Raw genomic sequence first — 72,089 nt, 5'->3', positions numbered from 1 at the left:
TAATAATATAAGTAATACCTATGACAAAATGTTCCTTACCATTGGTCCTACTTGTACAAATTTTCAGTCGATAATTTTTATGATAGGAAATGTACCGTTATATACAATTAATGATTCTATATTTTCACAAGTAAAGTGATATTAGTAAGGTAAAATCTACGATTGTCGGGTGAGAAGGCAGAAACGTTAAATTTTATGTGATATTGCCTGTAGATTTGCACTGTATTTTAACAGGATGGCAATATAGTGATGGAAATATAATCCTATAATGAATAAAGATTAACCCAGTGCGTTTCAAGCTTCAGTCAATGATGTATGATGAATAAATTGAGTTCTAAGACTAAATGTTCTTACCTTGCTCGTCTCGAGGTGTCATTGCACGGGAGTGATTTCTGGAGCGAACTCTGGACATATTAGTGTATAGTAATATAATGTAGGGAGAATGAGTGCTGATTCGAACGAGCGTTAGTAATTCCAGGAATTTTCGTGACTGAGTAAATGGCTAAGTTAGGAATGGACACAGTGGATAAGGCTGTGTGTGGGAATCTGTTTCGGTGATGAAGTAATATGGTGAGAATAGTGGAGGAATTGTAAATATTACAATTTTTACGTACTTTGTTTTATTAAAATTAACACGTGCAATTTGTCCAAGAATAGTTGGGTTTATATGAACGTATGAAGATGTTATCGCGAATAAAATATTTGTATTCTAAGGCAATTCTCCAGATAATTCGTGTATGAATAATAAAACACGAGCGATAGAAGCCATCTTATGGCCGCAGCTACCGTATACGGACAATTTAATTAACGGCATGCATCAATTTTGACGTTCCGTTTTAGTCCACCAGATGGGGTAGTAAACTATTGGATGATCTATGGCTGAGTTTAAATGGATATTGTAGGGTTATCTTAAATGTGTCATCACGGGATTTTTATATACCAACACGGAATGTCAAAATGACTTTTCCGCCCTGCAAAAGTCCCAATACCTTTGCTCGATTTCAACCTGCCATCTTGAGATCCGGAGGCTGACACACTTCTACTGATATATAGAGGGAGCACATGGTACAGTGTATGTTATGCACATAACTTCACATTCAAGTATTATTTACAATGTCGAGGTTCGATATAAAATTTCGATAAACATGATACCTTAAAATATTATATTCGTTGCTTGATATTAACAGAAGTGTTGCAAAAATTTTGACAGAAATGATATTTAGTTATCTTTTTTCTGATACGAACTGTTGAAATAATTACCGCATATTGAAGGAAATTTTGTTTTTCATAGAAATATTTCCAGGAAGACAAGAAAGCTAGGCACATTGTTTTCTTTTCCATCAAAAATAGAAGAAACCACTCAGAATTATTGGTTTAAAAGCTTAAAAAATATTTAAGGCTCATTACATTTCTCCTGTTAGTAACGCCATCTGTGACAAATTACTTCGAAAAGGCCTTTACTTTTAAGAGTACAGTCCGATCGAATTTTCGATACTGGAGATCTACGTAAAGGTATAAAGAAGACATGGGAGTAGCTAAATGTAAGCACGATTGGTATCATGAAGAATACAAAATGAAATTCATGAATTATCTCCTTCACTGTTCATTCAAGCAATAACTTAGATACGTGTTTCTCCCTATTTGTGATCTAATTTGTAATTAGAGTCTGCGTTCTTACTCGAATTCGTCAGGGTAAATATATATCCTGCTACTAAGAAGTACATATAGCGAAATATCGTAGTAAAAATAAACGAGAATCAGGAAACTTCTCACGAGCGTCAACAGCATGTAAGATGCTATGATACGGATTATTACAATATAATTTGAAGTGATATTTTGAAAACAGGGATCAGAGGGTTGCTTTGATTAAGAAGTTAATGTTATATCAATCTATGAAGCATAAATGATCCCGTGATGAATTAAGTGTACATTCTGCTTTTATTACACATCATTTTACAAGAATTTCGCTGAATTCTTGTATTATTAATTCGTTCCGGTGATGGTTTTCTATTTAACATAAAATTCAATAAGGACAGGAGCTTAATCCAACACTTGTTATGTAAGCCTTGTATACTTGTCCATACAGCTTACCAGGTGATAGTAGTAGCGTTATATGTTTGCAAGGGTCCTGGGTTCAAAACCCGTTCTTCACCTGATCGACTCTAGACCTGCTGTCTAATTCCATACAGTGTATTCACACAGGTTATTTACTCTGCAGGTGTCTCTCACTCTCACCTGACATTCTTGTTCACTTGTGGAAGTATAAAGTAACAAGTTGGTTATTATTTTCCGATAAGTAACTCCGGTATTTCATGAAGTCTAGACTGCAATGTACTAGTTATAAGACCGGTAGTGGAATAACTATTTACATGACTTCCTCAATCTTCTTCTTCTACCACTTTTCCCACACGAGTGATGTCGCGCGTGCGAGCTGTGTCGCACATGTGGATTTGGCCCTGTTTTACGGCCGGGTATCCTCTCTGACGCCAACACTATATGGAGTGATGTAACCACTTTTGCGTGTTTCGGTGGTAGTTGGTAGAGTGGTGTGTTGTCTGAACATGAAGAGGAGAGAGTGGGAAAAGACACAAATACCCAGTTTCAGAACCAGGAGAATTAACCAGAAGCGATTAAAATCCCCGATCCAGCTGGGAATCGAACGCGGGGTCCTCTCACCTGAAAGAAAGTACGCTGACCCATTCATCCAAGGAGCCAGACACACAGCTTCTTCAATTCTGGTACAAAATAATTCTACTTTTCTAACTGAAACTAGTACTGTATAATAATCGAATATTCGCACTGTGCATTTGGAAATCTACATCGAGGACATTTGTTCTATCAATGGTTAGTGCACAACAAAACAGAGAACATGTAGTTTAATGATTGAATATTAAGTTGGTCTATTATTTTCCAGCTACAACAATGCTTACTTCTCTTGCATACGTAATTATGCTGTGGTTGTAAACTATCTATCGGTAGATTTTCTTATCATTCTTATAATTTTTCTATACCTACGTACGAAAATGAAGTCCGTTTTACCTAGAACTAAAAAATTTCCAAACGTATGAAGGATTTGGCGAAAAGAGATCTAATCCTAATGAATAATGCCAAATATGCATAACAACTTTTCACATGATACCTTTGCTATAATTTACACCTGCCATTAAGAAGGCCACTGTTATACATTAATGGTCAAGACTTAAAAACAAAATTACGCAGTGGTCTTTGCTGTGATACAATGAGTCACATACACTTACCAAAATAATATTTTGAACTATTTTTCATACACGGAAGGTAATTTGTGGTGGAAGAAACATTTCATGAATTATTTGGGCACCGTACGTATTAATAAACATATAAAACGGCACGCCATTTTTTATTTTCACTGTATTATTTTGAATGAAAATATTTTCAGATTTACACTTTGACCGATATAACAACTTAGAAAGCACACTACAAGTATTTTTTTTTAATTATGCTGTACAAAATGAACTCAAAATCAACTCCAAAAATATTCAGGTCTTCATAATAGGGCAGAAAAAAACCCCTAACTAATATTTAGAAGTGGTTACCTACCCAACGCTGTGTTATATGACATAAAATATGCCCCGAGCTGAACAGTAAAAAAACCTTAGCGTTATGTTTGACGAAGGCCTCTCAACGTAGAGCAAATAAAATATACCTATTTGTGAGATCGAGTATTCCTACATCCAGGAACAAAAATTAACATAATTATAATTATAATAATGCCCCTGTTTGATTGCTCTCATGATTGGTATAATGACCTTAAGTCACAGTTTATTAGAAGGCTACAAACAGTTCATAATTCCTACATTCGTTTAATTTTCAGTGCGAAACCGAGTCAACATATCTCACGTTATCTTATACCAACTGTCTGTGCTAAACCTGCAAATGAGAGAGCAACTTAATGCCCAGTGTATACTGCACAACACTGCAAGCTTGTACACCTGAGTGCCTAGCATCCAGGTTTACGAAGCTCGCAGAGACTCGTCAGTTTAACACCCATTCTCACAACAGGAACATTCTGACCATCCCCGCCCACGTTACCAAACAATACACCAACTCCCTCACGGAAGGTGCTGTGCGGGGTTGGAACTACATACTGGACGATTTACGTGGCCTAACATCGGGCTTCACGTTCAGAAATCAATATAAGTATTATTTACTTTCTGTTTCATTGTGACTGTTATTACTGTTAAAATTATTACAAAGATTATCGTTAATTTATTATTATTTTATTATTAAAATCTCTCATTAATTATCATTCTTTTGTACTTTATTTTAAGATTATTTTGCAAGAAAAGTGAATTTTATTAGTTTCAATTTTTTGTTAGGCTCGGTTTAGTGTAACTGAAAGCATGATAGCCTCAAGTATACCAAGCAAAACAAGGCAAGTGAAAATGAAATAAATCTCATCCTCAGTTAACGACCACTAGCTTGTGAAAGTCAATATACACCGTAGTATCCGCCCACTGAGTCCGAATGGTAGTATGGATCTCCTTCCTTCTGCAACTCAATCTGAATCATCGTCCGATTACTACGGTCTCTATATTCCGTTACTCTAACTAGCATAGTGGAATCTTATTAAGTAGGTGGATGACTTACTACCCCGTACAGACAGTACTGTGATATTCTTTACCCCGTTTTGAAGAAATTGAACTCCTCTCTCAATTGATTTTATGGAAGAAATAATAACAATTATTTCCATATCGACGTTCACTTAAACTTCAGTATTATAATCCCGAACATTAATTATCTTTCTTACCTACATGCTCTCCTTCAGATTAACAATCTGATTTTATAAAACATCTCTAAGGAAATGGAACATCTCACCTTCAAGACCTATAAGGCGAAAAGATTGATTATATTATTTGGCACACGTATGCAGAGCGGTTTTCTGTATTTTAATATATACTATTTAGTTGGAAGACAATGCAAATATTCGATGGGCTATGTACGGGTCAGATTCTACAGTACAAAAGCTAGCACAAAGTTACACAGATAATTACCGGGCATCTTCATGATAAGCATTTGATTACAAATGTGACCCAAACTTCTGAACATCTAACAGGAAGATGACGACTGATACGAGTAATGAAATATTATTTTGCTAGTATAAATTCGATATATTTAATTCCCTTACTGAATAAGAATAGTATTAATGTCTTCCTTTTATTTCTTTTTAACTGTTTTAAGTGAATTTCTTTTTCTAAGTTGACATCCTGTAACTAATAACTAAAATATATGATAGAATTAAGCAGATTTATATATCAGAGTAAGCACTTTATGTCTTTTCATCAACATGTAAAGTATCGAACAGATTAGTTCATTCCGTTGTGGCACGGCCAGTTAGGGTTGCTAACTATGTACTCGGAAAAAAGGTAGATTCAAATTCCCCGCCAGCCATCCTCGAAATGGTCTTCCATGTTTTCTCATTTCAATTCCTGATAAATGCCGGGATGGTACCTCTCTCAAGACAACACCCGTTTCTTCCCATTGCTTGCCTGTATAATTACACATACACTCACGGATCACATCCTCACACTGCGGTGCATGAACTGTAGCTCACCCCCATTGAGTGCATTGTTTAAAGCATCTACAGAACTGGTGGGCCGAACGTGTCAGCAGAAACTCTCGGCTCTAAAAGCTATATGCTTAAAAAACTAAATGAACTAATAGACTAATCTATATGTAAGACATATTGAATTTATAATAAATTCCGATAGCGATTAAGTGTAGAAATATCCTGGACCTACTAACAAAATAAAAGGGTGCATTATTTTCCTTTTCAAGTAATTAATAAAAACTACAGTACATTTCATATATATAATAATTGTGTATGGCTCCAGAGATTAATGGCACGGGTCTTTCGAGCTGGCGCCTAGAGGCGATAGGCGGGTCTGTAAGAACTTAGCTCTACCTAGGATGAATTCTAATATAAGACGGCAAATCCGAGACTCCTTGGACCAAATGACGGAGCCACGGAGCTGGAAAATTTCAGAAGACATAAAATCAAAAATTAATATTTATGTGTTTACCGAATGAAATATCAGCTGAAATGCAATCAAATAAATGAATAATGAATTGTTAAAAGGGCCTAAGTGCATATAAACTAATTTTAAGAGACAAAAAGAAAGTTATTTATCAACCGGTTAATTTTGTTCTTGTATACTGTACTATTCTCATCATTCAACCTGTAATATATAAAGTGTAGGATATAAGTTCTTTAACCCGCCATCGGTATCGTTGTTAGGTAGCCCCTAACAAAAACATTCCTTATTAAGAAAAGTTTTTTGGTTTGAATCATCGCGTAACGAAGGAAAACATGTGACTCATAAACTCATTTGAGAATACCTGGAGTTTGAAAAGTTTGAGTCTTAAACTAAAAAACTTTTTTTAATAAGGAATGTTTTTGTTAGGGGCTACCTAACAACGATACCGATGGCGGGTTAATTTTAATGCATATTTACATACTGAATAATGTGTGTAAAATACATAGACTAAAGTCCTTTTAACAATTCATTCTTTAATAGTATTAGTATATGACATATTTTGAAAACATACACATGTAAATAGCTCCATTACGACTGTGTTTTAATATTAATACCACAGAAGTGCCATAGACACACTTTTACAGACATGTGACAAATGGTAAAAAGTACTTACTAGGTCTTATAAAATGTTATAATTTGCAAGTTATTAAGACATGAAAGACTAGGTACTTGAGAAGTCATGAGCGTGACAATATTATTTCATTAGAATTCGTCACTAACATCACCCCTTCAGTCTTCATTTTTCCACCTCCTGGTAAGATGTGTCTTCTTCTGTGCCACAAGGAATGTACGGTAGCACGTGTTGAACATCAGTTTTTGTGTTGATGAAAACACTAACCTGTGGGTATGCTAAGGTCTTAGGAAGAACTATTGCCTGTACTCCTGGCTGTGCAAGTCTGAAAGTATGACAAACACGACTGCTCATGTATGGAGAAGTAACTACACAACCTTCCGTATCTGCAGAGTATTTGAACTCCATGTACCACCGAATAAAATTTTAAATGTCACTGGTGTCAACCATTTTTACTGTGCTGATACTGCGTACAGAACTCTGTAGAATCAGTGATGTGTATTGCATAGGAGTGTATTCTCTATCCAATCTCCTAAGCTGCTTTTTCAGTGTTCCAAACACTCTGTAACAAGGCAGAAATGAATGACCACGAATAGGAAATGATCTAATCAAATATGCCTGTGTCAGTTAGTGCTATAAACATACGTATGAGAGAGTGATTCTTGTTCTCTCCCACGCATCCGTCAGAATATAAATGTAGTTCTTTTACATGAGATGGAAGGTGTTAATGTAACGTAATCCATGGCAAAGGAAAAACTTAATTGGCTCCTTTTTGAGCAATACCTCCATGGTATACAAAAAGTGTGCGTTCTTCACCTTCTTGTCGTAAATGCAAAATGCATATAACCAGAATTAGCGCAAGTAGAATATCGTTTGTACGGGAATGTGTGGCAGAGGAAGGTTTTGCATTAAATCTGCTGGTATTGTCCATATGTTGTTATTTTCTTCACACTTCTTCTCAGAGTCCTGTAGATGACTGTAGAATTTTTTGCGCCATTTCCATGTATACAATTCTTAGGAGAAGCCACTCTCCTGGCTATACCATTAAGATCTCGGCTTGTAAGATTAACGTACAGTTCCTCGCATGTTATGCATGTATCAATCTGCGGACGACCAAATATAGGTTCAAAGTTGTCATTAAAATGTTCCCTGTAGACATGATACGTTGCGTTGCTGTCAGGGTGTTTTTCTTTAAGCATTGCGTACATAGCTGTGATTGTAAGTCTTGCATCAAGATATTGATATGATTTCCCTGAATAATTGCTCTCTTTAACAGGATAGGATAAAATATGCTAATGGATCTCACTTTTCTCTGTTACTGATACTGCATTTGAATTCGGATGCTTACCGCGCTTGTCCTTTGGATATTTACCTTCCAATAGAAGAACCCTACAACACTGCACACGCTTTTCTGTTATCCCATGTAAACTCCTGAAGCCATTCTGACAAACTTTATTTCTCTCGCCATAGCATAAAACATGGTAGATAAAACTTGCATTCTTCATTTTGGTGTTATCTGCTTTCCTCACCCTTCTACGACTGACCGGATTCATTTCTATCAAGCGTTGGAGATGCAAATCTTGAGTATCCTTTGTTGTAAAATCATTATCGAAGTGGGATAGAATGTCCAACTGCCTGTCTTCATTAACTGCTTTAATACATTGCAATTTGCAGCTGAAACACGTTCACAATACAATGGTTTAGTGCATGGTAACACAGTTAATTTGTATGGAATCTGAATAACATCTGAACATCATATGTTTTCTAACATAACCTCAATATACACTTACCTACAATCATTTCCTTTTTTTTCCTTGCTGGACTTTCTTTTCCTCGAAGGTTAATGCATGTTTTTTCTATTAAACGTGCATGTTTTATTACATTCCCTGAATACACTCATTCCTTCTGCTTTTCCTTTTCTTACTTTTCTCACTCTTCTCACTGACATTGTCATTCATATCAGCCATCTTGTACTAGTAATCAGTGAGTAAAACAAAAGTGGGGTCTTTGTCTCAAATGTAGGTCATGCCATGGACGAATCTACTTTTTTATGGAAACATGGATTCCATTACAAATTGTAGCTCAGTGCAAAGAGCTCTTAAGACCAGGACTTAAATCCTATTAATACTTCATCTCAGAAAAGCATCTTCAATATTATTCTGCAGTATTCCAGGACTAAAGTTGTTTTAACATAGCATTGTGTATTGAGTTCTGAAGACCTTGTATTGATACTTAATTCAAAATCGCTACAAACTGGACTTAAGCCCTTTTAACAAGTCATGATTCAATTGGATATTAGACACAATACTTTCTTTTGAAATTTAATTACACATGTCGAATTGAAAATGTTATTCTGAACTGTTCATCGTTAAATGCAGAAAAGTTGACATATGCATTTCAGATATGGATATCTCTGTTGGAAAAACAGTGAAGCAATATTTCTTCAGTTAACCAGGATTCGAAAATTTCTAAAGCCTTAAAGTGTATTAATCTCCTACTGCCAGATACCAGATACCGGATACTACTACCAGTTTAACTTGCCTCTAGAGGAAACGATGTGAAAGTCGAAGAATAGAAGTAAGATTCACGTAATTCTAAACTTTATTTAGCAGTTATAATATAGTAAATATGTTTCAGGCATATAACAATATGTAATTCGTGCACAAGGTCACCACTGGTAGCATGAAAGTTATCTTCTGCTCACAGCATGTGGACGTAATGAGTTTTGGTGCAGTGCCAGGTGCTGCCAGACAAAATTACGTTTACTTGCGGATAAGATCGAAAGAAAGAACCTCGAAATGTTGAGAAGAAACTTTTAGAATTCATAGCAAATTAATTAATTTTAGAATGTTTAAAAATGTAATTCTAAGTTAATATGACATTCGTTTTCTACCAGACTTTATATATTGTTTTTCTGTTTTTGGCATGGCGAGGAAACTGCCTTTAGCCACTCTATTGCGATGAAGTAATTTATTCATATCTAGAAAGCATGTTCAGTATTACTCAGCCAAGGAACGACCGTACTTTGGAGTATAAGGCTAAATTATGCATTGATCGGAAACTGAAGAAAAAATAACTAATTTTCCTGGGATATCTACATGAGAGCAATTTTCCTACTTTTTAAACTACAAGGCACAAGCGTATTGAAGTGTCACATTATGTCATCCACGCCACTTTTTCTATATGTGTACAGTATATTACTTGCAAACATAAATTCAGTTTTCTCTCGTTATTTTATGATTTCTTCTTATAACATTATTTCTCGTCGCTCCAGTCATTCCAGTTAAACGCATTACACTTTGTTTTCTAATCATTTAAAATTAATTTAATTTTGTTAGGAAATGTTATCCGACAAATTTGCTAGGGCGTGCATCACAAGGCATATGTGCAGTTCATTTATACTTAAATATTTTCCCCATGATCCCTCTGAATTAATATCTAAATTCATTAAAGATGTACACTATGTTGCCGAAAGCCTCCGGACACCCCACTGAATGCGCTTTATGTGACGTCCGGCTATGCACTCGAGATTGTGGCACAATGCGTCAACGTCATAAACGTGTTTTCTGTTAGAATAAGTCAAAGTAGAGAATTCAGTGAGTTTGAACAGGGCATGGTTGTAGGGGCCCAGTAGTTCTGACATTCCATCAGAGAGACTTCACTGGAGTTACATGTGCCCAGGTTGACTTTGAACAATGTTACTGTAAAGCGGAATCGTCAGGGAAGCACTAAACTCAATCATCGCTCTTATAGGTCTAAGATATGAATTGATAGGGACTGTCGAATTCTAAAGCGAACTTTACGAACTAATCTGCAAACATCCTTATCAGCTACTGCAGAGGGCTCTTGTCGCAGTTTGGAGAGAGGTGAGTGATAGAACGATCCGTAGAGAGGTGATAGACAAGGCTTTTCGGATCGTATTGATGCCCTGAAGCCGAATGCGCGACGTCCCTTAGAGTGGTGCAAACAACGCCATCATTAGTCCATGGAGCAAATATCATGGATCACTGTAAGTACCTAGTTGTCAATACGAGGGCATATCTTCATTGGATAAATCATATTAACGAGGTTGAAAATAAAGGCTATAGATCTCTTCCTGGCTATGAGGGTATTTATCGGCTGTTGTATAGACGTAAATGAGAGGGCGTATATGTCTCTGGTAAGACCCTCATTATAACATGGTTCTAGTGCATGGGACCCTCATCAGGATTACGTCCGGCTTCATGGCTAAATGGTTAGCTTGCTGGCCTTTGGTCACAGGGGTCCTGGGTTCGATTCTCGACAGGGGCTGGAATTTTAACCATAGTTGGTTAATTTCGCTTACACGGGGGCTGGGTGTATGTGTCACCTCATTTCATCCTCACCACGACGTGCAGGCCGCCTACGGGAGTCAAATCAAAAGACCTGCACTTGGTGAGCCGAACATGTCCTTTAACACTCCCTGCACTAAAAGCCATGCGTCATTTCATTACGTCAGGATAACTCGAAACGAGAACCAAAAGGAAAGCATCACGATTTGTTCTTAGTGATTTCCGACAAAAGAGTAGCATTACAAAAACGCTGAGGACTTTCGACTGGGAGGACTTGGGAGTAAAGAGACGAGCTGCTCGACTTATGTGATATTTTCCGAGCTGCCAGTGGTGAGGTTGAGTGGTGCGACATTATTAGACTGGGCTCTCTTTCTTTGTTTTGGGCTCGGACCATTAGCTCTCGTCGATGGCACAATGCACGCAGGTGTTTATGAAAACAGTTTAGACTGTAACACGCTACCCACACTGTGACAGTTTAGAATTGGACCTGTTCTGTATCAACATCATAATGCTCCTGTTCACAAAACAAGGGCCATTGCATTGTGGTTCGAAGAATATTTGTTGGATGTGCTGAACTGGCTTGCTTAAAGTGCTAACCTGAACCCCATCAAACATACTCGTTTTAGCTTTTCTCTTGGAAACGATGAAGGATAAATTCATCCAGACTCTCTCAGGCATGAATCTTCCAAACTTGCTTTATTATTGCTATTGCCTCCACTTGACGTTTGTCAGTTTCCAATAAATCACTGTTTCGGAATTAAAATATTTTGTATAATTTTTACCATTGTTAAATATTTGGTCTAGCTGTACATTTCAGTATATTTCTTGTTTATGTTCTAACTAGTGAACTCTATCCTTGATATACAATTTCAACCTTAGAAACCGTACAGTTGATATATTTCTGCAATTTGAGCAACATCACAGTTCACGCATGTTCGTGTATAGTATATAAAATTGGTTTCCATCCGCTAAGAAGCATAATACATATTATGAGACTAAGTGGGTACTGCTTCATGACTCAGAAACTTTTCACTTATCACAAATTTAAAACCTCTCTCACTTTGTTTTTATCTTCCTGGCGACTTCAAATTTCCACTTGCCGGTGTTATTGTTATTGTCAAGAGGCGAGCAGCACTTCCTCCGTTGAGATCGCAACACATTCTTCATAAATTAATTAAGTGGTAGTGACAGATAATTCACTGTCCAATATTTTGGCTTACAAAATGAGGTTTGATAGAGTTTTTCTTTGGCGTGCACTGACTAGTGAATTTGCACACCACTTGAGGGTCAAACCACCAATTGGACATTGTTATGTTGCATGGAAATATTCCAAATTCTGTGCAATTACTTATGAAGAGACTAGGTAAACAACAGATAGAGAATATGCCGTCTGAGCGACTGCCCTAAATGCAGATTAGTGGTGACTGATGATTGCTTTTCTTCCGACACGGGCCATTTCCTAAGCTGTTCTTAGAAAGCCTTATGTTCGTCAGGAACATAGTGGATAGCCTTGGCAATGTCCTCTAGCTTAGCCTTAGTTCTTGGTATTTCGTTTCTATAGAGGGATTAAGAACGGGAAATGCTTCAGAGAACTGTCTTAAGATTTCCTCAGGATGAGCGTATGTTGCACTACCCCGATGACATGCGGGGAAGCAATGTATTCTCCAACACCATGTAGAATGTAATTGTATATTTGTATATTATAATTTTAAGTGGTGATGGAGGCACTTTTGTGTATGTGGGGCTATGCCTTTTCTCCATTCACGATCCCTCAATTGTAACTACAATTAGTGGAAAATAAATAATAATAATAATAATAATAATAATAATAATAATAATAATAATAATAATAATAATAATGGTTATCTCAAGTGTAATGAAAATTACGCAGGCTGCTTATAACAAACATAACCATTTACACTTTGGTTTGTTTGCACTTTCTTGGAATTCGAGGCATTACTTTCGAAGTGGAGGCCACCAGGTTTGGAATCTAACACCATCTCAAATGTTTCCAATTTAAGGCAGATGAACTTTCGTTGTGAACTGCTTGTGATTATCAACTTAGTTAAATGGTGAATACTCAAAATCATGCATTTCCCCGTAGGCTCATTTTCATCAGAGCAAAGTCTTTATCGCATGACATAAAACTTTGTCCATGAACAGAAAACAGCTTCTGAATCCTGTTGACATTTATTTTGTATGTGAATGGCATTAGGAACTTAGAAATAGTATGCTTCTTATTCCGACAAGCGCAGTTGGCAGAATGAAGGTGCAGACCATCATACCAAGGTCCGACAGACTGTGGGTGATGGTGCTGAAAAGAACATTATTATTCTGCTGTCGAAATATATAGGAGTATTTTTTTGCTAGTTGCTTTACGTCGCACCGACACAGATAGGTTTTATGGCGACGATGGGACAAGGAAAGGCTAGGAAGGAGTTTTAAAAGTTAAACAGACATATGACAGGAACACCAGAAGATCATTTGTTTCCTTCTCTAAATGTTGTCATTGACATTATAAAACGATACATTTTGGCGTAGTAATTGTTAAAGAACATGTTTACAATTCCGAAACGATCAATTTAAATTAACCATTAAACAACTTTGGGATTAAATAGTAGTGCCTTTCAACAACTACCTAGAACATTACATTTTACTATATCTTGATTATAAATTAAACTTTATAAATCACCAATATGCACTTCTTGATAATAATATCGGGATAAAAGAAAACAAACCCCCTTAATGGTCTCGGATCTGACAAGAGTGTCACTGATCTGCAGACCATTCAGGTGCTAACATGACCAGGTTTGCTGTTTATCATATCGGAAAGATCCTCCGCGTCTTCACAAGGTTAAGTAAACACAGTTTCGGACCTTAGACAAGGACCAAAATTACATTTCCAGGTGGGAATGGAAAATTGTCTCTCAATGTAACTGAAAACGATCTTTGACGGAACTACGTCTTTAGGGCCCTTTCACACAATCCACTGCTTTCCACACCACACCACTCCACTCCACCAGAGGTGTAGAAAAAGTCCGACAGCATTCACACGAGACACTTCGTGTGGCGCAACCTCCGTCCACTCTCGTCAACAGCGGGAGCTCACCGATCAGATTAGCTCGTTCAGACGGTCAACATATTGTCGTTGCCGGGACAAAACCTCCTATGTGATAATACCTTTGGAGATATACTGACCCGCAGCACATACATTATGAAGAGCGAGAATGCCTTGACAACATTCACACAATATTGTACCTTAGATGACGGAACCTTACCGGCCAAAGTTCTAAGCTAAAATATTCCACATAAGAGTTTTTCTCCCGGCAGCGATGATATGAGCCACAAGTTCTAACATTTCGTTTCAAAATGTCGGTTCCATTCATAGATACTGAAAAGTTAATAATAGAAATACAAAATCGCCCTTGTATGTAGGATTAACGAACGACAGACTATTCAAACAAAATTAAAGGCTTCAAATGTGGAATGATGTTTCCCATGAAGTGGTTCCAAATTTTGCCGAACTGGAAAACTCCAAAGAGCTTTTTTTCTTCCTTTTTTGTTTTTTACTACTTGCTCTACGTCGCACTGACACATATAAGTCTTATGGCGACGATGGGATCGGAAAGGCTTAGGAATGGGAAGGTAGCGGAGGTAGCCTCAATTAAGGTACAGCCCCAGCAATCTTTTTCGTGATAACTACCAGTGTTATATTTACAGAAGTTAAGTGTAGGTAGCAAGGCCATACTGACAGCTCACTAAATCAGTCGTTCAAACGGTCAATATTGTGTGCGTCACAAGTTAGAAGTTCTTGTTTCAAAATATCGGCGGAATAAATTTTCTCATGTTGTTGTCCTGAGGCGGTAAACTTGTTTCAAGGATTGACAACAATTCAAACAAATTTCCACTCATACGAAAGTAATTAAAGAACATTTTTGGATCACTGTTACGTTCATATAGAAGACCGATGAGCTCCTCGTTCTAGGTGTTATGAATTCAATGGATGGACCCAATGAACCTTACTACTCTCCTTTCACCTCAAACTTCTTTTCGTAAGGATAAAAATCCCAAGAATAACGTTCGCGCCCATGGACCAGATTCAAACCGAGACGCAAAATATGTGGTGGGGACTAGAAGTTGCCGGCAAGTTGACGAAAGTGGACAGCAAGTGTCTGAGAAGTGGAGTGGAGTGACATGGTGTGGCGTGGAAAGCAAGTGGACCGTGTGAAACTCTGGTTTATAACTCTATGTTGACTGAGATGAGGAAATGTGGACATTTAGGAAGACCGATTATCTTAAATGGAAACCCTTTCCGGAAATAATTTATAATCAGTTCTTCCCCATTTAAATTTCCATGTATAATTTTGTTAATTCTATATTGTCAGAATATTTTCACGTGTCTGTAGTCATAACAACTAATTCCTGCGTGGCTGAATTCAATTCACCAGTCAATGTGAACCAAACCCTCACAATATCATCTTGATCTAATACACTATTGCGTTTTCCTCTGATTGTTGATTGTGTAGTATGAATATGAAGAGGTAAATGGTGACGAATGAACAACCCCGAGTCCTCGAACTAGGAGAATTAATCCCACCGGATATCGAACCCGGTACCCTATAAGGCAAAGGCCTAAACTCTGACCATTCAGCCAAGCAGTCGGACAGGTTTTTCTAAGTACTGTACTCATTAAATTAAACATTCATATTTTATAAAATATTGGCGTTGATTCAAGGGTTTCCTATCTTGATTTTGCAATAAGTACACCAGAGTTCAGAGAACGGATATACCGTGAGATATAAACCTTAATCATTGAATATCCATAATGTGTGACTGGTACTTAAAGTACACCACATGTGTTCCATGTGCAATTGCAAATACGCAAATTCTCTGTTGTACAGATCTAGCCCTTCGTTATGTATGGAAGTGTATAAAGTCTCCTAGGGAAGCATTGAATGAAACCTGAGCGAGCCGGCGATATGGATTACGAGTTACATTGCTCGCAAATTGAATGATAGCTTCTGGCATAGCAATTCATACACACGCCCCTATAAAACAAGAGGTAGAATCAGTGAGCATGAATGCACGCCTTCTTTTAAAGTGCGCGTTATAATGGAGCTACTGAACAACAAAGATTGTTTGAACCGTGCTTCTGAAAGTGCAGTACATGATCATGTCATAATTTATGACGATTATTGGAGATAAATATGATGTTCTCCAGAGCAGAATGCCTCGGGAACAGCCATGATATGAAATATGGAGTCATTCCTTGTTTCATTTACATCTGTGCAGACGAACCCACTGTTAAACAACCTGTGACAAAACTGTTGGGGGCAAAATGAAGGAATTTCACACGAAGAGAGCGATGAATGCGTTATTGACATCGTGTTGTTATATATCTGTAGTAGAACACTCAATACGAGGGGCGTTTGAAAAGTCCGTAAAAAAATAAAAACTACTTACGTATTTGGGATAAACCTTTTTTTTATTTTTCTACATAGTCTCCTTTTAGGCTTATACACTTCATCCAACGATGTTCTGATTTGTTGATCCCTTCCGAATAATAGGATTTGTTCAAGTCTGCAAAATATCCATTAGTGTTTGCAATCACCTCCTCGTTTGAATAAAATCCTTGTCCCGCCAGCCATTTCTTCAAATTGGAGAACAAATAGTAGTCCGAGGGAGCCAAGTCTGGAGAAAATGGGGGATGTGAAACGAGTTGGAATCGTATATGTAAATATTCCTGCTCCACACAAGAAATATTGAGAGGAAGTACAGGTATTCCTTGACTAGGTACTAACGTCCAACTTCTAGTAGCTTTTCAATAACTAGATATTTAAGTAATAATATTAATTTGAGTGTTTGGCTCATTAGTTGAATGGTTAGCGTAGTGGCCTTCGGTTGTGAAGGCCCCGGGTTCGATTCCCGGGTTGGTCGGGGATTGAACTGAACAGGGGTAATTCCTGTAGCTTGGGGACTGGGCATATGTGATTGGCTTAATACACGTATTTATGTGCATACAACTAACACACACTAACCATGAAGGAAACACGCAATAGTAAATAAATCATTCCTGATAGAGTTGGTGTTAGGAAGAGCATCTGGCTGTAAATGTAGGTTAAGCCCACCCACAGTACCTACACTAAGAAACTGGGATAAAGGGAAGGAAGAATATTAAAAGTCGTGATTTGAATCATTACCTCATTTGAGAAGATTTCCGAATATTCCTTCCACATGTCCAGTGATCCCACGGGATCTATTAAGAGTTCACCTGATTTATACTAATCATTATTCATTTCCATTTTTCGCGCTTCATTTCCTTATTACTACCCAGAAATGTTTCCTTAGCCTTTCCAGATTATTACCTAAATACTCCCAAGTTTTTTCCTGGATTCAGGAAGTATGTGTTTCACTCCGTTTCTTTCATATACGTACAATTCCCGGTTGCCTCAGTCCATGTTTGGAGCAATTTCTGATGCACCTTCCTTTCACGTTTACAAGCTGCCCTCACGCCATCATTCCACCAAGATATTCGCAATTTCTACCATCTTTACACACTGTTGTTCCCATGAATTCCCTTACTTTTTTCTATTGCAGCGTCCCAGAGTGTCACCCATTCTCTTCCTATATCTTGAACCTGCTTATTCTCCATTGTTTGGAACTTTTCTGTATAAATATTCTTGCTCTTCTGTCTAATTTCCTACACTTATTCGTCTGTAGACAGATTTCACTTTCTCCACCCTATGTCTAGGATTATTTTTTTCACTAAACATCAGGTAGTGGTCTGTATCATCAAAATTTACTCGGAATACCCGTATATTCCTAACGGATTTCCTGAATTCAAAGTCAGTTATGATACAATCTGTTAATGATCTGGCGACTCGACTCTCCCATGTGTAGCGGTGAATGGCCTTATGCTTAAAGAATGTATCCATAAACGATAATTCAATATTAGCACTGGAGTCCAGTAAACGTTTCCCATTCCTACTAACTTCTTTATCTTCCCCACATCTTATTATTTTTGTATCCTTCATATATTTTCAACTCTCGCATTCAATTCACGCTTTCCTTGCTGTTGTCTCTGACTACGATGTCAATCCGTGCTTCATAAAATTTGTCAATTTCATCCTCATTTGCACTCTCACACGCTGAATACACCGAGATAATTCTTGTCCTAATTCCTACAATAACCAAATCTATACACATCTTTCACTCATTTACGTGCCAAAGGAAACTATGTTAAGTGCAGTAGTAATCCTGATGAACAGTCCTATCCCATAATCTATCCTTCCGGTTCGACTTTCTTTTTTATAAAAGGCACATTGATATTTAAAGCTCCCCGTCTGATTCCATTTCGTTCGCCAACGAACGTTCTGAGCGTGCTCGTTTCATTTTAAAATATTATTTTTAGAACTGAAGTTTTTCAAGTATTACACAGCCTTCCCTTAAACTTTACGATTGTATAATATAAGTGATACAAGCAAAGTTACTTCTCTCTTATCTAACATAACCATTCAAGGTGTTAATTAGTTTACCATTGTAGGCCTATAGCACCCTCTTAAGTGCAATTACAAGGATGATTATTATCTAATGCATAAACTATGTGTGAACATCTTGACATTGTGCGGGGAGACGTGTTAGGAGGTATGAAAGTGAGATCACCTAGAAACCGTCAACAAGATCGGATATACCGCTTGTCGAAGGCTCTTCTTGCTGACATAACATCGACTTTCCTACATTCACCCCTACAGGAGATTCACCGGTAATGCAATAGCATGTGTAGATGTATTATTTGTTTGCCTACAAATTACAGCGAAATAGTACATTCAGTTAAATTTTATGTGTGCATTTTCAACCAAAAACGTAGGTAAAAATTGGGTGAAAATTCAATAAATAAATCTTTATCCAAAACAAACATATACAAAATACCACACTAATTAACAAAGAATGATACTTAGTTCTGCAGAAATATCCTCAGATTCAATCAAAGAGGTTTTAACCATGCGTGTGTAAATATACAACTTCGTCTTCGTTGCGCAAACCTGTCAATGAGTGTAAAATGAAGTCTGTAACACGTCCGGAGATGTAGTCGCTGGAGGTATTGGACGGTTTACAGTTTAAGGTAAGTACATAGATCTTCCTCAAGATTCCAAATTTTCGGGGTAATACTTCTGCATTCATAATATGTCTCACTTGTTCGTGACATCACCAGTTCACAGTCAATGATAGCTTTGCTCAGCGTAGACAATATGATCTATATATATAAACTAACTTGTCCTGACTGACTGACTGACTGACTGACTGACTGACTGACTGACTGACTGACTGACTGACTGACTGACTGACTGACTGACTGACTGACTGACTGACTGACTGACTGACTGATTTATCATCGCCGAGCCAATACTACTGTACATAATGAAATGAAGTGTTGGAGATACATTCATATCAACATGTAGGTGCTCGCTAAGGGAGGATTATTGGATATTCCGTCGCTAAGGGGGTGAAGAGGGGGGTGAATTTTAAAAATGAGGATAACTATATCCCAAAAACTTAAAAGTTTACAGACGTAAAAATTGGTGTTTTGAATCCCCTTTAAAATAATAAAGAAACACGCTTTGGGGGGATCAGCTTGGTAGGGGGGATGAAAACGGAGACGAATTCCTTTTACAAGGATACATACATCTCAAAAACTGAAGATGTTATAGTCGTGATAATTGGTAGTCTATTTCTGTTAAAGAAACGGTTACTGTTTGTTTTAGGAAAATTCACTTGAGTGGGGAGTGTGAAAGGAAGAAAATATTTAATTCTTTTTCTGGAGAAACTTATATCTCAAAACTGAAGGTTACATACGTGGAATTGGTATTTGGAATCTCCTTTAAAAATAAAGAAATGGGCAGTTTTTGGGTGGGGGGATACCAACTTAACCGGGCGGTGGTGGAGGGAAAAAAGAGTTGAATTTTTTTCATGGGGATACTTATATATCAAAAACTGAAGAAGTTATAGACATGAACATATTTAATTGGAATTTTCTTTCAAAGTACAGAAACACGTAATTTTTTGTCTTTGGAAATTCCACTTAAGGGGGGAGAATTAATTGGAAAATCAGATTAATCCTTTGTATGAGGATATTTGCATCTCAAAAACTGAAAATATTACAGACGTGAAAATTAGTATTTGGAATATCCTTTAAAAATAAAGAAACGCACATTGGGGGGGGGGGGCGGAATCAGTTGGGGCGGTGGTGGTGAAAAATGACTTTTTCCCTTTTTATCAGGATACATATAACTCAAAACTGAGGGTATTATAATCGCGATAATTGGCATTTGGTAGCTCCCTTATAAATAACTAGCAAGATACCCATGCTTCGCTACGACATTATTATGAAATTTAAAATTGAATGCTTAACATTTTATATATAATCCGCCAAATTTCGCAATCTAACTCGTTTTCTGAGAGAATACGCTAAAATTCGTAATCTGACTCGTTTTCTGAGAGATTACGGCAAAGTTCCTCCCATTTTCAATATTTTTTCCAGCAATCGATTTCGTACTTCTCGGTATAGATCCAGGTATTCCACGCGGTCATCAAGGGTCCTAAACCTTTGCCACCTTTTCCTATGAGCATCTTTAATATGTATCAAATCCTTGAGGAGTTTCGGCGTGGTGTCGTCTTTGGTGCCTTGGCGGTACTCAACCCGCGGCCGGACTGCAACAGTAGTCATTACCCAGCCAGGACCCGTTCCCAGCGCGGTCCGCACATTTTGACAACGGTCCAGATTATTATTATTATTATTATTATTATTATTATTATTATTATTATTATTATTATTATTATTATTATTATTATTAGTATTATTATTATTATTATTATTGATGGTCTGGAACTCACAGCAAGATACAAGACCGCTACTTGGCGGTAAGTTACATCTGCTGCCATTGTCATTGCTGACAATGTAACCAGCACCATGGTCGCGCGTAGGCAATTGCGCCAGATTTCTGGCGACACGAATGATATTCTTCCGTGCATTACTGACCTTATTATAGAGGTGAACAATTGCACGGTCAATATCATTCCTATCGTTTTTTCAAATGTGCTTAAAATTTATGTATATGCCAGGAGAATCTACTGTAATCAAACTTTATGTACTCCAAAGGAAAAGATGGCTCTTGAAAATGAAAGATTAAAGGTGATCGGTTTATGATCATAATAAGTACATTATGAACAGTAAAATCAATTGGTCTAAACTCCTTTTTCACCACATCACCGTTAAGTTGATTTACCCCCAACCCCCCCAAAAAAGAAGGTGGGTTTCCTTATGTTTAGAGGAGATTCCAAATACCAATGTTCACATTTGCTTCCTTTTGTTCTGACATATAAGTATCCCCATAAAATTAACTTTTTTTCACTTCCTTTCACCCCCCCCCCCCTTAGGTGAATTTCTGGTTAAAAAATACTTGTTTCTTTAATAGTAAAGGATCTTCTAAATAACAGTCATCACGACTCTAACAAATTCACATTTTGAGATGTGTCCTCATAAAAAGAATTCAAGTCCTTTTCACCCCCGTCTCCAAGATGATTTCCCCCCAAAACGCTTTATCTTTGTTTTTAAAGGAGATCCAAATACCAATTTTCACGTCTGTAACATCTTTAGTTTTTATTAGATATAAGTATCCTCATACAATAAATTCAATTAATTTTTCAATTCTTTCAACTCCTCCCTTCATTGGATTTTCCGACAATACGTGTTGTATAATTTTAAAGCAGATTCTAAATACCAATTTTCACGTCTGCAAAATCTTTCGTTTTTGTGATAATAGTACCTTCATACAAATAATACAAGTAATTTTTCAATTTCTCCCCCTCCTTTAGGTGGATTTCCGTAGAAAAAAGTATTCCTTTATTTTTAAAGCAGATTCCAAATACCTACTTTCACGTCTGTAACATCTTCAGCTTTTGAGATATCAGTATTCTAAATAAAAGAATTAAAAGAATTAAAAGAATTCAACCCCCTTTTCAGTCGCTTTAACCCCTCCACCCAAGTGGTATTTCAGAAAACAAAAACACTTTTTTCTTTAATTTAATAGAGATAAAGATACTATTTTTCACTTCAGTAACATTTAAGTTTTTGAGATATACCGTAGAAATGCTTATTTTAAATTTTAACCCCCATTTTAGTTCCCCTTAAGCCGTGTTTCCAAAAAAATCACCTATGTTTCTTTACTTTTACAGGAAATTCCAAATACCAATTTTTACATCTGTAACATTTTACGTTTAAATTCACCCCAACTTGTCACTTTTGTTTAACACCCATTAATTGGAAAATTCATTCGGGGATGAATTTTTAAAATGAGTGTATCTATATCTCAAAACTCTTAATGTTTACGGATGTAAAAATTGGTATTCAGAATCCCCTTTAAAAATAAAGAAATAAATATTTTTGTTTTCGGAAAATCCCAATAGGATGGAAAAATGGTTGAATTCCTTAAATGAGGATACTTAGTGAAGGAATATCCAAAAATCCTCTCTTAGCGAGTACCTACATGTTAATATGAATTTATCCCAAAAATTTCATTTCTTAATGTCCAGTAGTTTTGGCTCAGCGATGATGAATCAGTCAGTCAGTCAGTCAGGACAAGTTACGTTACATATATAAATGAAACACAATTTTTTGTTTTAGGAAACTTCACTTAACTGGGGTAGGATGAAAGGAAGTGAAAGAATTAATTCTTTTTATGGAGTAACATAGATCACAAAATCTTAATGTTACACATGTGAACATTTGTATTTGGAATTTCCTTTAAAAATGTAGAAACGCGCATTTTGCCGAGGGGAAAATACTTAACGGGGTGGGGTGAAAAAGAAGTTGAAATATTTTTATGAGGATACTTTATCTTAAAAACTGAAGCTGTTACAGACGTGAAAGCTAGTATTTTGAATTTCCTTTCAAAACAAAGGAACACGTATTCTTTGTTTTCGGAATGTCCACTACAGGCTGGAGAGGGGTGGGAAGAAGTTAAGAAGAAGTTGAAATATTCTTATGAGTATACATTTTTCTCAAAAACTGAAGTTGTTACAGACGTACAGGCATGAAAACTGGCATTTGGAACCTCCTTTAAAAATAATGAAACACGCATTTTTGTTTTCGGAAAATTCAGTTAAAGGGCTGAAAAGAACTGGAGACGCGACTGAATTTTTAAAATGAGTACGGGTGTATCTAGATTATATGTCAAAACCTTAACATGTTAAGGAAAAGAAAGTTGGTATTTGGAGAGTCCTTTAGAAATACAGGAACATATGCCTTGGTTCATGTTTGTGGGTTACAGTAGTCACGTCCTAGTTCGTGAACGATGGGCAACGGCTGAGTGGCCTAGTAAGTGGTCCTGAGAGTCGGGATACAAGTTGCTATGGAATGGGAGTGGGCATCTCGGACATATTCTGAGTCATGGCCCTCCTTGTGCTTAGGCGGCTAGGACTATACAATTCACCGGTGGTCCATAGCCCGTTAGAGGAGAGATCCTCACCTTTGTTCTATGTGCAAGTAGGGTAGCATCCTGCTTCATGAATTTACCGAACTCAGAACATTTTCAGAAAGCCTCGGACCTATGGGAGTAATGGAGACCCACTCCCATTTCACAGGCGAGGGACTCCTTGGAAACAACTTTGCGAACAAAATGGAATTCGACAGTTAGCTATCAATATTAATGGAGCTTATGGAAGAAAGAAAATAGAACTGGCTGAGTCAGCAAAGATGATGCATCTGGATGTCCCAGGAGTAAGTGATATTCGGGTAAGGGGAGATAATGAGGAAGAGATAGGAGATTATAAAGTGTACTTGACGGGACGGGCAGAGTCTGGGATGGGCTCCTTATCAGGAATACCATTGCACGCAACACAGTTTCTGTTAGGCACGTAAATGAGCGAATGATGTGGGTAGATTTGCCATTTGGAGGAATTAGGACTAGAATTGTGTCCGTGTATTCACCATGTGAGGATGCGGATGAGGATGAAGTTGACAACTTTATGAAGCATTGAGTGACATCGTGGTTAGGGTCAAAAGCAAGGATAGAATAGTGCTAATGGGCGATTTCAATGCGAGAGTTGGAAATAGAACTGAAAGATACGAAAGGGTGATTAGTAAATGTGGGGAAGATATGGAAGCTAATGGGAATGGGAAGCGTTTGCTGGACTTCTGTGCTAGTATGGGTTTAGCTGTTACGAATACATTCTTCAAGCATAAGCCTATTCACCGCTACATATTCGAGGCTAGGGGTACCAGATCCATAATAGACTATATCTTAACAGACTTTGAATTCAGGAAATCTGTTAGGAATGTACGAGTTTATCGCGGAATTTTCGATGATACAGACCACTATCTGATCTGTAGTGAACTAACCATCTCTAGCCGTAGGGTAGAGAAAGTGAAATCTGTCTGAAAACGAATAAGGGTACAAAATCTCCAGGACGAGGATATTAGACAGAAGTATGATTAGTGAGAAGTTTCGAACAGTATACAGTAAGTAGGTTCAGGATAAAGAAAGTGAATGGGTGGCATACAGGGATCCTGTTGTAAAAACAGCAAAGAATGCCTAGGACAACTGTGTGTAAAGATGGGAAAAGGCGAACATCTTGGTGGAATGAAGAAGTGAGAGCAGCCTTTAAAAATAAAAAGAAGGCTTATCAGAAATGGCTGCAAACATAGGCTGAGGCAGACAGGGATTTGTACGTAGATGAAAGAAACAGAGCGAAACAAATAGTTGATGAATCCAAAAAGAAGTCATGGGAAGATTTTGGTAATATCCTGGAAAGGCTAGGTCAAGCAGCAGGGAGACCTTTCAGGTCAGTAATAAAGAATCTTAGGAAGGGAGACAAAAAGGAAATGAACAGTGTTTTGAATAATTCAGGTGAACTCATAATAGATCCCAGGGAATCACTGGATAGGTGGAGGGAATACTTTGAACATCTTCTCTATGTAAAAGGAAATCATCCTGGTGGTGTTGCAAACAGCCAAGCTCCTGGGGAGGAGGAAATGATGTTGGTGAAATTACGCTTGAGGAAGTGGAAAGGATGGTAAAATACTCTAATTTCATAAGGCAGCAGGAATAGATGAAATTAGACCTGAAATGGTGAAGTATAGTGGGAAGGCAGGGATGAAATGGCTTCATAGAGCAATAAAATTAGCATGGAGTGTTGGTAAGGTACCTTCTGATTGGACAAAGGCAGTAATTGCGCCTATCTATAAGCAAGGGAACAGGAAGGATTGCAACAACTATCGAGGTATCTCATTGATTAGTATACCAGGCAAAGTATTCACTGGCATTTTGGAAGGGAGGGTGCGATCAGTCATTGAGAGGAAGTTGGATGAAAGCCATCAATGCTTATCAACATTTTTATCAAGACTAACTGGTACACCAGAACACAGTGACAGTGATGTAACAAGTGCAGATGAATGAGCGAGTCCTTGCGAAAATTTGGACGTCGACATACGACAGTGTATTTATCATATCAAAAACAGGAAACCGATATAGCCCTACTTACGATCAAAATTCTTTGCACATATTCACATATGAAAACATCGTAGGTATGTCAACTAAGACCATTTTAAAAGTTACTGGAGCATATGCTTGCAGACTATTTAAATCCTCCCACGTGTATATGTTCATCTGTGAAGTTCCAATAGAATTGTAAATTAACAGGATTTACAATGTTTATGAAAACTTCCTTCTCTTCTAGACATTTGATTATTTGAAATGAAGATGTTAATATTTTGAGCCATCGATATGTTAAAAGTATAAAATTCAGACAATTGCCATCCATACTCATACTCATATCGTCGCTTCACAGGTAAAACGTTGTATTCCACAAAGCTCTTTCTATCCATTATTCTCCTTAAGACTGCTCACTCCTCCCAGCTACATATGGATATGCAGTCCATCAGAACAACGTCCGTTGTGTTCGTTTTCCTATGCCGACGAGTAACCGAAAATGATCCTTACATGCATTATACAATAGGAGTTCGTAAATGCGTAATGCAAGCATACATTCGTATAGTACGATACAGTAAGGTTAATTTTCCTTTTACATGTGAAATATATATACATTTTAAATATATTAATGATAATCAAAAACTTGTTTCTGGAAAGAATTTCTTAGTAAACTCTAATTTGATCAGAAAATTGTAAAATATCTTATGGATGAAAATCTGAAACTACGAAAGTTTTCTATTTCTAGGGTTCTATCTCCTTTCACCTGGACCCTCTAATTAAAATTTACAGAGTTCAATGTGAATTGGTGAAATAAATTCTGTATCATGGAGTAGAAACATTTTAATCTAATCAAATAATCTTATCTAATATTCAGTGGTGCAGAATATTTTAATATACGAACCAGAAACGTAGAGAATATACAGATTACATACAGGTTAATTATTAGTGAGAGAGATAGAGTTTTGGTGGAGAAATCGAGAAAGTCAAAATTGGATAAAACACTGTAATCAGGGAAATCGTGGAGGTGGGATGAATGTATTGGATGTGATTGAGGAGAGAAGATTAACATGATTTGGACACGTGAAAACGATGTCAGATAACAGAATCCGCAAAATGATGCTAAATTGGAGAGATGAATGCAACAGAAAACGGGGAAATCCTGGGGAATAATGCACGAATGGTGTATAAAGGAGCATGGAAAGAAAAGTTTTAAATGAGGAAAACGCAGCAGATAGAGAACTGTGGAGGAAGAAAATACATAGATATATGCATTGAAGAAAAACTACTTTATTGTAGAAAATTCCTAAATATATAAAATAATGTGAATATTTTATCTCCGTACGAGAAGTGAAAAAAAATATAATTAGAGATTCCATACTTTCTTCATTACTAACGTCCATTTAAACTTTGAAATGACAAAAAATTTTGTTTTGAATAAGCTCAAATTAGTGTAACTCCTACTTTTGAGAATACTGTAGGATTGGGATTTTATGACAATACTTGCTGCATATGTTATTAGAAATACGCTGTATGAATGGCGGTAACGTCTTATGAAACACCTTTTATACATTCGTATCGTCGTGGTAATTGTGGAATACAATCTAGAAGACATTTGTTATTTGAATATAAGGTACACGAATAGAACGCATGGCTAGTAAGTCACGTATTTACTCAGATCAAATGAGGATCGTTGTAGAAAATATGCATATGATTTAAATATTCTCGAGATGCCATGAAATGCCGTTCTGTTGGGTATTGTTCAAAGCGCGTGCACCTGGTGGCAAGGTTCTTAAAGGGTTGCGGCTGCTGTAAAAGACCAATGTGCCGTCATCTACTCTCGTCCAAAAACGTGGTCGATGGGGGAATAATTTACGGACCATGCTTGCCACAGTTGCTAAAATAAAACTTCGGAGGAGGTGTTGAGTAATTACCGCAGTGAGTTAAGTTACGATTTCGATATAAGAACCGTATTTGCGACTAACGGTGGTCCAAATTTCACTACACAGCAGGTCCCTTCGCTAATCTCAAGAATTTTACAATATAATTTTTAGCCACTATGGAACGCGTGTTATTCATCTACTTGATTCTATATAAAACAGCACTAGAAGAGCAATTTGCATTAATTTTGAATTTTTAAATGCCAAACGAGTAAATATTACAGGTACTTGAGTGTCCATATTCGAAGCTTTCAATAGTAGGACGTCATAACTGAATATTTCAAGAGCTCGAACTCTTTCTAACCAGAATACCAGCTGGAATATTTCATGTTTCCATCTATTAAGCTGTTAACCAACTTCACTGAAATACTTCACTGATAAGCATTTGTACTTCCATTCTGTATTCAACCTTTCATTGGGGTTACTGCTGTCCGAAGTAGGAACCTTACAAATTAACCCTGAGAACTTTCAATACAGGAGCTATATCCTCAGAGTATTCCTTTTAACGAAACGATTCAGGACAGTTTCCTTCTTTGAATGGGATTAGAATGAATACAACGTGCATGTTTCAAATGAAGTGTACTGCTAATTATAAACATTGAAATTCTAGGAGAAAATGTAATAATGTTTATCTGTCAGGTTGGCAACATAATGTATATGGGTTTTTAACGCAAGAAATGCAATATATTTGCAATGAAATTAACTTGTTTACTACACGTCCAAAAATACAAAATGACTTTGCCTTAAGGGAAAGTAAAAACATTAATATCTGTATATTTCAGGAAAAACTAGAATAGTCTGTTCACCAAGGAACCTCTTTAATTCACTTCTAAGTATTAATATAGCCTTTCAAACATCTTGCCCAAATTTACACTTATCATAATTTTATACACCATTATAATGCTATACGCCTGAGCTGGCACGTTCGTTCGAAATAAGGTGTCTACAATATTCACTGAAATATTTTCGGAGAACTCGTGCGAATGGGCGAATTCCATACGATAATCGGAAATAGAACTGAAGGATATGAGAAGGTGTAAATGTAGCGAAGACACGGTAATTAATAAGAATAATTTTTTTCTGGACTTCTGTGCTATTTCCGGATTAGCAGTTCCGAATATATTCTTCAAACATAAGGCTGTTCACTGCTACACATGGGAGGGTATAGGCATCAGGTCCATAATAGACTACCATAACCGACTTTGAATTCAGAAAATGGGCTAGGAATGTGCGGGTATATCTCGGGATTTTTCGATATTACAGACAATGTATGACCTGTAGTGAACTAAGTAACTCTAGGACTAGGACAGTAAAAGTGAAACATTTTTGCAGACAAATAAGGGTAGAGAATGTTCAGGATGAGGAAATTAGAGAGAAGTAAGTGGATATGTTTAGTGGAAATTTCAAAAATATAGACAGTAGGCGGGTTTCGGATATAGAAAGAGAATAGATAACATACAGTGATGATGTAATAGAATTAGCAAAGAAATGCCTGCGACAACTGTGTGTAGAAATGGCAAAGAAGCGCACGTTTTATGGAATGGTGAAGTGCTTGTTAACGTAAAAGGAAGGCGTATCATAAATGGCTCCAAAGAAGGACTCATAGATAAGATTAGTGAAAAGTTCCAAACAGTGGACAGTAATTGAGTTCAGGATATAGGAAGAGAAATGGCGACACACAGAGACGCTGTATTAGAAACAGATAGGGAATGCCTGAGAACAACGTGTGTAAAGTTTGGAAAATAGTGAACATCTTGGTGGAGTAATAGAGTGAGGGCAGCTTGCGAACGTTAAAAGAGGACGTGTCAGAAATGGCTCCAAACAAGGACTTAGGCAGGGAGGGAATTGTCCGTTTAGAGGAAAGAAACAGTGAAACAAATAATTGTTAAATCCAAGAAGATGTCACGGGAAGACTTCGATAAAACCTCTAATAGCTTGGTCAAGCGACAGGGAATCATACTTCAACCGTAAAAAACTGAAAGAAAGGGAGGGAAATACGAAATGAATAATGTTTATGGTAAATCAGGTGAACTTAAGGAATCTAAATCAATCACTGGAAAGTAGAAGGAATATCATGAAAATCGTCTCAACGTAAAGGAAATCCTTCTGGTGACGTCACGTACAACCGAACTCATGGGGAGGAGGGCATTCATGTTGGTGAAACAATGCTCGAGGAAGTGGAAAGGATGGTACATAAACTCAACTTTTCATACGAGAGCGGGAATAGACGAAATTAGCCCTGAAATGGTGAAGTATAATGGGAAGGCAGGAGTGAAATCGCTTCATAGAGTAATGGGATTATCACGGAATTTTGGCAAGGTACATTCTGATTGGACGAAAGCAGTAGTTGCACCTACCTATAAGCAAGTAAATAAGAAGGATTTTAAATATCGACGTATCTTAATGAAAGTGTATGTCAGGCAAGGTGTTAAGTGGCATTTTGGAAAAGTGCTCTCATTAGTTGGGAGTATGTTGGATGAAAACCAGTGTGTATTCATACCAGACAGGGGCTGCCAAGTTCAGATTTTCAGTATAACCAGGTAAATGAAAAATAGATAGTTATATTCACAGATTTAGTTAAGACATTTGATAGAATACCGAGGGAAAAGACGTTAGCCGTACTGAGGGATTACATGATTAAGTGTGGATTATTATAAGCAAACAAACGCATTTATATTGACAATTGGATTCCTTTGAGAATTGGTGTTAGAATGAGTTTCTGTTTCTAGGTACTTACAGGGTTAGAGACGACTGTAATATTTCACCGTTCGTTTCTCATCGTTTGAATGGACCATATTGAAAAGTGTGAAGTTGCACGGAGGGTTTCTGTTAGGTTAAAAGGTAGTAAGGAGTTTGTCCTATGCCTAAGATTCTTTGTTATCGGCGGAATGTTCTGAAAACCTGCTATCAAATATCGTAGAACTTTAAAGGAGGTGGAGGGAGTATGTTATGAAAGTTAGCATTTTAAATACTAAATTGGAGTCAGTAGGGAAGAAACCTGAGAGAACTGAATGTCGGTTCGTAATAAATCACTGGAACAGGTAGATCAATTCAGAATAATAGGATGTGTATTCTCCAAGGATGATAGTATAACTTATGAAATTTATTCAAGTTGTAGGAAAGCCAATGCAGTGGCATTTGCGATCAACAATACTTTGCAGCAAAGAAGCAATGTCCTGGAAGAGAACTCTCTGTGCACCCGTTTGTTTTCATGTCAACTTTACTGTACGGGAGATAGAGCTAGTATAATTGGGAGACCTTGTTCTGAATTTAGAAGTAACAAACATGAAAGTAGTGAGAATGATTGCTGGAACAAACTGATAGGAGGGAGGTCGGAATGAGGAGGTGAAAGCTTTGTTAAGAATGAACTATACGGAAGACTAAGTACGCATGAAGTGGCGAAAGAACCACAAGGGTCGATGCCCCGAACAGATAGCTTTAAAAAAAGTACGCATAAACCGACTTCATTGGCTGGGTCATGGAGGTGAATTGGGGGAGGATAGGTTACCTAGCAGGATAATGGACTCGGTCATGGCGGGTAAGATAAGTAGAGGGAGGCCAATGTGACAATTATCAGACTCAGTTTCTAACGAATTAAAGATATGATTTATTGGCGTTTATTTAATTTAGGTGTTGCCAGGCTGAACGCTGAAATACATATGGGTGTATAATAAAAATACAGCCTATATATGTTTGTGTGTATACCATATAATATAAGGTATGAAACAATCGTACCTGAGACTTCTTTCAGTTAATGAATTTTATATTACTGAAGCAAAGAACATATTTTCGAGTGATGAAGAAACTTTGTAAGCCCCATATTTCACCCGTAAGTCTCCTATGCTTGTGTTAGTGGCTGTGAACAAAAATAATAATAACGTATCACTTTTCCCCAGCATGAATTCCCTGAGTGTAAATATTATGGAAGTATTTAAAATTATTATCTTGTGTTTGAGTGACTTTATATGATTTAAGTCCTACTTAGAAAGTGGATAACAAATACATACCACTTTCTTTCGCTAGATTATCGGACTAAATATACTGTAATAATATTGCGGCAAATAATCACTTCAGTTTGTAAGTTCATTAAGAGAATATGACACCTGGTAGTAAATCCACGTTGCTTCTTCTATGGATTACTCCATCGTCCAATGTTATCAATGCACCCAAACTGCACGAAACACGAATACGTTACACATGATCTGCTTCAGTACTATTATTATACAGTAAAAAACTGTAGATCCCAACAGGTCCCATTCTTCGTAATTATAACCTCAGATGAAGACATTCTGAAATATTCGTTGCATTACGTGGGTCACCGTTTCTGACTCAAGTGCGAGCATGCACAAGTATATTCAGGAAATTTTACGATTTCATGACCCTAACATGTCTTCCAGTCAGTATTGTGTGTGTATGGGATATGCGCTCTCATATTTATGCAACTAATGTTTAGGCAAGTCATGTTCCATTGAGAAGATAGTTAGGTGCTCATTCACCATAATCGAAATAGTGGGTCACACAGTCATGATAAATGATCGGAAAACAAATAAATAAATAAATAAATAAATAAATAAATAAATAAATAAATAAATAAATAAATAAATAAATAAATAAATAAATAGAGATGTCTGTTCTTCTGAACATCAACAGCAGAATTCTGGCAAGTTGACCTTTTCAAATAAAAACACACATTTGTTTGAATATAACTGATATTCTTCAAGAAATAGTTATCAGTGGTTGAAAGCAGATATAATTCTGTGGCTTGGTTCTGAAAGGGCCAATGTCATTTTTGATCGAAATTGAGATATTAACTGATACAAAAGCGTTTTATCCTGGCTTGCAACATGTTAAAAGGTCCAATGTCTCTGTTAAGTACTAAGCGAACAGTTAACGTTTAATTAAATAAGCCCTTGCCAATAATGTTAGATTACCAATAAATATTAGAGACCTGGCAATTTTTGAAGAGTACAATAGAAAAAAATAGCGTTCAATAAGGTGACTTCCACAAAGAAAGTATAAAGTTATTTGAAGTTAATTGTTGAAAAATATAATTGGAAAACTATAAGCAAAACTTCAAATGCTCATAGATCAAAAACAGGTTTTTTTGACATTGGCCCTTTTAGAACCAATCCACAGAATTATTACAGACTGTACCTAAACAAGGACGTGCCAGAAATATAAAAGAAAATTAAAACAATTTGTTTAACGATGACGATCGTACTCAATGTTCTCAGAAGGCGAAATTTTATTAAAAGTGTACTTTTCCCACCCATCTGCAATAATTCAGGTGTAAAAGTGTTCAATGACCTCCCCGAGGATAAATTTTTTCACTCAAGTTTCATTCAAGGACATTCCTGCTGATGATAGATACATAGATGGTTTTTATTAGTATTTATAGGCCAGCTCTCTGGTGTAGACAAGAGCCTGCATGCCTCTTATTCGGAGGCCCTTGGTTCAGTTACTGGATACTTACGGAATTCAATTCCAGACAGAGAGCTAGAACGGGGTTCATTCATCTTCCAAAGGGTAACAAACGAGCTGTCTGATACGAGAGGTGACTCTAGCATACACTTTAATATTGACTGGTCATCTTGCTGCATGGCAGTTGTCTTGGCAGGCCAAGAGCCTTCACGATCCATGTGCCATGGAAGAATACTGTTCCTGAACAGAAGCTATTCTATTAAAGAAGCAATTCACGTATTCCAAGAAGTATATCTTTTGTGCAGGACAAATATTATACAATATTATTCAGCGAAAACAGTGGCATGGGCCTTTGGACAGAGAGGTGTAGATATAGCAAAGGAAAGCAAAGTCATCTCCGTACAGGCCATGAAGGCCCTTGGAGCGGTGGAAGGTAAAGGCTTCCACTATCCGTAACCTCGGTACTTGATGGGGGAGAGTAGTTAGCTCTACACCCGGTCGCCTTTGCTCACAGGAATTAACCTGGTACTCATTTTTAGTGTAGGCTGAGTTAACCTCAGGGCCTCTGGAAGTGAAAATCTCGTTTCTTAAAGTTTACGACTTCCTGACGGGAATTTGAACCCACGTCCTTCCGGGCGAACCGAGCACGCCTTTACCCTCTCGGCCCCTGAGGTATAGATATAGAACGAGGGGAAGTTCTTCTCGACATCAAAAGTAGCCGAGAACTCAGTTCGAATACAGTACATTAATACAATAATTAACTGGAAGAAAAATTAGCTTCTTAAATGTCGTTCATGGAATTACATATTTGTAAGGGAGGCTAAGAAGCGGAAATGAATAGTTAAATTAACTGGTAATCTGCGTCCATTGGAGATTAGTCAGTCATTAATGTCTCAGCGTTGACAATACTTGTCCTGTGTGAGACCAATTACAAGCCGAACTTTCAGAGTCGCCTTCTTAAGGGATAGAATGTGAAACAACCGTTTCAGTCGGAATGTTTTCAGTCGTGCATAAAAAATGCTGCAGAAACCGCAGAATAGGCAAAGTATTACAACAAGATAATAACGATATAGGTCTTTTATCCCCTCAACTGCTCTTAAGGTTTTAGAGACAGCGAGGCAGCGGCATTTTCATCCCACACGAGTACTTTGAATTACCCGTGAATCTACAAATACGAGGATGAGTAGCTTCAATTACCATCGGAGTACACTGTGATCGAATTCGAAACCTTGTGATAAGAGAGCCAGCACCTTTCAGTATAATCTACTGATCGCAGGTATTCCACAGTTGTAACTTATAAGTGCTGAACCAAATTTTCCTCTCCAGAATATTAAAAAGGTTTTATTTCGTAAACATATCCCTACGTAAACTTCGCATCTATATTTATAACATGATGTTTTAACTGTAATTTTAGGAATCTGAAGATGTCCTGTCTATTGTACGAACCTTTAATTCAGTTTTCAGTAATCGATGGCCTACACTGAATACCTCGTATCACACAAAGTTCTTCTTATCCATTATGTCCCTTAAGACTGGTTACGCCTTCCAGCCAGACATTCATATGCAGTCCATCAGAACAAAGTTCGTTGTGTTCTTTTTTCTTATGGCGATGTGTGAAGGAAAATGAACCTTACCCCACCGTACTATAGGAAAGTATGTTTGCGCGACGTATTTAATAACTCCTAGAGTATAATTTTTAAAAGGTTCATTTTTCTTTACTCCTCACCATAGGAAAATAAGCCCAACGAACATTGTTCTGATGGACTGCATACCCAAATGTGGCTGGAAGGCGTGACCAGTCTTAAGGGAAATTATGGATAGGAAGAGCTTAGTGAGATACGAGGTATTCAATCTAGGCCATAGTGATGTCTTGTATTTCGTCTCTTTTGCCTTAAATTTTTCTCTCTATAATAAATTCTGATCCATATATTGGAAATCAGTTTGTTTCAGGCTTTTTTCAAATTTAAAACATCTGTGCTAACCCTAGATCCAAATAATTTCCAATTCACACTTTACTTCCGATTATACTCTGCCATACCGTAAGAAGTGGCCAAAGATGTCTTTAACTACACTTGGGATTCGACAATGACGAGGTTCTGAGAGTTTAGATGGAGTATCGACAACTTAATATGGGAGAATATGTCTTGCATTACGCTAAATACTTTTAACACATAGAATCAGTTCGTTCTCCATGAGTAAATGCATTGTAGATTTTTAACAGCTTATATACAAGTAAAATAGTATTTTTATGACTATCAGCTAAATATATGTTATATTAATGATTTGCATATCATACATAAGTTGCGCTATGTTTACTGGTATGCAACGTTTTTGTACCACAATGAAATGTACATTTTTCGACTTCATATGCTTGCTGTTGTCGATACTTCCAGGTTGCACTAACTCTCACAGGGGAGTAGAGTGAACAAGACATGCTGTTCATTACCGAGGGCGTAGCATTCCAAAATATTCGTACTTTTTACATTCGCTCAAATTAACGAAACAACAGAGCAAATACATAAACACTCAAATTCCAAGTCTAAACAGCCACGGGACAGTAACAGTGAAGCTCCTCCTACATGGAAATCCAGTCGGGGATAAATGAAGCATCTTGTGCATCCCGCATTTTTCAATTGCATGCTATTCTCCTGTTCCCATGCCTCCCTTGATGTTTTAATATTTCATTATCGCACGTTGGCAGGCTGTCATGCTGCTATAAATTCAGCTAAAGAAAAATGTTGTGAAGCTTGCAAACCTCGAGTCAGAATTAATATACGATTATACGAAATTAATAAATAGAATTTCTAGGGGAAGGGAGAAGGTATGATACGAACGAAAGTTAGTGGTGTAAGGTTCCTTCGATCCCCATAAAAACTGAAGAATTTAATAGATATATGGGGAACTTTGGTTGTTCACTCGTTTCTTAAAATCTCCAACAGTTTTTGGAAATACTTAAGAGTATTAATACTTTATTGTTACTTGCATGAAAATCTACCATTATTCTTCATCATCGACCAACGTTCCTTTTTAACGCTTATCAGGATTTAAGACTTTCAATGTGAGAATATACCACTCCTTGTACTATAATGACTGTAGGACTTTAGCACAGACGTCCAAAATTCATATTTAGGATTAGTTACATCGTCGTCGTTTCTTACGCGAGACTATCTTACTTTTTTCTACAGGGCACATGATACATGATGTCATTTTTAAACTATTTTTAATTTTAATGTTTGGGAAACCTTGCTATATTGAGCAATACCTTAGTAATGATGCAATACAAGGTAGTTATAGCCACGTAGTGGCATCTTAGTAATTTACCGTACCCATAACATGACAATTTCAAAACTTCTGATAAGATTATTCTTCCGGGAGGAAATGAAATGAATCAGGGGCATCGTCCGTCATACCTCAGATTTAAAGAATTTAGAATACGTGATCTTAAAACATCTAAGAATTCACGAAATCTTTGCATATGAATATGTCTTCTTATAAATAAAATTCTAGGGGTTCTGCTGTCATTAATTTAATTTATTTTGCCTTATCTTCTTATAAAAATCTCCTAGGGAGTGCGTTGTCTGTAATTTCATTTATTTATCCAAATATTCATATATTTATCCGTTTTAGGTCAATACAAGTTCATATCAGTAACTTTTGTCCTTCATGTCTGTTTGTTTGTTCCACCATAACGAATAAACGGCTGAATAGATCTCGACCATACCTCATATTTGGAGCCCACTCATCCAGAAAGAGATTTTGATACGCATATCATTTTAAAATCACTGAATAGACTGGGGGTTTAAAGGAAGACCGGAAGAGTTACTTTAATGTTATTTTACACTTTTTGAATATATCCCGACTCAACTTCTTGTTTAGAGTCTACTCACCCAGGAGAAGTTTTTGATATGTATATAATTTAAAACTTGCTGAACAGACTTGGGGTTTATAGGAAGGCGAAAATAATTTTTTTTTTCAATTTTCCTTTTACATTATTGAACATCCCGCGACGAAACTTCATATTTAGAGTCTACTCATCCGAGCGCAGGTTTTGATACGGATATCGTTTAAAAATCACTGAATAGACTGCGGGTTTATACGAAGACCAGAATAGTTTTTTCCTTTTCCTCTTACACTATTCATTATATCTTCATCTAACTTCATATTTAGAGCCTACTAATCCAGTAACAGGTTTTGATATGCATATCATTTACAAGTAATTGAATAGTCTGGGAGATTACACGAAGACCAGAAGACTTTTATTATTTTCCTTTACACAATTGATTATATCTGGACTAAACTTCAATTTAGCGTCTACTCATCCAGGAGCAGGGTTTAATATGTGTCTTCTTCTTCCTATTCCTCTTCATATTATTTTTCGACCACTTTTCCCTAACCTGTGGGGTCGCGGGTCCGAACTGTGTCGCACATGTGGATTTGTCCCTGTTTTACGTCCGGATGCCCCTCCAGACGCCAACCCTATATGGAGGGATGTAATCACTCTTGCCTATTTCTGTGGTGACTGGTAGTGTGGTATGTTGTCTGAATATGAAGAGGAAAGTGTTGGGACAAACACAAACACCCAGTCCCAGGCCAGACGAATTAATCAAAGGCGATTAAAGTCCCCGACCTCGCCGGGAATCGAATATGGGACCCTCTCAACCGAAGGCCTCAACGCTGACCATTAATCCAATGAGTCGGACCAGGCTTCAGTATGAGTATCATTTAAAAATCACTAAACAGACTGGGGGTTTAAACGAAGACCAAAAGAGCTTTTTTCAATTTTTTTCTTACGCTACAGTATTGGTTAGGCTATCTTAGCCAAACATCGTATCTAGAGTCTACTCAACGAGGTTCCGATATGCATATCATTTAAAATCACTGAAGGGACTGGGAGTTTATACGAAGGCCAGAAGAGTTCTTTTTTCAATTTTATCTTACACTATTGAATATGTATAAAATCTGTAGACTATATATGACACGCCCTCTCATTTTAAATAATTGTTGTTTTGTACATAATTTCGCTTACCCTTCATGCTCTGCAGCCACTGACGAACTTCTTTGAAGACCTACAGTTATATGAAGGATCCATAACAGGAGAAAATCAGAGGATGCATCATATTTCTTTCGGCTTTAAAATTATCCCACCTAATGTATCTGAACACAGAAGTAACTCGAGGTAGAACTATTCCCTTTGGTGTTTGTCTGTCTGTCTATCTATCTGTTTGTATTTTCTTAACAGTGAAAACCTGCTGGACATTTTTCAACCGAAGTATGTATTTGAATTCGACTCACTCAGAATTGTGCTATCGGGTGCATATGATGTCATGGTAATCACATGCATGTGGTATTTATAGGAAAATTATTCTGAAATATTTCTTTTACATTAGGTCAATCAAAAGACTGAAGACAACAAACGTTTAAAAATATGTTATTTCCGTTCCTTTATGCCACATACGTATTTATCCTACGATGGATAACAAAGCAGATGATTGCAAAAAACTGGATTTTAATCCAAATCCCGTGGGACATGCCAAGCATGTCCTTTCAAGGTGGGCAACGGGAAAAACTAAAGAGCGATTTTACTATTTTCGCTAGGACAGACATTAAGGGAAAGGTGCAATATCCAACCTGAGAGCCATGGAGAAATTTCTCACAACTTTGGACCAGACAATTTACCGTATAATAAATGCGGAAATCGCCATCATTCTCTTTTGACTTCGTTCAGCTTCATCATATTTCACGTTACTGCCACGTGCTTTCGTATGAAAATATCATTTCTACATGTCTCGTTAAACGTGTGAACAGAACCATGTTACTTCGCATATGAAGGTAACACGTATTCCACTGCAAATTCCCGTGCGAGGAGTGGGTGTAAATGCTAGTGTACGCATATTCCTATACTTATGTTGGCTTAGCTTGAGTGCTTAACATTCGAAATATAGGTACTTTTGTTTCAGTTGACCGCGTTGATTTCTGAAATGTATTATTAGTTCGAAGAAGAATCAATTTTCTACTTATAGTTTGACTGTAAATTGTTAATAATTCGCATACGCAGTAGAGATATTCGTTGTCCTGAATCATCCAACGTATTAAACTTTTGTGAACTCTCCGTACTTGGCAATAAATCAAGAAAATTAGTAATATTTAATCCCGAAGTTAACTACGTTAGGAATTATTTTCCGTGGATTTAGTAGGCCCATTTTAACTTTATGCAGTTCCGATGTCATAATTTTACATTTGCTACACATCTTACCCATTCTTATTTATTTATGAATATCACCATACGAAGTCTTTCCGATTTGAGTTTTTACACTCGGACCTTCTAACTGCCGTATCAATCCAATGACAGTTTTCACTAATAAAGTTTTGAGGACATTTTGAGCAAGTATATATTTGGAAATATACACAGTGTGATCCTTTCTGTTTGATCTTGTTTTCTCCAAATGTTAATTTAATACCTTTTTGCCAACTAAAAGTTCTGGAAGGTAATGTAAAAAAAGTAATGTTTTCAAACATACAGTAATCGGCTTGAACATTAGCGTTCATGTGTAATTTTACTTTAGTTTAGGTTATAATTTCGCGAGAGGAGAAAAGTATAGTGAATTATGCCTACGATATTCGAACGAACGTATGTTGATAAAACTTAGGAGAAATAAATTCCTTAATATTGTTACTATTCAATCATTTTAGAGTCATGGAATTCCTTTAGAAATCCGTACATTCTACGTGTATATCCGATAACGTGAACTGCAGTGGGACTAAAGTCATGATTATGGATGTACTAATTCAATGTATTATTGTAGGTAGCTGCCCTGTCACTTGAAATGATGTTTATGTTAGGGTTTGATTGGACTCAGTGTGGAAATATATGTGGAAGTATATCCTTCAGAACGGGCTCTGACAGGGTCAAAATGACCCTATGTTTGGGTCTCCCAGTGGTGTAACTTCTCACGCCTATCTTTAAGGTGACTTAACGAATTGACATTTTCGTACAAATCACTGTTATCAAAGGTGATGGAGACCATCAAATATAAAACACTGCAATTCATAGTACTAACATATTGTTTCAATTTCACGTGGCTTTTGGCGAAGTCGATCAACTCTCTCTAATCTGATACAAATTCTTTTACATTTCAATTTCGTTTCCAAATCTCGGGATAAAAATCAGAAAGTAAACTTGTTTCACCAAATATCGTAATTATTTACATCAGTGTAACTGCCTGGGAAGGTATTAATTGTAAATATTTTCGGATTATTAGGGTGATAAATCACCAATGGGAGATTCTTTTAAACCCCCGAAGAACCAACTTCTACTTATCCTACGCAAGCCTCCAAAAAGGTTATGTAGGGCTCACTACATTTTCATTAGTCATAAGTTATGTACCATTGCTTATTCAAAATTATAACTTCTGTTCTGTACGTTGAGGAATTGAAACTCCCCTAAATAGTAGGTAGTCGGATAATGATTTTCAAAATAACATACACTATACTCATCGACTTTATGGTGCCAGAGGATAAATACGTGTTCATGAACGGTTAGAGATGGCACTACTATTTTGCGCGCTTGAGGTGCCTTGATAAAGAATACTGCAATGCAATCGAAGCATCAGCAACCTGCACATAAGGTATATTAGATCAACAACAACATAGTCCAGTGCGGAAATAGGACTTTATCGTAGTTTAACTGAACAAGGAGTATTCATCTCTATGGTATGATATGTACTTGTTAAATACTTTGCTCACAGACTGACAATTTGATAAACATTTTGCAAAGTGTAACATGTGCCATTAGTAAATTTTGTCGTTTGGTGTGGTTGTGTTAATATTCTTTTATCAGTACATATAAAGTCACGAATACGTTCATGGTATATTTAACAGGAAAATGTGGAGCAAATACCGGTTTCTCATTATGGTACTTCATTGTAACCAATACATTGCAGCTCTGTTCAGTAGTATTCATATAGAATTTATTAGATTAGTTTATCACGGAGTAGTGTAATCAAAATTGGTTCTGCAGATATTTTAAACCACTCAGTGAAATGGGAGATAATTTCATTCACCGGATCATTCAAATAAAAGTACATCGAATAAAATCAAGATATGTGAATTAATTACTCGGAAAGTTATCAATTTAGGTAGCTGTAGCTAACTTCATAGCTCTATCACCGGTCATGCCGCCCTAACAACTGGACAGAGAAATCGATTTTCCCAGTCATGCATATAATTCACGTGTAGACGTTACTTATAAGACGTTAGGGTCATGCTGTAAATATAATGGAATAGAAACAATAAACGATACTCACAATTGGAAATTTTAGAAGGGTCTTATATATATGACGTACAAGATAATTTGTGTATTAATCAATCCTGCGGCTCACTAAAAATTTCAATTTAAATCTTGAACAGGTATATGTGAATAAATAATCATTTAAACTGAGAAGTCATCAGTTAATAGTGTCATCTCATTAGCACTTCCTTCTAGACTAGACACTAACTTATAACAAGTGTGATTGGTGTGATGCAGTAGTGTGGTGATAAATGAAGTTGAAATGTCCAGATTTCTTTGTGACAGAAATAGTTGCCAGTATTAGGATGCATGACAGCATTAGAATATTACAATATTTTATGAATATTTTATAATAACAGATATACTGGAAGAAAAGTCATTAAAAATAAAATACCGTGGTAAAATTCTTCAAACACTAACAGAAACAATGTTTGGATGAGGAATTTTTGTGTGATCAGCAGTTGGTATGTATGTATGTATGCATGGGAAAGAAGAAAATCACACTAAACAATGATTTTCTATTTTAGGATTTAAACTAGCAAGTTGTAGCTAATAAACTAGTTCTAGTAATATAAACTATGATTAGTATTCCACGCACGGTTGTATCTTTTACCTACCTACGTGTGATAGTAAAGAGAAGCGTGTTAAGTCGAATTGGTAGAGGTTGTATTGAAATTGGCACATTGGGTAATTGTATCCATCGCAGCAATTCAGTAAGTAATGTATTATGATGTGATGTTTTGAATAAGTATTGCTTTATAATGATATTTTTGTTCCATGATCTTCTATGCTCCTACAATATAGTATGATGTAATCTTTTTCCTTTTTGAATAAATATTACTTTATTGTGAAATGTTGTCTTCTCTGTGTTGTGTCCTTTGCTCTACATAACCTAGGTAACTTACAATCAATTCAGTATGGCACTGTGTGAAATTATTTACTATATCTACAGCCACAGAGTAAAAACTGATTGAAATACACCTAGGTACAGTGGCACGTATTCAATCTGTTCAACGCGAGAAACATCTTTCTTTACAATGAGTCAAAGGGTATCTTACTCATACCATAGACCCAAGGGCAAACATCATCCTGCTACCTTTACTGTTATTATACCTGCTGCTTTATCATTCTGAAGAAAATTGAGCTCCTAGGGTAATCTATTTGGAAGTATGTACAAGTGTGAGATTTCGTTTCCGATTCTGTATGGACTCCGCACTGGTGGTACAAGGTAGACTTCAAACCTGGAGAATGTGCTGGCTGGTAACTCCTCGAACATATCCCTAGGGCCTTACTAGAGTTAATCCTGCTTCACTATTTGGGGTACTGTCTGATTTAAGGAGAGATTTCTTCGAATCACTTGGGAGGATCCACACTGAGAGCTATATATTTCCTCAAAATCACACCATTATTTAATCACATACAATATTATTTCAAAGTGGATTGGAATCCTGTCAGTCAAAGCAATAAAACAAAAAATATTTGATTCTTCATATTTGATGTCAGTTCATAGTAAATACGTGTCTATGTAAATACCTTACATTCCTAATTAGAAATTATTTCCTAGCATGAAAGAAAATCAGTTCAATTTCATTTTACACTGATTGAAAAAGCTCATTGTTGCTCAAACATCTTGGAGAATAACATCACAGAAGTTCTCGAAATGCTTTCGACGATGACACCATCTGGTGAAATTTAGAATGAAAATTTTAAAAATATAATTCTTATACATCCTCATCACAAAAAAGTTAACCCCATCGCTCCAGCTTATAATTCATCTACTTTCTGTTTTCATTAAGACCCGAATATTAACCACTCAACAGTGGTAACAGTTTTCTAATTGCACACATTGTTGGTTCACCGGTACGAGGAAATAATGTGGAAGGAAATATGAGACAGACATTTAGCACATCAACGTAAATGATTCATCGGTGAGAATAACTGTCGAGAAGACTTAAATAAAATCTTACTGCGATAAATATTTACTATGGGGTGATTTAATGGTCGAAAATTATGTGTCTCGAAAGTTAAAATACAATAGGCCGTCTCTTGTATCTAAATATACAGTTCTATGGTTCAACTTGCCGTATTCATATAAAATACAAAGTAAACATATTCAACCAGTATACCGAATAGTATTATATTAAATTAATTATGCTAAAATGAAAAGAAATGATTATCAGGATGAGAATGGTCTATTATAAAAGGACTACAGAATTCACTAAATATTACCTCAGATACATTCTATAATGAGTCAGAAGAAAGCTGTACAAAGTACATTACGGTTGAGAATGTGCAATATGAACTAGTGTCTAAGACACTACATTGTAGCATAGGGTTGAGGATTGTAAATCTATATATATAAAATAACTTGTCCTGACTGACTGACTGACTGATTCATCATCGCCGAGCCAAAACTACTGGACATAAAGAAATGAAATTTTGGGGATATATTCATATTAAGATGTAGGTGCTCGCTAAGAGAGTATTTTTGGATATTCCGTCGCTAAGGGGGTGAAAAGGGGGTTGAAATTTTAAAATGAGTGTATCTATATCTCAAAACTTTAAAAGTTTACAGATGTAAAAATTGGTATTTAGAATCTTCTTTAAAAATAAGGAAACACGTATTTTTTTGTTTTCAGAAAATCCCAATAGGAGGGGTGAAAAAGGGTGAAAATGGGGGGAAATGGGGGAAAATTGGTTGAATGCCTTTATCAGGATACCGGTACTTATATCTCAGAAACTGAAGATATTACAGATCTGAAAATTGGTACTTCTGATCTCTTTTAAAAATAAAGAAACACGTATTTTTTTGTTTTTGGAAAATCCAATTAATGGGAGAGTGAAAAGGGGTGTGAATTTTTAAAAACAGTGCATCTATATCTCAAAAATTTTAAAGTTTACAGATGTAAAAATAGGTATTTGGAATCTTCATTAAAAATAAAGAAACACGTACTTTTTGTTTTCGGAAAATCCCAATAGGAGGGGTGAAAAGGGGTGAAAATGGATTGAATGCCTTTAATGAGGATACTTATATCTCAGAAACTGAAGATATTACAGACCTGAAAATTGGTAACTTTGATCTCTTTTAACAATTAAGAAACACGTATTTTTTGTTTTTGGAAAATCCAAATAATGGGGGTGAAAAGGGGGGTGAATTTTTAAAATGAGTGTATGTATATCTCAAAACTTTTAAAGTTTATAGATGTAAAATATGGTATTTAGAATCTCCTTTAAAAATAAAGAAACACGTTTTTTTGTTTTCGGAAAATACCGATAGGAAGGGTGGAAAAGGGTGAAAAAGAGATTGAATGCCTTTAACGAGGCTACTTATATTTCAGAACCTGAAGATATTACAGACCTGAAAATTGGTATTGGGGATCCACTTTAAAAATAAGGAAACACGTATATTTTCGTTTTTGAAAAATCCGGATAATGGGGGGTGAAAAGGGGGTGAATTTTAAAAATGAATGTGTCTATATCTTAAAACTTTAAAAGTTTACAGATGTAAAAAATTGTATTTAGAATCTCCTTTAAAAGTAAAGGAATAAGTATTTTTTCGTTTTCTGTAAATCCCAATAGGAGGGGTGTAAAAGGGTGAATAGTGGGTTGAATGCCTTTAATGAGAATACATATATCTCAGAAACTGAATATATTACAGAACTAAAAATTTGTATATTGGATCTCCTTTAAAAATAAAGAAACGCGTATTCTCGGAAAATCCAATGAGGGGGGGGGGAGGAATTCTAAAATTAATTGACTTAATTGTATGAGAATACATACATCTAATAAAAACTAAAGTTGTTACGGACGTGAAAATTGGTATTTTGATCCCCTTTAAAAACAAAGAAATACGCGTTTTGTGGGGGAAACCATCTTGGGGGGTGGGAGTGGAAAGGAGTTGAATTCCTTTCATGAGGACACATAAATCAAAAACTGAAGAAGTTAGAGCCGTGATAATTGCTATTTAGAAGATCCTTTACTATTAAAGAAACAAGTATTTTTGCCGGAAAATTCACTTAAGGGGGGGGGGGGTTTGAAGTGTGAAAGGAAGTAAAAAAGCGAATTATTTTTATGGGGATACTTATATCTCAAATCTCAAGGTAATAGACGTGAACATTGGGGTTTGGAATCTCCTTTAAACATAAAGAAACACTCCTTCTTTTAATTTTTTTTTTGGGGGGGGGGTTAAATAAACTTAACGGCGGTGGGGTGTAAAAGGAGGTGAGACCAATTGATTTTGCTGTTCATAATGTACTTATAAGGAGCCTCCGTTGCTCAGGCGGTAGCGCGCCGGCCTCTCAAAGCTGCGTTACGTGGTTCAAATCCCGGTCACTCCATGTGACATTCGTGCTGCACAAAACGGAGGCGGGACAGGTTTTTCTCCGGATACTTCGCTTTTCCCTGTCATCATTCATTCCAGCAACACTGTCCAATATTTCATTTCATTTGTCATTCATCGATCATTGCCCCAGAGGAGTGCTTCGGCAGCCGGCACAATTCCTACTGTCGCCGCTAGATGGGGCTTTATTCATTCCATTCCTGACCCTGTCGAATGACTGGAAACAGGCTGTATATTTTCGATGTACTTATTCTGATCATAAACCGATCTTTTTAACCTTTCCTGGGTTCGTTTTCAACAGCCAACTTTTCCTTCGGAGAACGTTCTTATATTACAGTAGATTCTCCTGGCATATTAATAAAAATTTAAACACATTGGAAATAAACGATAGGAATGAGATTGACCGTCCAATTGTTCACCTCCATAATAAGGTCAATAATGCACGGAAGTATGTCATTCGTATCGCCAGAAATCCCGCACACTTGCCTACGCGCGACATTGGTGCTGGTCACATTCTCAACAATAACAATGGCAGCAGATGTAATTTACCGCCAAGTAGCAGTCTTGCATCTTGCTGTGGGGTCCAGAACATCTATAATAATAATAATAATAATAATAATAATAATAATAATAATAATAATAATAATAATAATAATAATAATAATAATAATAATAATGATGATGTTCTGGACCGTCGTTAAATGTGCGGACCGCGGTGGAAACGGGTCCTGGACGGGTAATGACTAAGAATGCAGTCTGGCCGCGGGTTCAGTACCGCCAAGGCACCCAAGACGACACCACGCCGGATCTCCTGAAGGATTTGTTCCATATTAAAATTGCTTATAAGCAAAGATGGCAAAGATTTAGGGACCCAACTGACAGGGTGGAATACCTGGACCTAGCCTGGGAAGTACGAAATCGATTGCTGGAAATAAAGATTGAAAAATGGGAGGAAACTTGCCATAATCTATTAGAAAACGAGTCAGATCGCGAATTTTGGCGGATTCTCGCAGAAAACGATTCAGATCGCGAATTTCGGCTGATTATATATCTAAAACAACATTCAATTATAAATTTCAGTATAATACCGTAGCGAAGCACGGGTATCTTGCTAGTCTATATATATATAAAGTAACTTGTCCTGACTGACTGACTGATTCATCATCGCCGAGCCAAAACTACTTGACATAAAGAAATGAAATTTTGAGGATACATTCATAATAAGATGTAGGTGCTCGCTAAGAGAGGATTTTTGGATATTCCGTCTCTAAGGGGGTGAAAAAGGGGGTGAAATTTTAAAATGAGTGTATCTATATCTCAACTCTTTAAAGGTTTACAGATGTAAAAAATTGGTATTTAGAATCTCCTTTAAAAATAAGGAAACACGTATTTTTTTATTTTAAGAAAATGCCAATGGGAGGGGTGGAAAAGGGTGAAATATTGGTTGAATGCCTTTAATGAGGATACCGGTACTTATATCTCAGAAACTGAACATATTACAGACCTGAAAATTGGTACTTTTGATCTCTTTTAAAAATAAAGAAACACGTATTTTTTATTTTTGGAAAATCCAATTAATGGGAGGGTGAAATGGGGGGTGAATTTTAAAATTAGTGTATCTATATCTCAAAACTTTGAAAGTTTACAGATGTAAAAATTGGTCTTTAGCATATCCTTTAAAAATAAGGAAACACGTATTATTTTGTTTTCGGAAAATCCCAATAGGAAAAGTGGAAAAGGGTGAAAAAGGGGTTGAATGCCTTAAATGAGGCTACTTATATTTCAGAACATGAAGATATTACAGACCTGAAAATTGGCGTTTGAGATCTCCTTTAAAAATAAAGAAACAAGTATTTTTTGGTTTTTGGAATATCCAATTAATAGGGGGTGAAAAGGGGGTGAATTTTTAAAATGAGTATATCTATATATCAAAACTTCTAAAGTTTATAGATGTAACAATTTGTTCTTAGAATCTCCTTTAAAAATAAAGAAACATGTATTTTTTGTTTTCGGAAATGCCACTTGGGTGGAGGGGGTAGTTAATAATGACTGAAAATGGTATTGACTTCTTTTAATTAGGCTACTGATATCTCAAAAATGGAGATGTTACAGACGTGAAATGTGATATTTGGAATCTGCTTTAAAAGTAAAGAAACACGTATTCTCGGAAAATCCAATGAGGGGGGGGGGTTAAAGAATAGAAAAATTAATTGACTTATTTGTATGAGAATACATAAGCTAATAAAAACTAAAATTGTTACAGACGTGAAAATTGGTATTTGGATCTCCTTTTAAAACAAAGGAAAACGCGTTTTTGGGGGGAAACCATCTTGGGGTGTGTGGGGGGGGGGAGTGAAAAGGAATTGAATTCCTTTCGTGAGGTCACATAAATCTAAAACTGAAGAAGTTAGAGTCGTGATATTTGGTATTTAGAAGACCCTTTACTATTAAAGAAACAAGGATTTTTTGCCGGAAAATTCACGTAGGGGGGAGGGGGAGGAGTTTGAAAGGAAGTGAAAAAAGTTAATTATTTTTATGTGTATACTTATATCTCAAAACTGAACGTAATAGACGTGACCACATTGGTGTTTGGAATCTCCTTTAAACATAAAGAAGCACGCCATTTTTTCATTCTTTTTTTTTGGGGGGGGGGTAAATAAACTTAACGGCGGTGGGGTGTAAAAGGAGGGGAGACCAATTGATTTTACTGTTCGCAATGTACTTACAAGGAGCCTCCGTTGCTCAGGCAGCAGCGCGCCGGCCTCTCACAGCTGGGTTCCGTGGTTTAAATCCCGGTCACTCCATGTGACATTCGTGCTGGACAAAAATGAGGCGGGACAGATTTTTCTCCGGATACTCCGGTTTTCAATGTCATCATTCACTCCAGCAACACTGTCCAATATCAGTTCATTTCATTTGTCATTTATTAATCATTGCCCCAGAGAAGTGCGACAGGCTTCGGCAGCCGGAACAATTCCTATTGTCGCCGCTAGACGGGTGCTTTATTCATTCCATTCCTGACCCTGTCGAATGACTGGAAACAGGCTGTAGATTTTCGATGTACTTATTCTGATCATAAACCGATCATTTCTAACCTTTCCTGGGTTCATTTTCAAGAACCATCTTTTCCTTCCTAGAACGTTCTTAGATTACAGTAGATTCTGCTGGCATATAAATAAAAATTTAAACTAATTTGAAATAAACGATAGGAAAGAGATTGACCGTCCGTTCACCTCTATAATAAGGTCAATAATGCACGGAAGTATGTCATTCGTATCGCCAGAAATCCCGCACATTTGCCTAAGCGCGACGATGGTGCTGGTCACATTGTCAACAATGACAATGGCAGCGGATGTAAGTTACCGCCAAGTAGCGGTCTTGCATCTTGCTGTGGGGTCCAGAACATCTATAATAATAATAATAATAATAATAATAATAATAATAATAATAATAATAATAATAATAATAATAATAATAATAATAATAATATTAATGTTGTGGAGCGTCGTCAAATGTACGGACCGCGCTGGAAACGGGTCCTGGACTGCTAATGACTAAGAATGCAGTCCAGCCGCGGGTTCAGTACCGCCAAGGCATCCAAGACGACACCACGCCGGATCTCCTGAAGGATTTGATCCATATTTAAAATGCTTATAGGAAAAGATGGCAAAGATTTAGGGACCCAACTGACCGGGTAGAATATCTGGACCTAGCCCGGGAAGTACGAAACCGATTGCTGGAAAGAAAGATTGAAAAATAGGAGGAAACTTGCCGTAATCTATTAGAAAACGAGTCAGATCTCGAATTTTGGTGGATTCTCGCAGAAAACGAGTCAGATCGCGAATTTCGGCATTCAACAATAAGCATTCAATTACAAATTTCAGTATAATACCGTAGCGAAGCACGGGTATATTGCTAGTTAGTTAATATGTGAGGTTTCTAAATTACGTTTATAAAGATTATCTTTGTTGCAAAGTTTATAATCTTGTTTTCTCTGCATATTCTATTCTGATAACAGTTGGGGTGTATACATTACATAGCTTGTAGAAAGGCAGATCCACAATTTGCATAACATATAAGAAACAAACCAGAACTTCAACTTTTACGTACTAGCTACTGGTGAAAACGTTGCTTGAAACTAGCAGGTGAGGCCCTTCTGACAGAGGCAGGTAGTGAGTTCCACTGTCATGCTGAAGAGATGACAAATTAGTTTGCGTATCTTGTGATCTGGTGAGGTGGTATCGACACAAGAATATAAGCTTTTGACCATGTTATGAAATTGTGATTAGATAAGAGGTGGTAAAATGTACAATATTTGTAGAGAGGTGCGCGCAAATAGAGTATTCGTTGAAGAACTCATAATTGGTGTATAATACGTCGCTGATTGAATTTTAGCCAACCAAGTTCACTGTAGGCAGGTGGCACACTGTCGAAGTACCATAGGTGATATATATAGCGAATACACGCGTTTGGAAAATTTTGTAATATATCAATAAAGTAGCAGTGAGGTCATTTTATACGGCACCACAGTAACTGAAATGAGGTAATACTAAAATACAAATATGGCTTTCCTTTAATACACGAGAATGCAGCGGAATGTTTTAAGCGTCCCAATTAGTTTTCTGGGCATTATGATAATGTGCTGCTTTCAAAGGATTCTTAGTGGAATTCTTCTAAACATGTAAAGAATTAAAATTAAACTTATAAATTTTAACAAAATGGAAATTGCGAGGTGGCTAATAGGATATACAAGTTTGCAATACTATACGGGAAAGAGGCCCTTATATCTTGTGTGAAAATGTATTGGATGTGTTTGCAGTGATATTAGGATAGTCAGACGAATGGGGTTCGTTATGTTTAAAAATTTGGTATCTGAAATGGTGTCCTAGATACTACATTGTAGAATAGGATCATGGGTTGGCAATTTCTTAAAATGCCATGTGTCTAATTTACATATATAAAGTTTTCTTGGTTGCAAATTTTATCTTTATGTTGTCCCTGAATATTCTAAGTTCAGTTCAAGGACAATTTATTAATATTATATATTAATGTAATGTATAGTAGTGATGAGTAGTAGCAAATTTTCTGTAGGAGTCGATTTCACATTTGCACTTTTCAATTCACAGAATTTTTGGCGTGTTTGCACTGTTATTCCTTGCGTTTACTTCAATAATCAAACAGTTGACTGTACCAGGAAAAGGTCTCCCTAAGGACTCCCTAATAACTTGTCATCTCGGGTTTGAAAACAGGGGCTTTGCACTCTGTGCAAACTTTTATATGAGACTAGCAAGATACCCGTGCTTCGCTACGGTATTATACTGAAATTTATAATTGAATGCTTATTGTTTTAGATATATAATCCGCCGAAATTCGCGGTCTGACTCGTTTTCTGCGAGAACCCACCAAAATTCTCGATCTGACTCGTTTTCTATTAGATTACGGCATGTTTCCTCCCATTTTCAATCTTCTTTTCCAGCAATCGATTTCGTACTTCCTGGGCTAGGCTCAGGTATTCCTCCCGGTCAGTTGGGTCCGTAAATCTTTGCCATCTTTTCCTATAATCATTTTTAATATGGATAAAATCCTTCAGGAGATCCGGCGTGGTGTCATATTGGGTGCCTAGAAGGCACTGAACCCGCGGCCGGACTGCATTCTTAGTCATTACCCGTCCAGGAGCCGTTTCCAGCGCGGTCCGCACATTTGACGACGGTCCGGAACATTATTATTATTATTAATAATATTATTATTATTATTATTATTATTATTATTATTATTATTATTATTATTATTATTATTATTATTATTATTATTATTGCTGGAATGGATGATGACAGGAAAACCGGAGTATCCGGAGAAAAACCTGTCCCGCCTCCGTTTTGTCCAGCACGAATGTCACATGGAGTGAACGGGATTTGAACCACGGAACCCAGCTGTGAGAGGCCGGCGCGCTGCCGAGGATCCCTATAAGTACATTAAGAACAGTAAAATCAATTGGTCTCACCTCCTTCTACACCCCACCGCCGTTAAGTTTATTTACTGGCACACCCCTCCCCCCCAAAAAAATTAAAAGAAGGCTTGTTTCTTATGTTTAAAGAAGATTGCAAACACCAATGTTCACGTCTATTACCTTCAGCTTTGAGATATAAGTATCCCCATAAAAATAATTTACTTTTTTCACTTCATTTCACACTACTCCCCCCCCCCCCCCCTAAGTGAATTTTCCCGCAAAAGATACTTGTTTCTTTAATAGTAAAGGATCTTCTAAATACCAATTATCACGACTCTAACTTCTTCAGTTTTTGATTTATGTGTCCTCATGAAAGGAATTCAACTCCTTTACACTCCCGCCCTCCAAGATGGTTTCCCCCCAAAACGCGTTTTTCTTTGTTTTTAAAGGAGATCCAAATACGAATTTTCACGTCTGTAACAACTTTAGTTTTTATTAGATGTATGTATTCTCATTGAATTAATTCAATTAATTTTTCAATTCTTTCACCCCCCCACTTCGTTGGATTTTCCGAGAATACGTGTTTCTTTATTTTTAAAGCAGATTGCAAATATCAAATTTCACGTCTGTAACATCTTCATTTTTGAGATATCAGTATCCTAATTAAAAGAATTCAACACCATTTTCAGTCACTTTTACCCCCCCTTCCACCTAAGTGGTATTTCCGAAAGCTAAAAATACACGTTTCTTTATGTTTAATAGAGATAAAAAATACCATTTTTCACTTCTGTAACATGTTAAGTATTTTGAGATAAACTGTAAAAATTCTCATTTAAAAATTTCACCCCTTTTGAGTTCCCCTTAAGTGGAGTTTCCAAACACAAATCACCTATGTTTCTTTAGATTTACAGGAGATTACAAACACCCACTTTTTACGTCTGTAACATTTTACATTTCAAAGATATTCTGTAGATATAGTCTTTCAAAAATTCACCCAATTTGTCACTCATGTTTAACCGCCATTAATTGGAATTTCCAAAACTAAAAAATACGTGTTTCTTTATTTTTAAAGGAGATCCCATATACAAATTTTCAGTTCTGTAATATCTTTCGTTTCTGAGATATATGTATCCTAATTAAAGGCATTCAACCCATTTTCACCCTTTTACACCCCTCCTATTGGGATTTACAGGAAACAAAAAATACGTTTTCCTTTATTTTTAGAGGAGATTCCAACTACCAATTTTTACATCTGTAAATTTTAAAGTTTTAAGATGTATACACACTCATTTTAAAAAATTTACCCTCCCCCCTTTTTCCCCCCCAATATTTCGATTTTCCAAAAACGAAAAAATACGTGTGTTTATTTATTTTTAAAGGAGATTCTAAATACCAATTTTCACATATATAACCTTTAAAATTTTTGAGATAGATACACTCATTTTAAAATATTACTCCCTTTTCACCCCCCCTAAATTGGATTTTCCAGAAACAAAAAAATACGCGTTTCTTTATTTTTAACGGAGATCCCAAACACCAATTTTCAGGTCTGTAATATCTTCAGTTTCTGATATATAAGTAGCCTCATTAAAGGCATTCAACCAATTTTTAGCCCCTTTTCACTCCTCCTATTGCGATTTTCCGAAAACAAAAAAATACGTGTTCCTTTATTTTTAATGAAGGTTCTAAATACCAATTTTTACATCTGCAAACTTTAAAAGTTTGGAGATATAGATTCACTCATTTTAAAAATTCACCCCCTTTTCACCCTCCCATTAACTGGATTTTCCAAAAACAAAACAATATGTGTTTCTTTATTTTTAAAAGAGATCAAAAGTACCAATTTTGAGGTCTGTAATGTCTTCGGTTTCTGATATATAAGTACCGGTATCCTGATTAAAGGCATTCAACCCATTTTCCCCCATTTTCACCCTTTTTCACCCCTCCTATTGGGATTTTCTGACAACAAAAAAATACGTCTTTCCTTATTTTTAAAGAAGATTCTAAATACCAATTTTCACATCTATAAACGTTTAAAGTTTTGAGATATAGATACACTCATTTTAAAATTTCACCCCCCTTTTCACCCCCTTACCGAAGGAATATCCAAAAATCCTCTCTTAGCGAGCACCTACATCATAATGTGAATATATCCCCAAAATTTTATTTCTTTATGTCCAGTAGTTTTGGCTCGGCGATGATGAATCAGTCAGTCAGTCAGGACAAGTTATTTTATATATATAGACTAGCAAGATACCCGTGCTTCGCTACGGTATTATACTGAAATTTATAATTGAATGCTTATTGTTTTAGATATATAATCCGACGAAATTCGCGATCTGGCTGGTTTTCTGCGCGAATCCACCAAAATTCCCGATCTGACTGGTTTTCTATTATTTTACGGCACGTTTCCTCCCATTTTTCAATCTTCCTTTCCAGCAATCGATTTCGTACTTCCCGGGCTAGGCTCAGGTATTCCTCCCGGTCAGATGGGTCCGTAAATCTTTGCCATCTTTTCCTATAATCATTTTTAATATGGATAAAATCCTTCATGAGATCCGGCGTGGTGTCATATTGGGTGTCTTGGCGGCACTGAACCCGCGGCCGGACTGCATTCTTAGTCATTACCCGTCCAGGAGCCGTTTCCAGCGCGGTCCGCACATTTGACGACGGTCCGGAATATTATTATTATTATTATTATTATTATTATTATTATTATTACTATTATGTATTGCTGGAATGGCTGATGACAGGGAAAACCTGAGTATCCGGAGAAAAACCTGTCCCGCCACCGTTTTGTCCAGCACGAATATCACATGGAGTGACCGGGATTTCAACCACGGAACTCAGCTGTGAGAGGCCGGCGCGCTGCCGCCTGAGCAAGGGAGGATCCTTATAAGTACAATAATAACAGCTAAAATCAATTGTTCTCACCTCCTTCTACACCCCACCGCCGTTAAATTTATTTACCGCCACCCCCCAAAAAAAATTTAAAAGAATGCTTGTTTCTTTGTGTTTAAGGGAGATTCCAAACACCAATGTTCACGTCTATTACCTTCAGTTTTGAGATATAAGTATCCCAATAAAAATAATTTACTTTCTGCACTTCATATCACAATACTCCCCCCCCCCCCGCCAAGTGAATTTTCCCGCAAAAAATACTTGTTTCTTTAATAGTAAAGGATCTCCTTAAATACCAATGATCACGACTCTAACATCTTCAGTTTTTGATTTATGTGACCTCATGAAAGGAATTCAACTCCTTTACACTCCCGCCCTCCAAGATGTTTTCCCCACCAAAACGCGCTTTTCTTTGTTCTTAAAGGAGGTCCAAATACGAATTTTCACGTCTGTAACAACTTTAGTTTTTATTAGATGTATGTATTCTCATACAATTAAGCCAATTAATTTTTCAATTCTTCCCCCCACCCCCACCCCTTCATTGGATTTTCCGAGAATACGTGTTTCTTTACTTTTAAAGCAGATTACAAATATCAAATTTCACGTCTGTAACGTCTTCATTTTTGTGATATCAGTAGCCTAATTAAAATAATTCAACACCATTTTCAGTCACTTTTACCACCCCCCTCCACCCAAGTGGTATTTCCGAAAACTAAAAACACACGTTTCTTTATGTTTAATAGAGATAAAAAATACCTTCACTTCTGTAACATGTTAAGTTTTTTTAGATATACTGTAAAAATTCTCATTTTAAAATTTCACCCCTTTTGAGTTCCCCTTACGTGGAGTTTCCAAAAACAAATCACCTATGTTTATTTACATTTACAGGAGATTCCTAACACCCACTTTTTACGTCTGTAACATTTTACGTTTCCAAGATATTCTGTAGATATAGTCTTTCAAAAAATTCACCCCAATTTGTCACTCCTGTTTAACCGCCATTAATTGGATTTCCCAAAAACTAAGAATTACGTGTTTCTTTACTTTTAAAGGAGATCCCATATACACATTTTCAGTTCTGTAATATCTTTCGTTTCTGAGATATATGTATCCCCATTAAAGGCATTCAACCCATTTTTCACCCCTTTTACACCGATCCTATTAGGATTTACAGGAAATAAAAAAATACGTGTTCCTTTATTTTTAGAGGAGATTCTAACTAACATTTTTACATCTGTAAATTTTAAAGTTTTAAGATATAGACGCACTCATTTTAAAAAATTCACCCCCCTTTTCACCCCCCAATATTTGGATTGTCCAAAAACGAAAAAAATAGGTGTTTCTTTACTTTTAAAGTAGATCCAAAATACCAATTTTCAGGTCTGTAATATCTTCAGGTTCTGAAATATAAGTAGCCTCATTAAAGGCATTCAACCCATTTTTCACCCTTTTACACCCTTCCTATTGGGATTTTCCGAAAACAAAAGAATACGTGTTTCTTTATTTTTAAAGGAGATTCTAACTACCAATTTTTACATCTATAAACTTTAAAAGTTTTGAGATATAGATACACTCATTTTAAAAAATCACCCCCTTTTCACCCCCCCCATTAATTGGATTTTCCACAAACAAAGAATACGTGTTTCTTTATTTTTAAATGAGATCCCAAACACCAATTTTCAGGTCTGTAATATCTTCAGGTTCTGAAATATAAGTAGCCTCATTAAAGGCATTCAACCCATTTTTCACCCCTTTTCAATCCACCTATTGCGATTTTCCGAAAACAAAAAAAATACGTGTTTCTTTATTCCTAACGGAGATTCTAAATACCAATTTTTACATCTATAACCTTTAAAAGTTTTAAGATATAGGTACACTCGTTTTAAAATATTACCCCCTTTTCACCCCCCCTTAATTGGGTTTTCCAGAAACCAAAAAATAGGTGCTCCTTTATTTTTAAAGGAGATCCCAAACACTGATTTTCAGGTCTGTAATATCTTCAGTTTCTGAGATATAAGTATCCTCATTAAAGGCATTCAACCCATTTTCACCCCTTTTCACTCCTCCTATTGCGATTTTCCGAAAACTAAAAAAAAACGTGTTTCTTTATTTTTAATGAACATTCTGAATACCAATTTTTACATCAGCAAACTTTAAAAGTTTGGAGATATAGATTCACTCATTTTAAACATTCACCCCCTTTTCACCCTCCCATTAATTGGATTTTCCAAAAACAAAACAATATGTGTTTCTTTATTTTTAAAAGAGATCAAAAGTACCAATTTTGAGGTCTGTAATGTCTTCGGTTTCTGATATATAAGTACCGGTATCCTGATTAAAGGCATTCAACCCATTTTCCCCCATTTTCACCCTTTTTCACCCCTCCTATTGGGATTTTCTGACAACAAAAAAATACGTCTTTCCTTATTTTTAAAGAAGATTCTAAATACCAATTTTCACATCTATAAACGTTTAAAGTTTTGAGATATAGATACACTCATTTTAAAATTTCACCCCCCTTTTCACCCCCTTACCGAAGGAATATCCAAAAATCCTCTCTTAGCGAGCACCTACATCATAATGTGAATATATCCCCAAAATTTTATTTCTTTATGTCCAGTAGTTTTGGCTCGGCGATGATGAATCAGTCAGTCAGTCAGTCAGTCAGTCAGTCAGTCAGTCTGTCAGTCAGTCAGTCAGGACAAGCTATTTTATATATATATAGATTGTGATTAGCCACAACCAGATGGAAGAAAACAGAGTAAAAACTGTATCATTTACAGATCCAAGATATAATTGACAGTTTTTTCTATAAATAAATTTCAAATCTATGATTTTACCGACACACTCCATGCAGTGAAAATAATATAACAAAAAAAATGAACATTTTAACGTTGTTAGTTTAGTTTAGTTTAGTTTAGTTTATTGCCTTTCTTATATGGCGGTTTTCAAGCTACGAAGCCTGCTATGATTCCAAATCATATTATACAACACCGTTAAGCAATTTATAGAATAATGTGAATAATATAGTTCAATATAAGAATTTACGCCAATCACTCTCAAATTGTTTCTTTTTCTTGGGGATGAAATGAAATGGCGTATGGCTTTTAGTGCCGGGAGTGTCCGAGGACAAGTTCGGCTCGCCAGATGCAGGTCTTTCGATTTGACAACCGTAGGCGACCTGCGCGTCATGATGAGAATGAAGTGACGATGAAGACGACACAAACACCCAGCCCTCGTGCCAGAGAAATTAACTAATTAAGGTTAAAATTCCCTAGCCTGCCGGGAATCGAACCCGGGACCCCTGTGGCCAAAGGCCAGCACGCTAACAATTTAGCCATGGAGCCGGAGGAAAGATCGTTACGCAGTTCCGAAAGGTCTTGTACATAATGAAGTATATAAGCAAAAAATTATTAAGGTATATTTTCTATGAAATAAACGTATTGCCTGTTAATAATTTCGTTGTGATGAAACTTCGATATTTAAATTTGTAACAAATGTATGTGCCCAATATCCTCATTTCTAAACGTCATTTAAAACTGGAATCAAACCTATTACAAAGAGGATATGTGTGTGGTGATAGCAGTGAACAAGGTATTTGAGGAAATGTTATATTTTTAGTAAGGATAAACAACAACTCAATGTAACATCACATTATTATCGACATTATTTGGTGACATAATGGCGTTATATCAATAATAATTAACATACATAACAACTTTCGCTTTATTTAAAAGCATTATAAACATATTTTGGAACATTTACTTTAAATAACATCTTTTGTTTCTTAAAGAAGTAATATATTTTCTGTTGTTCATGCGTGGAATACCAACAAAATTATATATAAACAATTTTATCTTGTCTCAGCTGAAACGTTTAAGATTTGAAGTGATGTCAGTTTCATATTAAGGGCTCGATGTCGTATTTCAAGTTCCGAGGATCCTTTTTCAATCACAGGTGTAAATTATCTACAACCAATTTTAACTGAACACATACCACAAGGAAACAGATTACCAAATATTTTTCACGCACACGAGGTATCATGGGCTAAGAAACAGTTCAAATCCCTTGCTTTTGAATCCTACAACAATAACAACTGAGTAACTATTTATTGACGATCGTGGGTACAGTTTGGTAGGATATACAGTACGCCTAGTTTGACTGACATGATTGTAGTACAAACCATTAAACAGAGGTCGAGGCTATGATTCTGAAGACATAGTGCAGTCATAAAGGACAAATTAGTAAATTAAAGCAGAATAGAAAATGCGTGGTACCAGCAAGCCTAGGTATACTTATCTACTCCCGCATATGTTTTTGGTTGTATTCAAAGAGGAATACATAACGTTTCCTCAATACTACAATGTACAACATACTTGAATTAATTTAAATATACTCTGTGCCCAAACCTATTTGCAGTATATACCATTTGCGGTAAATTTATTTTAAAAGGTGGGTCCTATTTAGATGTATAAACGTATTTTATTTATTTCAAAAATTATCGTTTCTCGGGAATATTTCCTACAAATGAAGGAAATGCATAAAACTGGATTAAAATGATAAAACTAACTTGGTTAAGAAATATCTTATTATCTATGAAGGAACATTACGGGAGAAGTTGTAGTATTAAATAAATTAAAGTTAATTGGAATTGGCGAACTGGTTATATGTATACCACTAGGGATAAAGTGATTTAAAATGGACCGTAAAAGTATTAACACATTTCTGTTATTTTATGCAAATGAAATAAATGTGCAAAATTGGATTTAAATGCTAAAATTAACTCGTTTAAGATAAATAATTTTGTCTATAAATAATTGTTAGGGAAAATGTTGGAAGATTAAGACATGTAGGTTCAAAGGTTCTCTCATGGAGGGTGTTTGTCACACCAGCTACAAGGACACTGCACATACTCACTGTGGGACTACATTTTGTTATCGGAGTTCTCTTTAAATACTGAACGGTGATCTGAAGCCAGCTGGGCATAGTTGAGCAGGAAGGACCAATGATAAGCGCCAGATAACATCTGGACAACCTGAGGCCGCGTTGTGGGATCATACAATAGCGGCAGTAAAGCATGTTGGAAATAATTAAACTGGAAGAGATAGTAACAGCAGTTAGGACGAGAATATGACGTAGTGTACATGCCACTTCATTGGCAAGAGAGTAAGCTTCCTGAATTTATCATCACTTCATGCCTTGTGTAAAAATATTTACGGTTAGAAGACAGTTATCGTTGTATGTATTGTTTATTTATTTCCGTCATTCGTGCAGTTCTCGTGCGATTGACTCTCACACTTCAGAATTCGATTGTATTACATCTTGATCACTCTTTCGCCCTTAACACACCTCACGATGTAAAATCATCCACGAACGAACTGTATATTTTTATTCATGGATTTTATATTATATATTTATAGGCCAGCACCGTGGTGTAGGGGTAGCGTGCCTGCCTCTCGCCCGGAGGCCCCGGGTTCGATTCGCAGCCAGGTCAGGGGTTTCTCTCTCGACCTGAGGGCTGGTTCCAGGTCCACTCAGCCTACGTGATTAGAACTGAGGAGCTATCTGAAGGTGAGATGGCGGCCGCGGTCTAGAAAGCCAAGAATAACTGCCAAGAGGATGCGTCGTGCGGACCATACGGCCCCTCATAATCTGCGGGCCTTCGGGCTGAGCAGCGGTCGCTGGACAGCCCTAAGCCCTTTCAAGGGCGTTATGTGCCGTGGTTTTTTGTTTGGTTTGGTATATTTATAGGATCAGCTTCATGGGATTGAGGTAATGTTCCTCCTACGTATCCGAAGGACCAGGGTTCAGTTCCCGGATCTTACAAGGATTTTATTTATGGTTCGAGAGATGGGACAGTACTCAGTTAACTTCTTGGGTTTAACTGCAAAGATATGAGGTAACGGAAACAGTGCAACCAGTCAGGAATGCTAAGCAATTCTACTGAAGATATCGTAACATTTACATTGCAACCTTCTAATATTTTCAGGCCGTCCGAGTGGGAAGTAGTCGTAGAAGTAGATGCAAGAAACTTTCTGGGCTATGTGGGACACAAGTTACTCTTCTGTTAATTATGACATTTGATTCACTCATTTTTTGGGAACCACAGCCATTCACTGAAAAGTATATTTATGAAATTTGATATTTAATGGCTTTATGTAAGATAAGAAAGCAAGTAAATGGAGTAGCGATAAATGCATGTCCTGAGCAGCTAGTGTCTTATCGGGTAAATTAAGATCAAAAACAGTTGAAGAAATAAATATAATTAATAAAATCGAAGCAATATCTCTTAATAATTACTCTGAATAATCAATAAACAGATCTTATCAATATTTTGGCTTGTTTGGAGACATGTGCAGTTTCCTTCACTTTCCATTTTACGCTATGTGTATCAGAATATTTTAATTCTAATGTATTTACTATTGGACCTCTAGTTCGTTTGCACCTTTCCCTATCCTTAAATGAACACAAAGAGGCAAGTAATATAAAACAGCAAAGCGTAATACATATTATGTAAAATGATTATTAATATGCTTCCGCGACTGCTATTGTTCATAATTCCTTCTTACCACTTTCCTTTGTTGTGTTAATTCGACTGTCTCCCTTCCTTGAAGCTCACAGATCAAAAGGGGAATTTCCCCAAAATAATTTCCTCAACTGTCTCATTCCGTCGATGAAGCGGGGAAGAAACAGATCTGTTGAACGACGGGAAAGGTTTCTGCACTGATACAACACTGTGCTTATCTTGTAGTGCGTGTTTGTGTGCGTGTGTGCGTGAGATAGAATGTATATCGTCATCCCTAGCTTGGTGTTTTAATAATAGATATTCATTAATTTCTTCCATTCTCTTGCAATTAATTTTCTTCGTTCACCCAATGGTAAAGTCAGGTTTAGATGACTGCTTATTAGTCAAAATGCTTGTGACGGTATGTTCCACAAAATAATCTCATAGACAGAACTAATTTCTCGCAGCTCCTTGGCTAAATGGCCAACCTACTGGCCTTTGGTTCTGTGAGGCCCGTGTTCGACACCCGACCAGGATGGTAATATTGACTGCGTATTGATAACTCCTCTGGCTCGAAGACTGAGTGTCTGTGTTTTAATAGACTTCTCCTCATATACATACAACACATCACTACTAACCATAAAAAGAAAGGTAGAGTAGCGAATACGCACCTCAAAACTGGGTGGCGTCAGAAAGGGCATCAGACCGTGAAACTGGGCCAAATTCACATCCAGTGCCGAACTCAGTAGTCTGGGAAAATGCCTGGAAGGAAGTAGGATTAATTTCAGATTTTAAAGAAGTTACCCCGTCCACTGAGAACCATGTGACCTTGCCCGCGATGCGGAGGCTTGCGCGTCCCAATGAAGCAAATAGCCGAACAGTAGGTGCAACCTTGTCGGAGGGCTACCAGTCTAAAGACGAGACTGACGAATGATTCATCGATAGGGGATAGCACCCTTTCCGAAATTGCAAGGGTGGCAGTCTGGATGTGGAATGATATGTTGTTGTTGTTGTTGTTGTTGTTGTTGTTAGTCGTTCAGTCGCTTTCGACTCTCCGTGACCCCATAGACCAAAGTGTGCCATTTCTTCCTGTCGCGTACTATTTTCCGAAGTCTTTCTAAATTGAGAGCCGTGGCGTCGTTGATGCCATCAATCCATCTCATCTGTTGTCGCCCTCTTCTCCTGTTACCATCAGTCTTCCCCAGCATTGAGGTATTTTCCAGTAAATCATGTTTTCTCATAATATGACCAAAGTACTTAAGTTTTTGTCTGAGTATTTGACCTTCCAGTGAACAGCCTGTGTTGATTTCCTGTAATATGGACTTATTAGATCTCTTCGCAGTACACGGAACTCTAAGGAGTTTTCTCCAACACCATAGTTCAAATGCATATATTCTTCGACGCTCAGCCTTTTTTACTGTCCAGGTCTCGCTTGCTACTGGGAAGACCATAGTCTTCAATATACGAATCTTCGTTCTTAATGTTACGTCTCTACTCTTGAAAATGTTATCAAGGTTGGCCATTGCCTTCCTCCCAAGGAGCAAACGTCGCTTAATTTCATGGCTGCAATCGCCGTCAGCAGTTATTTTGGAGCCTAAGTAGATGAAACTAAGAACAACCTCCATTGTTTCACCAATTATATGCCAGGAGGTGATAGGTTTAGTTGCCATGATCTTTGTTTTCTTGACATTCAACCTCAGTCAAGCATTTGCACTTTCTTCTTTCACCTTCATTAGTAGATACATAAGTTTTTCTTCAATGTCTACCATCAGGGTGGTGTCATCAGCATATCTAAGGTTATTTATGTCTCCCACCAATTTTAGCTCCAGTTTCTGTTTCATCTAATTTGGCATTCCTCATCACATACTCTTCATGTAAGTTGAATAAATAAGGTGACAATATGCAGCCTTGACGTACACTTTTCTCAATATTGACCATTCCGTTGTTCAATATAGGGTTCTCACCGTAGCTTCCTGATCAGAGTAGAGATTTGTCATAAGGCAAATAAGATGATCTGGTACTCCAATAGTCTTGAGTACTTGCCACAATTTATTGTCGTCAACACAGTCAAAAGCTTGAGCATAGTCAATAAAGCATAAGTATAGGTCTTTCTGGAATTATCTTGCTTTCTCCATAATCCAGCGAATATTGCAATTTGATCTCTGGTTCCTCTGCCTTTGCGGAAACCGGCTTGTTCTTCAGGTAGTTATCGATCTACATACTGCCGAAGCCTATTTTGAAGGATCTTGAGCATAACCTTACTAGTATGCGATATAAGTGCGATTGTTCGGTAGCTTGAACATTCTTTAGCACTGCCCTTCTTTGGAATTGGGATGTACACTGAGTTTTTCCAATCTTTTGCCCACTGCTGGGTTTTCCATATTTGCTGACATGTTGAACGTAGCACTTTCACAGCACCCTTTCCTAGGATTTTGAACAGTTCTGCTGGGATTACATCATAACCACTTGTCTTATTGTTTGCAATACTTTCTAGAGCCCACTTGACCTCACTTTCTAGGATAGGTTTTGGCTCTGACAACAGAGTAACTTCATCATCACGAGTGTTCCGATATTTCCTTTAAAAATGGCCTACATATTCCCTCCACCTTTCTTCAGTCTCCTCTGCTTCAGTAAGATCTTCTCCATTTTTATCCTTTATCATTCTAAACTATGCCTGGAATTTCCCTCCGATGTCTCCAATTGTTATGTAAAGATCTCTTGCCTTACCCAGACTGTTATTTTCCTCAACTTCCTTGCACTATTCATTCAAAAAGGCATTCTGACCTCTTCTAGCTAGATTCTGAAACTCTGCATTTAATTTAGACATCTTCGATCTTTCCCCTTTGATTTTTGCATTCCTTCTTTCTTCTGGTAATTGTAGTGCCTCACCCAATAACCGTTTGGCCTTCTTCTTGTCCTTTTTCTTAGGAATATGCTTTTTCGCTGTGTCCTTAAGAACACAACGTACTTCTGACCATAGCTCTTCTGTGACTCTATCTCTTAAATCTGATCCATTAAATCTGTTTCTAACCTCTACTGTATATTCAAGAGGTATGCTATTTAGGTCATATATGCTTGATGGTTTGGCTTCGCCAATCCTTTTTAATTTTAGCCGGAATTTGGAAATTAAGAGCTAGTGATCTGACTCACAATCAGCCCCAGGCCTTGTTTTGGATGACTGTACAGCGCTCCTCCACCTCTGACTACAAATTATGTAATCAATCTAATTCCGTCATTTACCACCTGGCGAGGTCCAGGTGTATAGGCGTCTTTTGGGCAATTGAAACAGTGTGTTAGGTAACGACCAGTGAGTTGTCTTGACAGAATTATAGGAGTCTCTGTCCATCTTCATTTGTTGTGCCAAGGCCAAATTTTCCCGTTACTCAATCTGCCGTTTGATTTCTTACTTTGGCATTTCAGTCGCCAATAATGAAGACGACATTCTTCTTCGGTGTTAAATGTAGCATTTCTCGTAAGTCTTCATAGAACTGGTCAATATCTTCCTCTTCAGCTTCTGTGGTTGGAGCTTAAACTTGTATGACTGTGATGTTAAAAGGTTGGCCTTGATAATGTACCGTCATCATTCTATCAGGTTTTAAATTGCAGCCCATTATAGTGTTACGCACCCTGCTACTAACTATGCGGGCAACTGAATTTTTACTTTCGTTTTAATGTCCAGAATTGTAGACCATGTACTCATCTATAGCAAATTCAGCAATACCAATCCATCTCACTTCACTTATTCCCAGTATATCGATGCGCAGTCTCTTCATTTCTCGTTTGACTATATCCAGCTTTCCTTGATACATGGTTCTTACATTCCAAGTGCCTAAACAGTTCTGTTCCTTGCAGCATCGCACATTTCTTAAGGCTTCTCTCAACCTAGTTCCCCCCGGAGATCCGACTGGGGAACTTGAAACTCCGGAATATTTTGAATTGAGCAAACCCATGAGGTTTTCTTGGGAAAATTACAGTGGTGGTTTCCCTTTACCTTCCACTGTCCTCAACATCTGTTGGCTCACTGACCCAGTTTCCCGCTGGGGTTGAAAACCCAATCTTCCGCTGGGTTGCTCAGCTTAACAGGGGCACCATGGGTAGGTAGAATTTTGAGAAGTGAGGTGTGAGAGGCTAAGTGAACTCTCTTGGTGAGTTCGTATATTCGCATCACACCCCTGTTTTTATCCAGAGTATCAAGATGTTCCTAGAGACTCCCCCAGGTCGTTTCCTGGGACGGAATGGTATGGCCTTGTAATAATATTTAACGCGGCTTATCTGTACTGATGCTGCTTTGCGGATGAAAGCAACGGGAAACCACAGCCATAACTAACTCCAGTTTAAATGCAGATATCTATGTATGAGTGAATGATGTATTGATGATAGCTTCCTCCCGGGTAAAATATTACAGATGTGAAATAATACCCCACTCTGATCTCCGACTGGGGACTACACGGCAGGGCGCAATCTGTAGGAAGATGAATCCGGATATTCTGTGGGTCGCAGCGTGGAATGTTAGAAGTTTGAATAGTTATGGTAGGTTAGCGAATCTGAAGAGGGAAATGGATGGACTAAAATTGAAAGTAGTCTGTTTAAGTGAAGTACGTGGGAGGAAAAACAGGATATTTGGTGAGGAGACTACAGAATTAGCTGGCCCCGTGGTGTAGTGGTAGCGTGCCCACCTCTCGCCCGGAGGCCCTGGGTTTTATTCCCATTCATTTCATGGATTTTTCTCTCGACCTGAGGGCTGGTTCGAGGTCCACTCAGCCTACGTGATTAGAATTGCGGAGCTATCTGACGGTGAGATGGCGGCCCCGGTCTCAAAAGCCCAGAATAACGACTGAGAGGATGCGTCGTGCTGACCAACACGGCCCCTCGTAATCTTCAGACCTTCGGACTGAGTAGCGGTCGCTGGGCAGGCCAGAGCCCTTTCAACGGCGTTAAGTGTCGTGGTTTTTTCGGTTTTTTGTTTTTTGGTTAGGACAACAGAATTATCAACACAAAATCAAACATGGGAAATGCAGGTTTAATAATGAATAACAAAATAATACAAAGGGTAAGCTTCTATACGAGGAGCATAGTGAACGAATTATTGTTGCCAAGATAGACACCAAGCCAATGCCCACCAGAATAGTGCAGGTGATGTTGAAGAAATCGAAGGAATATGAAGTTAGAAGATGTAGTAAGGTACAATATGTATAATGGGACGAGAATCTAATAGAATGAAATGCAGTGGTAGGCCAAGGAAAACAAGGTAATGCCGTAGGAGAAATTGGACTGTGTTGAAGGAATGAAAGAGTAAGTCGGCTAGTTCAATTCTGCATGACCATAATTTAGTCCTAGCTAATGCTTGGTTCAAACACCTCAAACGACGTCTGTATACGTGGACAAGACTCGAGACACAGGAAGGTATCAAATGGATATTATTATGATTTGGCAAAGATTCAGAAACTGTTGGGTTGCAAGACATTCCCAGGAGAAGACGTGGACTATGACCACAACTTGGTGAGCTTGAAATGTCATTTGAAGTTGAAGAAACTGCAGAAAGGAAAGAAAGCAAGAAGATGGGATTTAGATAAGCTGAAAGAAAAGAGTCTGAGGGATTGTTTCAATGAATATGTTGCATAGGGACTAAATGGAAAGGCTGAAGATAACCTAATAGATAAAGGGTGGACAGGCGTAAAGATTGAGGTTAGAAGGGCTGCGGAAGAAAACTTTACCCTTAAATGCGCAATTTATTATTTCTTCTAAATAAGATGGTTTTTAATTCCAAAAGTAATACGTCATCATGAAAAAAGTATTAAAATTATTTGTGAAAATTAATTCTTTTTATTTGTTAGGATCAGTCAAAATGTTGAAGGTTTTGAATGTTTTATGTACCGTTATATGCAAAACTGTACGATTACTGTAGCTACTGTCACACTTCAACCTCAAGATGTGCTTGCTAATGAATTCTCCGTAGAAAACAAAATTATTTGTTTTACCTTAACTGTTTAAAGTTTATAATTCACTCCAGCCGATTAGTAAGAAAATGTTGTTGTTGTTTGAGTCATCAGTCCATAGACTGGTTTGATGCAGCGCTCCATGCCACCCTATCCTGTACTAATCTTTTCATTTCTACGTAACTATTGCATCCTACATCTGCTCTAATCTGTTTGTCATATTCATACCGTGGTCTACCCCTACCGTTCTTGCCACCTACACTTCCTTCAAAAACCAACTGAACAAGTCCTGGGTGTCTTAAGATGTGTCCTATCATTCTATCTCTTCTTCTCGTCAAATTTAGCCAAATCGATCTCCTCTCCCCAATTCGATTCAGTATCTCTTTATTCGTGATTCTATCTATCCATCTCACCTTCAGCATTCTTCTGTAACACCACATTTCAAAAGCTTCTATTCTCTTTCTTTCTGAGCTAGTTATCGTCCATGTTTCACTTCCATACAATGCCACGCTCCACACAAAAGTTTTCAAAAACATCTTTCTAATTCGGATATCAATGTTTGAAGTAAGCAAATTTCTTTTCTTAAGAAAGCTCTTCCTTGCTTGTGCTAGTCTGCATTTTATGTCCTCCTTACTTCTGCCATCGTTGGTTATTTTACTACCCAAGTAACAGTATTCATCTACTTCCTTTAAGACTTCGTTTCCTAATCTAATATTTCCTACATCACCTGCCTTCGTTCGACTGCACTCCATTACTTTTGTTTTGGACTTATTTATTTTCATCTTGTACTCCTTACCTAAGACTTCATCCATACCATTCAGCAACTTCTCGAGATCTTCTGCAGTCTCAGATAAAACAACAATATCATCGGCAAATCTCAAGGTTTTGATTTCCTCTCCTTGGACTGTGATTCCCTTTCCAAATTTCTCTTTGATTTCCTTTACTGCCTGTTCTATGTAAACATTGAAAAGGAGAAGAAACAAACTGCAGCCTTGCCTCACTCCTTTCTGGATTGCTGCTTCTTTTTCAAAGCCCTCGATTCTTATCACTGCAGACTGATTTTTATACAGGTTGTAGATAATTCTTCGTTCACGGTATCTGATCCCTATCATCTTCAGAATCATAAATAGCCTGGTCCAATCAACATTATCGAATGCCTTTTCTAGAACTACGAATGCCATGTACGTGGGCTTGTCCTTCTTGATTCGATCCTCTAAGATCAGACGTAAAGTCAGGATTGCTTCACGAGTTCCTACATTTCTTCTGAAGCCAAATTGATCTTCCCCCAACTCAGCCTCAACTTATTTTTCCATTCTTCTGTAAATAGTACGTGTTAAAATTTTGCAGGCATGAGATACTAAACTAATAGTGCGGTAGTTTTCACACCTGTCAGCACCGGCTTTCTTGGGAATAGGTATAACAACATTCTGCCGAAAATCGGATGGGACTTCTCCTGTCTCATACATCTTGCACACTAAATGAAATAAGCTTACCATGCTGATTTCTCCTAAGGCAGTCAGTAATTCAGAGGGAATATCATCAATTCCAGGTGCCTTGTTTCTATTTAGGTTACTCACAGCTCTGTCACACTCTGACCTCAAAATTGGATCTCCCATTTCATCAGCATCAACAGCCTCTTCATGTTCCAAAACAAAATTATCTACATCGTTACCTTGATACAACTGGTGGATATGCTCCTGCCATCTTTCTGCTTTGTCTTCTTTCCCTAGAAGTGGCTTTCCATCTGATCTCTTAATATTCATGCACCTACATTTCCTTTCTCCAAAGGTTTCCTTGATTTTCCTGTATGCAGCATCTACCTTTCCCAGGACCATACAGCCTTCGACATCCTTGCACTTATCCTTCAGCCATTCTTCCTTAGCTACCTTGCACTTTCTATCCACTTCATTCTTTAATCGCCTGTATTCCTTCCTGACCTCTTCATTTCTAGCATTCTTGTATTTTAGTCGTTCATCAATCAGGTCTAGTATCTCCTGAGTTATCCACTGATTCTCAGTTGATCTTTTCTTCCTTCCTAACATTTCTTCAGCAGCCCTACTGACTTCATTTTTCATGACTCTCCACTCTTCCTCTACTGTGTTTCCTTCGGCCTTTTCATTTAGTCCTTGTGCAACATGTTCCTTGAAACAATCCATCACACTCTTTTCTTTCAACTTGTCTAGATCCCATCTTTTTGCATTCTTTCCTTTCTTCAATTTCTTCAACTTCAGACGGCATTTCATGACCAACAAGTTGTGGTCAGAGTCCACGTCTGAATACATAAAATAAACTATTATTCATATTTAATACACCAGTGACCACTAGCGACTTCGTCTGCAAGGCGTAAGTAAATGCACACTTGCGAAATTGTTAAACAGACATAACTAACAAGTAAATTATCCTTTGCACCTATGCAGTGATGTGCATTTTAGGGTTAAGAATAAAGGTAACATCAAGTAAGCATCAGTGGATAACTCGGGATATATTAGATCTGATTGATGAACGGCGTAAATGCAATAATACAAAAAATTAGGATGCCGAAAACAATACAGGGGATTAAAGAGTAAAGATAATGACGTAGATAGAATGTGCAGGTCAGCTAATGAAGAATTGCTGAAGGAAAAGTGCAAAGATGTTTCAGGGTGTATGGCCGTACGAGAGGCAGATTCTGAATACAGGAAAATCAAGGAAACTTTTTGGAGAAAGAACCTAGGCCTATGAATGTTAAGAGCTCAGATGGAAAATTACTCCTAGAGAAGGAAGACAAGGCAGAAAAGTGGCAGGAACATATTAAACAATTTTATAAAGAGAAGGAATTACCTGTTAAGTTTCTGGAACAAGGAGAGGCTGTTGATGTTGATGAAATGGGAGACCCAATTTTGAGATCAGAAATCGTAACTGAGCTTTGAGAGATCTAGAAAGGAAAAAGGCACCAGGAATTTACGACGTACTCTGAGAATTACTGGCCGCCTTGGGATAACCCAGCATGTTGAGGTTATTCTATTTAGTGCCATCCGATTTTAGACAGAATGATGTTATATATATGCCCAAAAAAAGCAGGTGCTCACAAATACCTTCAGTTTAGTATCTCACTCTTGCAACATTTTAACACGTAGTATTTACGAAATTATGGAGAGACAAGTTGAATCTGAGTTGGGAAAAACAGTTTGACATGAGAAGAAATAAAGGAACACATGGAGCAATGCTGAAGATCGACTTAAGAAAGACAAGCCTACGTATATGGCATTTGTAGATCAAGAAAACGCATTCGATAATGTTGATTGGACCAAGCTATTTCAGATTGTGAAGGTGATCGAGATCAGTTACCGAGAAAGAAAAATGATGTAGAATCTGTACAAAAATCAGTCTGCATAAATAAGAATCGAAGGCTATGAAAAAGTAGAAGTAATCCAGGAAGTTGTGAGGGAGGGCAGCAATTTGTCCCCTCACTTTTCCAAAGCTTACATCGAACATGCGGTAAAGGAAATCAAAGAGGAATTTGGAAACTGAATTTCAATGCAAGGGTGAGAATTCAAAACTCAGAAGTTTACCGAATATATTGTTATTTTATTTGAATCCGAATTTATTGGTTAGAATTTGCCACTGAGGCAAATTCATCCCTTTCTTTAGCACCTGCATTGAAAGCAATATACAGATAAACTATTTTTTACAAAAAAGGGGAGGGGGAATTGAGTTAAAATATGAATTTTGAAAACAGAACAAAATACACTTAAATACTATAAGCAAAAAGTACATAAAAGTAATATGTAATGGCTAACAATGATATTGATTCACTTGGTTGCAATAAGGAGCTATGCAGATGATTAACGAGGAGTTAGTTCAGTTATCTGAAATGTTCCCAAAAGGGAGGTATCAGTTAACAGGAGAATGTAATTGATAAGATTATATAATAATAATAATAATAATAATAATAATAATAATAATAATAATAATAATAATAATAATAATAATAATAATAATAATAGTTTATGGAATATGAAATGATTTAGTCAACCTACTATTCAAATGAAGGGGCTACCTGCCAGAGACGGTAAAGGCGTCCTCGGTTCTCCCGGAAGGACGGGGGTTCGAATCCCCGTCAGGAAGTCGTAAAATTTCAGAAATGAGATTTCTACTTCCGGAGGTGCACATGGCTCTGAGGTTCACTCAGCCTACACCAAAAATGAATACCAGGTTAATTCCTGGGGGCAAAGGCGGCCGGGCGTAGAGCTAACCACTCTACCCCATCAAGTGCCGAAGCCTTTAGCTTCCACCCCTCCATGGGCCTTCATGGCCTGTAATGAGAAGACTTTGCTTTTTTTACTATTCACTTGAAGTCTTCATTAACAAATTCCTTTTCTTGCATTCGTTCAGGATAATAATTTTATAATTTCGTGTGGCTATTTCTAGCCGATTGCAGCCCTTGTAAGGCAAACCCTCCGATGAGGGTAGACGGCAACTGCCATGTGTAGGTAACTGCGTGTTATTGTGGTGGAGGATAGTGTTATGTGTGGTGTGTGAGTTGCAGGGATGTTGGGGACAGCACAAACACCCAACCCCCGGGCCATTTGAATTAACCAACGAAGGTTAAAATCCCCGACCCGGCCGGGAATCGAACCCGGGACCCTCTGAACCGAATGCCAGTACGCTGACCATTCATCCAACGAGTCGGACATTCGTCCAGGAAGAAGGACGTTTAGTAATTTTTGAGAGATGTGATGTCAGCAGAATTCCTAAATCGGTGAAGATTACAATTTTTTTAAAGCCATGATATCTTGCAGAGGAATGATCTATTGTATTTTACAGTACGATGTATGGGAAACTGAAGTGTACATGTTGTGTATCGGTTATTTCTGTCATGGATGGTGTTCATTAATCAAAATAGGTTAGACTACAGGGATAACAAGGGATCATAGTATACAGTATCCTAAGTGCTTTAGTAGGGCAATCGAGAGCTGCCTACGTTCTTAAAATTTTTAAGTATTGAATTTGGACGTAATAAGGTGTACTGGGTTCATCACGTCTAACGTCCAAAACGTAAACGAACACAGACATTCTGAGCACTCTGCAAATTTACATTCAATGTTTCAGGTAAGTAGTTGTACGTAGAATACCCACAGTCGACGAGTTGAAATATTGGAGCTTCGGTAAGTGACTTACGCGTATTGGGTGGAATTTAGAAAATATTAACGTTTCATGACATGCATCGATCAAATTGTCTTTTTTTACCCCAGCTGCTGTGTGTTCTGATAGAGACAAAATTCTATCGAAAATCATTCGTATGTTGTAGACTGTGTTACTGTAGGGGACGTCAGTGACTAGGAAATTTTACTGGCTCAAGAAAATTGAAACACAGCACAGTTTAGTAGTTTATT

This window comes from Anabrus simplex, chromosome 2 (genome assembly GCF_040414725.1).
Source record: "Anabrus simplex isolate iqAnaSimp1 chromosome 2, ASM4041472v1, whole genome shotgun sequence".
NCBI lineage: Eukaryota > Metazoa > Arthropoda > Insecta > Orthoptera > Tettigoniidae > Anabrus > Anabrus simplex.
The sequence above is the reverse complement of the archived record's forward strand: the minus strand, read 5'-3'. Positions refer to the sequence as shown.